Source organism: Anser cygnoides, chromosome 30 (assembly GCF_040182565.1).
Source record: "Anser cygnoides isolate HZ-2024a breed goose chromosome 30, Taihu_goose_T2T_genome, whole genome shotgun sequence".
Taxonomy (NCBI): domain Eukaryota; kingdom Metazoa; phylum Chordata; class Aves; order Anseriformes; family Anatidae; genus Anser; species Anser cygnoides.
In genome coordinates, this window is record NC_089902.1 from 1,367,684 (window position 1) to 1,437,774 (window position 70,091).

Here is a 70,091-nt window from a genome sequence, read left to right on the forward strand (position 1 = left end):
TTCAGGTTACTGCAGTGGACGGAAGGCAGGTTTCGTGGTAGTTTGTTGTAAGGATTGTACAGGAGACTGAAACTCCTAGAGCATTGCACTGAGATTTCAGTATGGAAGCGATGAACTTCATAAAGTCCCTTCAGTCACCTCAGCTTAAAGACTGCACCAACATCATGTTTGTGCTCCCCTCAGGATTTAACTGATCTGACACTGATCTGGCTCCAGGCAGGGACATGGGCAGGCGGCAAGAGGGAGCTGCTGCCAGAAATGCTGTGCGAGGGAGAGCTCAGGCACCTCCCTGCCATCCCCTGCAGGGCAGGCGCCTTCCCTGGGACACCCCCTGCTCTCCTCTGCCACCAGCACAGCCTCTGCCCTCAAGCCCCCGCTGTCCCCAGCAGGAGCTGCCTCCTCTGCAGGCAGAGCTGCAGCACAGGAGGGTGTGCTGAGTGTCCGTCTGTCCCTCCCTGGCCTTGCCTCCCCTGGCAGCAGCACGCTGCCATTCCTCCTGGCTTCTCCACCTGGCCGTGCTGCTGCTGCTCTTGTTCCCAGGCTGCCTGGGGATGGGGGTTTCACGTGCCCATGGAGTGAGCCCTCGGGGTGCTTGGGGGAAGGGGAGTACGGGGACAGGGTGAGGGGTCTGGAGATGGGCACTTGGAGCCTGGCTTCTTCTGCACTCAGCAGTACCCAGGTTCTTCTCAGGACAACCACTGACAGTAATTATCCTGCAACTCAAAGAGATGCCAGCGCAGCTGAGACCAGCACTGATGGACAGACTGGCTGTCGTCTCTGTGGGACGCTCTGCACTAAAGGGACAGTTTCTTTGCCTCTGAGGATCCACAAGGTTTTACTTGGAGTGCAGCAGAACGCCCAGGATTTATGCCTTAGAATCACTCCTCAGGTGTGGTGGGGCAGCTAGAACCAAAAATACAAAACAAACAATTAAATAATATAAATAATATAAATAATTAAATAAGTAAATAAATCTCCACACCTCTGCTCTGCAGTTGGGTGAACTAGGAACAAAACTGGGGAAATCTCTTTGATATCAGCAGTAAAAGGAATCTGAGACTACCCCATGTTCCTACCATGTTATTGCCATGTTCCTACCATGCTACTACCTCTGGCTGTAGTGCAGGACTGATTCTTCCATTGCCCACAGATGAGTCCCCTGCTCCCAGAGACACTCAGGCAGAATCAGTGAAGGAGACCTTCAAAATATTTGCCTGGAAATGGGCAATTTTTGGTGATTTTAGGTGAGAAAATGGAAAGAGTTTTCCTCTGATATGCCTGTGGTACATTATCACTGCCTTTCTGATCCTTGTACAGGAACTCATGACCAGAATTAGCAGATGTCCAACAGCAGCTCCATCAGTGAGTTCCTCCTGCTGACACTTGCAGACACGCGCGAGCTGCAGCTCCTGCACTTCGGGCTCTTCCTGGGCATCTACCTGGCTGCCCTCCTGGGCAACGGCCTCATCCTCACCGCCGTCGCCTGCGACCACCGCCTCCACACCCCCATGTACTTCTTCCTCCTCAACCTCGCCCTCCTTGACCTGGGATCCATCTCCACCACTCTGCCCAAAGCCGTGGCCAATGCCCTCTGGGACACCAGGGCCATCTCCTATCAGGGATGTGCTGCCCAAGTCCTCTTTTTACTCTTCTTCATTGGAGCAGAGTATTCCCTTCTCACTGTCATGGCCTATGACCGCTACGTTGCCGTCTGCAAGCCCCTGCACTACGGGAGCCTCGTGGGCAGCAGAGCTTGTGCCCAGATGGCAGCAGCTGCCTGGGGCAGTGGCTTTCTCAATGCTGTCCTGCACACGGCCACTACATTTTCATTGCCCCTCTGCCAAGGCAATGCTGTGGACCAGTTCTTCTGTGAAGTCCCCCAGATTCTCAAGCTCTCCTGCTCAGCTGTCCACCTCAGGGAAGGTCGGCTTCTCATGTTTACTGCCTGTTTAACCGCTGGATGTTTTGTCTTCATTGTGCTGTCCTATGTGCAGATCTTCAGGGCTGTGCTGAGGATGCCCTCTTCTCAGGGCCGGCACAAAGCCTTTTCCACGTGCCTCCCTCACCTGGCCGTGGTCTCCCTCTTTGTCAGCACCATCATGTTTGCCCACTTGAAACCCCCCTCCATATCTTCCTCATCCCTGGACCTGGTGTTGTCATTTCTCTACTCAGTGGTGCCTCCAGCAGTGAACCCCCTCATCTACAGCATGAGGAACCAGGAGCTCAAGGATGTCTTGTGGAAACTGATGCCTTGATGTGTTTCAAAATCAAGAAATTGCCCTTCTTCTTCTGCTTGATGTGGTTATTTTACTCAGGTGAGCAGCTGAGCTCCACCACAACTGCTATCTCACTCTCCACTCCCCCTCCTCCAAGGTAAACGGGAAGAAAATATGATCAAAGGGGCTCAAGTGTTGAGATAAGAACTAGGAGATTAGTCTACAACTATCATCATGGGAAAAACAGATTCAGCATAGGGAAATTAGTAAAATTTATTGTCTATTACTAACAAGCTATAGGACTGAGAATCAAAGAAAACAAAATAAAAACACCTTTCCCCATCCACCCTCTTCCACCTCCTTTACTCGAGCGTTGCAGGGGAATGGGGGGATGGGGGTTGCGGTCAGTCTGTCACACTTCAACTCCGCTGCTCCTTCACAGTCACACTCTGCCCCTGCTCCATTTGGGGTCCCTCCCACGGGATGCCGTCCTTCCCAAACTGAGCCTGTAGGGGCTGCCCACAGGCAGCAGCTCTTCAGGAACTGCTCCCACATGGCTCCGTACCATGGGGTCCATCCCCCAGGAGCAAACTGCTCCAGCACGGGTCCCCCACCGGTGGCAGCTCCCCCCAGACCCCCTGCTCCTGCGTGGGCTCCTCTCCATGGGCTGCAGCTCCGGCCCGGGACCTGCTCCTGCGGGGGCTCTCCATGGGCCGCAGCCTCCTCCAGGCCACATCCACCTGCTCCACCGGGGGCTCCTCCACGGGCATCCAACCTTGTCTGGAACACTTCCAGGCATGGGGCATCCACAACTTCTCTGGGCAGCCTGTTCCAGTGCCTCACCATCAGCATAGTAAAAGATTTCCTCCTTATATCTAATCTAAACCTACTGTCTTTTAGTTTAAACCTGTTTTAAGAGGACAGAGGCTTGGCACGGATGGCTGATCCCCTGATACAGGCACTGAGCACTGCAGTGGGTGGATGGAGATGGCTTTGAAACACAACTCAACCATAAACCTGGGCTGAGTGGCATGTCATGGAAATCATAGAATTTTTTTGGGTTGCAAGGGACCTCTAAAGACCAACTAGTCCAACCTTCTGCCATGGACAAGAACAATTTTCATTAGATCCAGTTGCCCAAAGTCCCATCCAGCCTGTGCTGGAAAACTTCCAGGGATGGGGCATCCATCAGGTGTTCTGGGCAACCTGAACAACTATAAGCAATAAACACAGTAAAGTCAGAGCTAACAAGACTACAGCTGAACGTGATATTCATTCCAAAGCTCCAGTTGCTGTTGGTGACCATCCAACCATCAAAGGAGAGGATCCTACTGGTGATATTCTCCATCTTTCTTCCCTCTTTCTAGGACATGTTGTATCTTCTCTATCTCTTGATGAATGTTAATCTTTTGTTGTGATAGTTACAAATGCCCTTTCACTCCCCTTTGGGCTGTATATTTCACTGTGGTATAGATGTGATCTATCCTTCCCATGGTTCTGGGAACCTGTGGTGGTTTTAATTGGGTGGGCAGCCGAGTTCCACCATGGCTGCTCTCTCACCCCCCTTCCTCTTTGAGGAGGGGGAGAAAATATGACACAAAGGGCTCAACGATAAGGACGAAGATAAGGACGGGGAGATCACTCAACAATTGTCGTGATGGGCAAAACAGACTCAGCATCGGAAGATAGTAAGATTTATTGCCTATTACTAACAAGCTAGAGAAATGAGAAACAAAGGAAACAAACCAAAAACTCCTTCCCCCCATCCACCCTCTTCCACCTCCTCCACCTGAGCGGCACAGGGGAACGGAGGAAGGGGGTTGCGGTCAGTCTATGGCACTTCGTCTTCGCCTCTTCTTCTCAATCACTCTCTGCCCCTGCTCCAGCATGGATGGGGTCCCTCCCATGGGATGCCGTCCTTCCCAAACTGATCCTGCATGGGCTGCCCACAGGCAGCAGCTCTTCATGAACTGCTCCCACATGGCTCCGTACCATGGGGTCCATCCATCAGGAGCAAACTGCTCCAGCACAGGTCCCCCACAGGCAGCAGCTCCTGCCAGGTCACCTGCTCCTGCATGGGATCCTCTCCACGGGCTACAGGTGGATTTATTTTTATTTTTATTTTTTATTTTTTATTTTTATTATTTTGTTACTGTTTGTTTTCTTATTAGACTGACTATACCTCAACTGATGAGTTCTTGGACTTTTTCTGTTTTCGATTCACGTGGTGGCAGTGAGCTAACGGCTCTGTGGTTTTTCCCTGCCTGCCAGGTGCAACCAACAGCAGATGAGTCCTTGCCGAGCCCTCACTCCCTACAAGACCATGCTGTGACCCTGATTTCAGCACATGGATCTAGTGGAGAAACACGAAAGGCAAAGATACTCTTTGTTGTCTATTCCTTGGAAATGTTCTTGACCACAGTTTTTTAAGAAGACATCAGCCTTCAAGCAGTGCCCTGAAGAGATTCTTTCTGAGTACTGAAATGCTTCTCTGGAGGCCGGCTGTGCCACTGCCGTGCCCACTGCCTGTCCCTGCCTGCAGTCCCAGCACAGCCCCACAGCAGCACTGGCACCAAGCTACAGGAGCAGCCGGGCCTGACCCCACCAGCAGGGCTCAGCACCAGAGGGGGGCAGTGGCAAGAGAGCAGCTCGGCATGCCCCAAGCGCTGGTGCTCCCTGGCCGTGCTGCTGGGATGGGACTCTTTTCCTCTGCAGCCCTGCACATGGCACTGCCCCTGCAGAGCCAGAGCAGCTCTCACATGAAGGAAGTCACACAAGGGAGGCAGTGCAGGCTCCTTTCTTTTATTTCAATTCACAGAGGGCCTGGCTCCTCATAAACAGAATCTATGAGCTATACTTGACAGGTACATACAGTAAAAGAAATGAGATTAATCATATCATTTTAATGGGCAACTTTAGCCATATTAAAAGAAAGAAAGTCCTGTAATAAAAGCACTCATAAATATACAAACACACACAAAAATAATCGTATCTATAATATTAGTTGTTCTTGTAGTCATTGACATTATTAGTCATCTGCAGAGGTAGAATGGAAATTTATTGCTTCCGAAACACATCTAGTCATCGATTTCCAGAGCACATGATTGAGTTCCTTGTTCCTCATGCTGTAGATGAGGGGGTTCAGTGCTGGAGGCACCACTGAATACAGAACTGCCACCACCAGGTCCAGGGACGGAGAGGAGATGGAGGGGGGCTTCAGGTAGGCAAACACGGCAGTGCTGATAAACAGGGAGACCACGGCCAGGTGAGGGAGGCACGTGGAAAAGGCTTTGTGCTGGCCCTGCTCAGAGGGCATCCTCAGCACAGCCCTGAAGATCTGAATATAGGAGAAAACAATGAAAACAAAACAGCCAGAAGCTAAAGAAACACTACACACAAGTGCCACAACTTCCCTGAGGTAGGCATCTGAGCAGGAGAGTTTGAGGATCTGGGGGATTTCACAGAAGAACTGGTCCACAGCATTGCCTTGGCAGAGGGGCAATGAAAATGTACTAGCCGTGTGCAGGACAGAATAGAGAAAGCCACTGCCCCAGGCAGCTGCTGCCATCTGGGCACAAGCTCTGCTGCCCACGAGGCTCCCGTAGTGCAGGGGCTTGCAGATGGCAACGTAGCGGTCATAGGCCATGATGGTGAGAAAACAATACTCCGCTCCAACGAAGAAGACAAAAAAGAAGACCTGTGCTGCACACCCTTGATAGGAGATGGCCCTGGTGTCCCAGAGGGCATTGGCCATGGCTTTGGGCAGAGTGGTGGAGATGCAGCCCAGGTCGAGGAGGGCGAGGTGAATCTGAGACTACCCCATGTTGCTACCCTGTTCCTACCATGCTACTACCTCTGGCTGTAGTGCAGGACTGATTCTTCTATTGCCCACAGATGAGTCCCCTGTTCCCAGAGACACTCTCAGGCAGAATCAATGAAAGAGACCTTCAAAATATCTGCCTGGAAATGGGCAATTCTGGGTGATTTTAAGTGAGAAAATGGAAAGAGTTTTCCTCTGATACGCCTGTGGTACATTATCACTGCCTTTGTCCTCCTTGTACAGGACCTCATGACCAGAATAAGCAGATGTCCAACAGCAGCTCCATCACTGAGTTCCTCCTGCTGGCATTCGCAGACACGCGGGAGCTGCAGCTCCTGCACTTCGGGCTCTTCCTGGCCATCTACCTGGCTGCCCTCCTGGGCAACGGCCTCATCCTCACTGCCGTAGCCTGCGACCACCGCCTCCACACCCCCATGGACTTCTTCCTCCTCAACCTCGCCCTCCTCGACCTGGGCTGCATCTCCACCACTCTGCCCAAAGCCATGACCAATGCCCTATGGGACACCAGGGCCATCTCCTATCAGGAGTGTGCTGCACAGGTCTTTTTCTTTGCCTTCTTGATTACAGCAGAATTCTATGTTCTCACCATCACAGCCTATGACCGCTACGCTGCCATCTGCAAGCCCCTGCACTACGGGAGCGTCGTGGGCAGCAGAGCTTGTGCCCAGATGGCAGCAGCTGCCTGGGGCAGTGGCTTTCTCAATGCTGTCCTGCACACGGCCACTACCTTTTCCCTGCCCCTCTGCCAAGGCAATGCTGTGGACCAGTTCTTCTGTGAAATCCCCCAGATCCTCAAGCTCTCCTGCTCACGTTCAGACTACCTAAAGGAAGTTAGTCTTCTGGTGGTTAGTGCATGTTTAGCATTTGGCTGTTTTGTTTTCATTGTGGTGTCCTATGTGCTGATCTTCAGGGCCGTGCTGAGGATGCCCTCTGAGCAGGGCCAACACAAAGCCTTTTCCACGTGCCTCCCTCACCTGGCCATGGTCTCCCTCTTTCTCTGCACTGTCATCGTTGCCTACCTGAAGCCCCCCTCCATGTCTTCCCCATCCCTGGACCTGGTGTTTTCATTTCTGTACTCGGTGGTGCCTCTAGCAGTGAACCCCCTCATCTACAGCATGAGGAACCAGGACCTCAAGGAGGCAGTGAGGAAACTCTTTGGACACATGCTTTTGTGAACCATTAATGTTCACTTGAGTTCCAGGTTTATTTCAGTAACAGGAAAATATTTTTTATTATTTGCCTTTATGAATATTTTCTCCAAGTTGTGGTTTTCGTTTAAATAAAGTTATTCTTAACATTCTGCCCGTTATATTTTCTAACTTACTTTAACCAAATAGTCTCATGTAGTTATAAAACTGGGCTTCACATGTAGATAAATACAGTAAAGAAGCCAGGAGAAAATCATTGTTATCAGCTGCCGTCTCTTCCCGTCTCCTGTGCAGCTGGGGGAGCAGCCCCAGCACACAGGAGGGGCTCAGGGCCCAGAGCCCAGCTGCCACAGGGAGGAGCAGCCCCGCTGGCCCTCGCGGCTGCCCCTCACTGCCCGCTGGGCTCTGCCTCTCTGCTGCCTTCGGGTCGGGGCTGCTGCTTCCCTGGAGCCATGGCCATGGCCAGCAGCAGGACGTGGCCTTTTCACTGCTGCTCTCTTCTGGCTTCCACATTGTGCTTCTTGTATTTGGATAAGCCCTGAGATCTCATGTATGTTGGTGACAGTCCTCTTATCTCTACATTGGCATCTCTCCAATGTCTCTGCACGCCTCTTGCAAACCTGGTTTCAGGAATACACCCAAGGAGCTGCTTCCTGAACAGACCTCTTGCTTTTCTGGGCCTCACAATGGATCAGAACCCCAGCGTGATCAGTGAAGGACCAAGAGCTGCACTGGGAGCAGCCTTCTTTCTTGCCTATGGCCCAGCAAACAGTAAATGGCCTTGACTGGACAGGGAGTGTCCCAGTGGTGCTGGGTCTGATGGCAAATGGCATCCTGGAGAGGAATCTGGAGGTGCTCTGTGCCTGGGCCAGGCCTCTTGTGCTGGCCTGGGGAGCGGGGCTGGCCCTGCGGGGCACAGGCACTCTGTGCTGGGGATGTCCCAGGCAGGAGAGCAGGGCTCCTGCAGCTTCACGGCCCTCCATCTCCTGAGCCGTGGCTGGCCCCAGTCCGCGGGGGCTGCTGGGGAGGCCCAGAGCCGCCTTTGTGCCAGCAGCTGCGGTGCCTTGCGAGGGGCTGGGGCTGTGCTGGCCGTGCCCAGAGCCCTGCAGCAGGCTGCGGTGGGCACTGGCCTGGGGCCAGCCCAGCCTGGGCTGCTGGGCTGGGGAGAGGTCCGGGAGGTGGGGAGAGGTGGGCAGGATTTGGGCTGGGCTGGGCAGTGCCCGGCAGAGGGCACCAGCAGCGTCAGGGAGCGGTGGCAGCATGCAGGGGAGGGCTCCCAGCAGGGCTTGGTGCTGCAGAGCCAGGGCTGGGGAAGGGAGCCCACAGCTGCAGGGGCAGGGGACACGAGGCCGCTCGGGGCCCTTGCTGGCCTGGGCAGAGCAGGAAGGGGGCCCAGGGCATTCGTCCCCTCACCGCAGCCTGCCACGACCTGCACGGCGCTTACGGAGCATCCAGGGCCAGGCTGTGCCCCGTGGTGCTCAGGGAGAGGGCAAAGCCTCTCTGAAGAAGAGGCTGAAAGTGAAAAAGGTCCCTCCGCTGCCCCGTGGGGTGACATGGCCAGGGTGGGACAGCTTACCTTTATTTGATGTAGTTCTTGTATAATTTGCATTGGTGATGGCACAAAAAGACAGCTCCTTCACCAGTGATGTACATCCTTCTTCATGTTAGGACACAACTCAACATCCTTCACTCTGCTTTATCTCACAGATGAACTGGATTAGGTCTCCTTGATTACTCTGAGGCACAGTGCAATGCTTTTTGCCTTCTGCTACTCCAGCAAAATATGCGTGACTTTCCCTTACTCTTCGCATTGACCTGAAAGGTCCTTTCACATTTTTCACTTTCATATCCCTAGTTGGAAGGGGATGATTCCCCAGAGTGGGGCAAGCTGATGGGTTCTGCCTCAGCCATTTGAAGCATGCTATACTTGAGTTTTTCAGCCTGAGTTTGCTAAAGATGACCCAGGAAGCTTAATGGGTTTTCATGTATCTCGTAAGAATAAGGGAGAGTATCATGGGTTTCCAATGGCCATTTCAAATCTAGGCCAATCCCAGGAACCCACTGAACTAGGGTGTTGTCTTTGAAGGGGTTTCCTGTGCTGGGCTGGGCTGCAGTTACAGGGACAAAGACCACTGCTGGCAGTGGAGGTGCCCTGGGAACTCCACCTGGCTCCACCTGATTTTCCCAAAGGGCTCCGGTCTCCTGCAGGTCTTTTCTGACATCTGCTGGTCCAGGGAAGTGCCAAAAACGCAACGGGGCCACAGGAGGTTTTCCCTGGTTATGCTTATGGTCACACAGCAAAGTTCTGCCTCAATGCCCAGTAATTTTTTTAGTACTTAACTAATAAAACAACTACTCTTCAGCTCAAATGATTCAATCCCTTCCATAAAAAGTCTCACGTGAAGTGGAATTTCTATCATGAAGAAATGCTAATTTCCATGATCTATATTCAGCACAGGAGAAGAAATACTGGTGTTCACCTGTACTTGCATTGTCATTGCTTTGTCTATCATGATGTGCTCCCTCATTTTACAGGTACAAAACCTGACTTGATTACACAGACCCTGCTGAATGTCCCCTTTCCTGCTGCCTGTCTGGACCTATGCACTTCCCATGGTTCTCCTGCTTTGCCCTCCCCTTACTCGTTGATCATTCAGACCGCTCTCACCAACCCAGTTGCTGGTTAGAGTTTCAGTGAGTTCCAGCTCGCCCATCTCTCAGCAGTCTGTCTAATGGTTTCCTTAGCAAGAAACTCATCGTTTCTCATTGGATTAGTATGATGTGGATTAATATTAACACAATTATTTTAAATTTCCTATTAATCAGTGTAAAATATATCATGTAAAGTCATCCTTTTGGGAAGGTAAACATCACTGGAGGCAACAAAATGAGGAACTTGAACTTTGTTTCTTTTTGGTTTGAAAATTGCAGCATTGTTTCCTATTCATTCTTTTTACATAGGAAAAACCCTGCTTTTCCTACCCTAGGCAGGGCTCCAAAGGAGAAACCCTAGACCAATATCTATAGGACAATGATGCTCTAAACTGAAATGCAACAAAATTCAGCCTTTAAAATGAGGAAAGATTTCTATTAGATGCTCTTTGAAATCTTCCTCCTTAACTACACCATGAAAGCTCTCCAATTAGCTACACAAGTCTTGAAGACGTGAAGAAAACTGTGGGAGAGATATGTCTGCTTAGGACGTTCTGCATTTTAATGAGTTCCATGGTGTGTTTTGGTGCTGAGTCAGTGAAACTCAGGTACTGAGAGGAGAATGATGCAACTGCTTGAGAAGGTAAAGTCAGAAGGAAAAGTTGAAGTGACTTGGAGTATTAATGGGCCCCACTGAGGGCTGTTCCTAACAAAGCCTCCCCAGGAACTTGTTAGGGCAGATAATTGGAGGCCATGATTGCAGACAGGCAAAGCGCTGTGCTGAGAAAAGTCTTGGTTGGTTTTGGTGAAGCAGAAGGTCCAAGGCCTGACCCCAGCCACTGGGAGGGGAGATCCTGCACCCCCCCGTCTGGCTCAGGGCTCTTCTTGGGGTCTGTATGATGTGGTGGGCAGTGTGATGCCACGAGAAGAACTTCATTAGGACACCTCCCCACCCCTGCACAGGGTATCAAGGAAGCAGTGAGGCCCCATTGCAATGACTCTATCTCGTCTCCTCAGAAGCTCTAGGCAAAGGGACAAAAACATCAGGGCAGTTGGGGCCTTCCATTCCTGCCAGCACCCTCTGCCTTCTCCTCTGCAGCCTTTTCTGTTCTGTCCCACACTTTTCCCTATTTCCTTGAAGTCTGCAGACACCCATCTCTGTCCACCACCTTGCTCTCATCCCGGCATTTCCATCATCTCAGCCATGTCTCGTCAACCCTCATCAGCTGTTCTTTAAAATACTAAGCGATGGTGTGATCACAGATACTCTTTCGGTGACCTCTGGCACCACAGCACGACCCTTTGAGGGACATTTCCTCCTCCTTGTGGCCAGTGCCACCCTTCCAAGCTGCATCTTGTGGCACTTTTTTCTCTCTTGCTCTTTCGTACTACCAAAGAAAGCTCCATCAGGGTGGAAACCACTCCTGAAGTAGGCATCCCAACCCATCAGGCTCCTTGCGGCCTGTCAGCCAAGCAGACAGAAGTCACCTCAGCAGCATCTCCCAAGGCCTGGGCCTGCTGCTGGCCTTGCAGCTTCTTGGCTAGACACGGCCAAGCCTTGTGCCTCCTGCTGTCCAGTGCTGGACTCAAGCAGAAGGGACAGGCCAACCCCTCTGCGGGCCTTCTTTCTGTCTGCATCCTCCTGGGCATGGAGGCAGAGGGGATCCCACAGGCAGCATGCCAAGCAGGGGCCTTCTGCTGGCCTAGCAGGGCCACTGGCAGATGGCAGCCCCAAAGTGAAGATCCCAGGGAGAGGCCAAGGCTGACCTGCCACCTCCAGACACAAGACACCTCACAGTCCCTTTGCGTGACACGTTCCTGCTGCTGCCCTATCAGCTGCAGAGACAGAAGTGACCTCCCAGTCACTGCCCCAGTCCCATTCCTCCTGCTGGGGCAGGAGATCCTGAGGCAGAGCTGAGCTCATCAGAGCATTCCCACCCATCTCCTCCTTGTGGCCCACAAGCTCATCAGATCCATGGCCCCTCACATCCATCTCTGAATGCCATGGGACTGCAGAGAAGTCTCACAGTTCCTGCACTGCCCCAAGGGGCCAAGCACCTTAAGTGAAGGGTTTGGAGAGGGGCTGAAGGTGAGGAGGTTAATGCACAGGTACAGGGGCTTTATGTGTTAGATTTTCTTGAATGGAATTAGGGACTAGGTCTCATATTTCTGGGTTAGAGATTAAACAATGCACAGGAGGACAGGGTTTGGATGTTAGTTGTTCATGTATGGCATTAGGCACTAAGGCGAACATTTCTGGGTGAGAGCTTAAGCAAATATTGAGTGGGAGGGTTTGGTGTTGTGCTTGGGGTGTCAGGTCTGTGGTTAGGGTATGTGCAAGCTCTTTGCTTTAGCATTTTGTTCAGGTCTGCAAGAAGGCTTGGGTTAAATAGAGCGTTTTAATGCTTGTGTTAAAGGCAGGGATCAGGGTGAGCAAGACAGTAAAGGTAAGGGAAAAGGTATTATGGACTTATTTTGTCCTCAAGGGATATTGTGGTCAAAATTTAGAGCAGTGGATTCCTGTCAGGGTGTGAAGTGGCATTTAGATTTAGGTATTAATGTTACAGGTTAAAATAGGGCAAGGGTCTCACATGACTGCTTTAAGTCAGTTTTATGGTTGGATCGACATTACCTGAGCATTCTTACCGCTCCAAAATCATTAGCTTCTGCTGGCCAAGCTCCTCTTCCCTCCCCCAGATCTCACATCTCTCCTGGCCAGGCTTCTCCTCACTTCCCGATATCAGTCATATTCTCAGGGGAAGCTTTCTGGTGGCTTTCATGAACTCAGAGTATCTGTCTCACCTCGGCTGGCTACTCTGCTCCTGAGAAAGAAGCAGCTCCTAAGCCAGCACGGAGAAGGACACAAAGGCTGTAGGAGCACCCTGCACAATGTGCCCAGCAGCTCTGCACCACCCTAAAATTGTGCTTCCTGCCTCCAGCTTTTGGATCTAGAATGGCTCCTATGGATCCAGGGTAACTTCTCCCAGGCCCTCATGCATGCTTCAGTTTGCCCCTGGCATCTTGGAGGCAGTGGCCACTTCTTTGTAGAGACCTGAAAGCAGTCCTGAAGGATGACTTTAGGCAAAAGCTGACACCTCTGACTTGACGACCCCTGTCCAAGACCTCTTCCACTACGGGGCCTACCCAATACTTAGGAAGAGAGGATCTCACAAACTGTGTGCAAAGCAGGTGCCTTTTGCTGGCCTATCATGGACCCTGGCAGATGTGAGCCTAATGGCAGAGATCCCAGCCAGGACTCAAGGGATGACCTGTCAGCTGCTTCAGAAAGAGCTCAACTCACAATCCGCTTTAGAGACATTGACTTTGGAACAGATTAGGAATTTCTGAGGCACCTCTGAGCTCCTCATACCACACCTACAAAACACCCCCTTTTTGGCCCAGGACCTGCCCACGGAGAAGTGATCTGGTTGTGACCCTTCAAGCCCGTGGCACTGCTGCTGGGCTCCCAGACCTTCTGATGCATGGGAGCCAGTTCCGTGCCGGTCCTGGGAGGTGCTAGGGCAGGGGGGACCTTGCAGGCAATGTTCCAGCCCCGTGCCTGTTGGCGGTCTCTCAGCTCCTTGCACACAGCAAAGAACACGCTCACGTTCCGAAGCCATGTGCCTGAAGCTGCCCTGGAAGACACTCAGGGGAAGTGCCCTCCCAGCCCCAGCCCCAGCCCCAGCCCCAGCTGACGGTGCTGCTCTGCAGAGCGAGGGGGCTGTGGTGCCCAGGGCACGGGGGCACTCTGCAGGGCCGTGCTGGGCAGGCTGGGAGGCAGACCCAGCTCATGGGGTCACTGCTGTTGCCCCAGGGCTGCAAGGAATCACTCGCCAGACTCCTTTGCTGGGGCTGCTGCGTGCCCTGGGGCTGCAGAGCTCTCCTCTGCCTGCTCACAGCAGATTGAGCACTTGAGCTCTGGTCAGTCCACATGGGACAGGCTCACGCTCTGCAGGCTCCATTCACTGCTGTCTCCCAGGCTCACGCTGCCCCTGCAAATATCCCCAAATGCTTTGCACACACTACTCTTGCCTGCAGGTCCCACGTGGCTCTCCAACCTTCCCCTCTTCCCCTGCAGTAGTGGCATCTCACTGGAGGAGGTTTGTGCATCCCCCTCAGCACATGGTCCCCTCAGATTTGACTTTTCCTTTACCAGACTTTTCTTTGGATGGTCACTCATTTTATGAAGTTTTCTATTCACTACCCACTGAGCTCCTTGTCCCTGGAGATCCCCTGACATCTCCTGGCAGCTCCAGATTCCTCTCCAGGCTGGCATCGGCCATCAGACCCACTGCGGGAGGCACAGTCCCGTGCTGATAAGTCCAAGACCAGTTGTTGTCTGCTTGGGGAAGTGCCACCACAAATTGAGCTCTTGGTCCATCACTTTGTTCCTTCACAGACCACCCTGGGACTTTCAGCCTGTGTCCTTTGCTCCATGAAGAAGCCCAGAAAACAGAAGAGCAGGGAGCAAACCCTTGGCTCTATTCCTGATAGCACATTTGGAAGAGGTGCCCAGGCTTCTGGGTTTGCCCTGAGCAGCCTCTCGTGTTACTGTGGTGCTAGCAGGGAGGCCAGCTGTGACCCAGGGCTGCACAGTGCCTGCTGCTGCCTGCAGCCACAGGGATGTCACTGCAGAGACAGCAGGACTGTCACCAAGGTACATGAGACCTCAAGACTAACACAGATACAAGAGCACAAGAAAACTGTGAGGAACCAAAAAGAGAGCAGCAGTGGAAAGGTCAAGTCCTGCTGCTGGCCATGGCCATGGCTCCAGGGAAGCAGCAGCCCCGACCCGAAGGCAGCAGAGAGGCAGAGCCCAGCGGGCAGTGAGGGGCAGCCGCGAGGGCCAGCGGGGCTGCTCCTCCCTGTGGCAGCTGGGCTCTGGGCCCTGAGCCCCTCCTGCGTGCTGGGGCTGCTCCCCCAGCTGCACAGGAGATGGGAAGAGACGGCAGCTGATAACAATGAATTTCTCCTGGCTTCTTTACTGTATTTATCTACATGTGAAGCCCAGTTTTACATGAGACTATTGGGTCAAAGTAAGTTAGAAAAAATAACAGGCAGAATGTTAAGAATAACTTTATTTAAATGAAAGCCACAACTTGGAGAAAATATTCATAAAGACAAATAATAAAAAATATTTTCCTATTTCTGAAATAAACCTGGAACTCAAGTGAAAATTAATGGTTCAAAAAAAGCATGTGTCCAAAGAGTTTCTTCATGGCCTCCTTGAGGTCCTGGTTCCTCATGCTGTAGATGAGGGGGTTCACTGCTGGAGGCACCACCGAGTACAGAACTGCTACCACCAAGTCCGGGGTTGGGGAAGAGATGGAGGGGGGCTTCAGGTAGGCAAACATGGCAGTGCTGACAAAGAGGGAGACCACGGCCAGGTGAGGGAGGCACATGGAAAAGGCTTTGTGCCGACTATGCATATTAATTATAATAATAATAGTAATAATAATAATGTGTACAAACAAGTGATGCACAATGCAATTGCTCACCACCCGCTGACCGATGCCCAGCCTATCCCCAAGCAGCCGGCCACCCTATCGTGGCCAGTACCCCCATATAAATTGTTCAGCATGACGTCAGATGGTATGGAATACCCCTTTGGCCAGTTTGGGTCAGCTGTCCTGGGTCTGTCCCCTCCCAGCGCCTGCTGCACCCCCAGCCTGCTCGCTGGCAGGACAGAGCGAGAAGTTGAAAAGTCCTTGGCCTGGTGTAAGCACTGCTCTACAACAATTAAAACATCAGCATGTTATCAGAACTCTTCTCAACCTAATCCAAAACAGAGCACCCTACCAGCTACTAGGAGGAAAATTAACTCTGTCCTAACTGAAACCAGGACAAATGCTACACCTAAGGGTCACAACTTGCCTGAGATTAACTTGAGTTAAACTAGAAAAGAGAGATAGACAGTTCCTTACTAAGTAAATAGAATCATAGAATCATAGAATCATAGAATATCCTGAGTTGGAAGGGACCCTTAAGGATCATCAAGTCCAACTCTTGATACCGCACAGGTCTACCCAAAAGTTCAGACCATGTGACTAAGTGCACAGTCCAATCTCTTCTTAAATTCAGACAGGCTCGGTGCAGTGACCACTTCCCTGGGGAGCCTGTTCCAGTGTGCAACCACCCTCTCTGTGAAGAACCCTCTCCTGATGTCGAGCCTAAATTTCCCCTGCCTCAGCTTAACCCCGTTCCCGCGGGTCCTGTCACTGGTGTTAATGGAGAAAAGGTCTCCTGCCTCTCGACACCCCCTTACGAGGAAGTTGTAGGCTGTGATGAGGTCTCCCCTCAGCCTCCTCTTCTCCAGGCTGAACAGGCCCAGTGACCTCAGCCGTTCCTCGTACGTCTTCCCCTCCAGGCCTTTCACCATCTTCGTAGCCCTCCTCTGTACACTCTCCAACAGTTTCATGTCCTTTTTATACTGTGGTGCCCAGAACTGCACACAGTACTCGAGGTGAGGCCGCACCAGCGCAGAGTAGAGCGGGACAATCACCTCCCTTGACCTACTAGCGATGCCGTGCTTGATGCACCCCAGGACACGGTTGGCCCTCCTGGCCGCCAGGGCACACTGCTGGCTCATATTCAACTTGCTGTCTACCACGACCCCCAGATCCCTCTCTTCTAGGCTGCTCTCCAGCGTCTCATCGCCCAGTCTGTACGTGCAGCCAGGGTTTCCCCTTCCCAGGTGCAGGACCCGGCACTTGCTCTTATTGAACTTCATGCAGTTGGTGATCGCCCAGCTCTCCAACCTATCCAGATCCCTCTGCAAGGCATTTCCACCCTCATTCGAGTCCACAACTCCTCCAAGTTTGGTGTCATCAGCAAACTTGCTCAAAATACCTTCTATTCCTACATCCAGATCTTTTATAAAAATATTGAAAAGTACCGGCCCTAAAATGGAGCCTTGAGGGACCCCACTGGTGACCGCCCGCCAGCCTGACGCAGCTCCATTTACCATAACCCTTTGGGCCCTGCCCGTTAGCCAATTGCTCACCCATCGTATGATGTTTTTATTTAGCTGTATGGTGGACATTTTGTCCAGTAGGATCCTACGGGAAACCGTGTCAAAATAAATAATACAACTAGAATCAGTTTCTTCACTGTGGCTTTCAGCTCCTGGTTCCTCATGCTGTAGATGAGGGGGTTCACTGCTGGAGGTACTACCACATATAAAAGTGCCACCACCAGGTCCAGGGATGGGGAGGAGATGGAGGGGGGCTTCAGGTAGGCAAACATGCCAGTACTGATAAATAGGGAGACCACAGCCAGGTGAGGGAGGCACGTGGAAAAGTCTTTGTGCAGGATCTGCTCAGAGGGCATCTTCAGCACGGCTCTGAGGATCTGCACATAGGACACCACAATGAAAACAAAACAGCCAAATGCTAAACATGCACTAACAACCAGAAGTACAACTTCCTTTAGGTAGTCTGAACCTGAGCAGGAGAGCTTGAGGATCTGGGGGATTTCACAGAAGAACTGGTCCACAGCATTGCCTTGGCAGAGGGGCAGGGAAAATGTAGTGGCCGTGTGCAGGACAGCATTGAGAAAGCCACTGCCCCAGGCAGCTGCTGCCATCTGGGCACAAGCTCTGCTGCCCACGAGGCTCCCGTAGTGCAGGGGCTTGCAGATGGCAACGTAGCGGTCATAGGACATGATGGTGAGAACGTAAAATTCTGCTCCAATCAAAAAGGCAAAGAAAAAGACCTGAGCATCACACCCCTGATAGGAGATGGCCCTGGTGTCCCAGAGGGCATTGGCCATGGCTTTGGGGAGAGTGGTGGAGATGCAGCCCAGGTCGAGGAGGGCGAGGTTGAGGAGGAAGAAGTCCATGGGGGTGTGGAGGCGGTGGTCGCAGGCTACGGCGGTGAGGATGAGGCCGTTGCCCAGGAGGGCAGCCAGGTAGATGGCCAGGAAGAGCCCGAAGTGCAAGAGCTGCAGCTCCCGCGTGTCTGCGAATGCCAGCAGGAGGAACTCGCTCACAGAGCTGCTGTTGGACATTTCCTGACTTTGGACACAGCTGTCTGTTGAAGAGGATAAGGCAGAAAAAAGTTAAAACAGACTTCTCTGAGGAAAACCTACTGCAAGCCTCAGAGCACCCCCAGCCCAAGCCTCTCTCTATGCAGGAGAACCTTTCTGCAGCTCTCCTGCTTGAGCTGCGGCTGGTGCTGGCTGAGAGTGGCACTGGGAGCAGGGGTTGCTGTGGGCTCCAGAGGAGTCCTTCCTGCTGTGCAGCAGGAGGAAGGCAGGAACATGGGGGAAACTCAAGTTCAGTCCACTGGTCAGACCAGAAGATTTGCAGTGTTGCTTCAAGGAAAGTATCCAACGATTGTGTAGAACAAGGGACATATATTTGCTTCATTTTCTGGTAGCTACGCCTGTAATGTTTAGGAAGAACCATCTATTCGGTTTTCCCCTGAGAAGAAACTACCAACAGCTGAGAGCAGAGAAGCCCCGGACCAAGTGCAGCTGGACAGGATCCTCACCTGGTCTTGCATGAGTAGGATCTCAGCTTTTCCCTCTTCACCAGGGCTGCAGAGGCCTCACTCCAGCTGCCCACAGGCAGCCATCCAGCAGGACGGACATGGCCTTAGCACGGAGGTGTCTTCTCCTTGGGGCACCTGGATAACACAAGGATGCCACGAGAGAGCTGCATCGTGCTGGAGACCAGCCTGCAGACCAGAAGAACACCCCACAGACAGACATGAATATCTGCAGGCCGGCCTGTTCCACTATCCCATCTGCATCCCCTGCAGTGTCTGGAGGAGGATTGGCCACTCCAATCTTGGCTGACCAGGGGCAGCTGGGTTATGACACTCCAAGGGGCTTCTGCCAGACTTCCTCACCTCGCAGTGCCATCCAGCAGGACTGCCAAAGCCTACTGCATTGCCCACTGCCCTCCCAGAAACAAGACCCAGTAGGAGACCCTTCCAGGACGTGCAGCTGCATGGCCCTGCAGCCAGAGACGTACCTTGTCAAGGGCTGTGCAGATTTCTCCTGCAGGCAGCTCTCAGCATCCTCCCACTGCCAACTGCCTCCAAGCCCTCTCTCCTTCTCTCCTCTCCCCGTGCCAGCTGCGGTCAGAGCCCCCAGCCCTGCTGCGCTGTGCACAGGAGCTGCTCCTGGGCACAGCTGTCTCTCTGCACCAGGGCCCTCTTGCCACGAGCTCTCTCTGTCCCACGAGCCCGGCCCAGCTCAGCACCACACGCCCAGCCCAAGGCATTGGAATCCCCCCTCCGGGGCTTTGGGGAGGAGCCCACGAACCTCAGGCACTGAGAGACAATTGAAGACATCTCTCCAGAAGTCCAAGTCAGAGGCAAGTTTCCTGCAGTGTCCCCCTGAGGGCCAGCCCTGACACAACCTCCCTTGGAGCTCGTTAGAGCAGAGCATTGGAGGCAGTGAGGACAAGGAGACAAAGGCAATGTGAAGGTGACCCTGATGTCCCTTTTGCAAACTGGATGAATTTCATCAAGCACAAGGGTCAGGCCTTGACCCCTGGAACCCTGGAAGAGAGACCTGTTCCTGTCACACCTTGCTCAGGGCTCTTCGTGGGGCAGGAGGAGATGGGGATGTGCATGGCCAAGTGCAGGAGAAGGGTACGAGCCCTGCCTGGTTCATGGGTGGGGGCGAGGAGGCAATGAGGCCCTGGTGCTTTACCGAGAAGCTGCCTCCCCTAGGCCTCAGTGGCAGAGACAACAGCCAGAGCCATGGACACAAAGCCCTGGGTCCTGTTGGGACTTTCAGCCTTGTCACAGCCCTTGCTGCTCTCCACACTAGGCTGTCCTTGGGACTTCCAGACCTGTACCTGTTTTCTTGCTGGCTGTAGACCCTTGTCCGTGTGGTATCTCACAGGATCTGAGCTGAGTCTGATAACTCAGATCTTCTTGGTGGCCATGCTCCTCGTAAGGCAGCTCTGTAGGGAGCAGGCCTGGTTCCTGGGGAGCAGCACCACTGCTCGTATGGCATCCCTCGTGGTGCCCAGGCCCTCCTCCTCCTGGGCACTGTTCACTCAGCAGGGTCCCAGACTGCCCTGATGTGTGGGGTTATTGTTCTTCTGGTGCAGGACTGGGCTCTTCTCCTTGTAAATGCCACGATGTTTCCGTAGGCAACATCCTGCAGTTTCTCAAGGTTCTCCCACATGGATGCTGCATTCTGTCAGCTGTTAACATCTGCAGGCAGACAGTTCAACCTTCGTGTGACTGTGCTTTCTCTGACAAGACAGCGGCATGAGGAGCTGCAGGAAGGTTTGGATAACACAGGAGTAACCAGCTGAATGGAATTGCAGCACAGAGTCACAGAAGGGCAGGGGATGTAAGGCTGCCAGGTTCCACCTCCTCTGTGCTTCCTTCTCATGCATGCTGTCAGTTTGTCTAGAGCTGTGTCCGGAATGTTAGGGGTCTGTGCAGGTCAAAGTTTGAAGGGCCAAAGCGCTGGTAGAGCTCAATCTGTCTATTACTGTCAAAGACAATAAAAACCGTTTATATAAACACTTTAATAAAGGAGGATTAAGAAGACTCATCATCCTTTAATGGATGTGGGGGTAAACCTGGTGACAAGAGAAGAGGTAAAGGCTGAGGCACTTAATGTCTTCTTTGCCTCAGGCTTTAGCAGCAAGACCAGTTGTTCCCCTGGACATCCCCTGGCCTCCTCATGGCCAGTGCCACTCTTCCAAGGTGCACTTTGTGGCAGAGAAAGAGCTCTCCTGCTCTTTCCTACGACCAAAGAAAGATCCATCAGGGTGGCAACCACTCCTGAAGCAGGCATCCCAACCCATCAGGCTCCTTGTGGCCTGTCAGCCAAGCACACAGAAGACACCTCAGCAGCATCTCCCAAGCCCTGGGCCTGCTGCTGGCCTTGCAGCTTCTTGGCTAGACACAGCCAAGCCTTGTGCCTCTTGCTGTCCAGTCCTGGACTCAAGCAGAAGGGATAGGACAAGCCCTGTACGGGCCTTCTTTCTGTCTGGGTCCTCCTGGGGATGGAGGCAGAGGGGATCCCACAGGCAGCATGCCAAGCAGGGGCCTTCTGCTGGCCTAGCAGGGCCACTGGCAGATGTCAGCCCCAAAGTGCACATCCCAGGGAGAAGCCAAGGGTGACCTGCCACCTCCAGACACAAGGGACCTCACAGTCCCTTTGCGTGACACGTTCCTGCTGCTGCCCTATCAGCTGCAGAGACAGAAGTGACCTCCCAGTCACTGCCCCAGTCCCATTCCTCCTGCTGGGGCAGGAGATCCTGAGGCAGAGCTGACCTCTCTCTAGTCCCCTGGGGACTTGGTTTTCAATTTCTGTCTTAGAGTTTAAACAAAGTTAGTGTGGCAGGGTTCCCAAGCAAGTAGGTTTCTCGTTTCTCGTTTAGAGAGTGAACAAAACTTTACTGGGGAGCTTTGGTGCTCTTCTGTGGGTATCAGGTCTGTGGTTAGGTAAGCTCGTTTTGTTTTGGTGAAGCAGAAGGGCCAAGACCTGACCCTAGCCACTGGAGGACAGATCCTGCACCCCCATGTCTCACTCAGGGCTCTTCCTGGGGTCTGTGGGGTAGGGGACGATGCCCCCATAATATCATGTGAAGGACAACGGTATGACACCTCCCAGTGTTTGCACATGGTTGAAAGGAAAATACATGGTCCCAGTGCCATGAGTATAACATGTCTCCTCATAAGCCATGGCTGCGGAGACAAAGATGTCAGTGCTGCTGCGGCCTTCTGCTCTTGTCAGAGCCCTCTGCCTTCTCCTCTGCAGGCTTTCCTGTGCTGTCCCACACCTCTCTGAAGGCTGCAGACAGCCACTTCTCTTCCCCACCTGGCTCTCACTGGTATTGCCAGGATTTCACTGATGCCTCTCCACTGTTCCTTCAAACACAAGGGCATGGGCTGATCCAAAGTCCCTCTGGGTGACCTCTGGACCCACAGCACCAGTGCCAGTGCCTCATCTCCAAGTCAAGAATTTCATCTGACTATCTACTCTAAATCTACCCTCTTCAAGTTTAAAAACATTCCCCTTGTCCTATCATAGAATCATAGAAATCATAGAAACACAAAGTTGGAAAGGATCATTTAGTCCAACCATCCTATCACTACTACTACCCACTAAGCTACTAAATCAGATATCGTAGCACCTTGTCCTGGTGCTTCTTGAACACTGCGAGGGGCGGTGACTCCACCATCTCCCTGGGCAGACCATTCCAGTGCCTGACTACTATTTGAAAGAAGAAGTCTTTCGTGACATCTAATCTAAATCTCCCCATGCGCAACCTGTGGCCATTTCCTTGAGTCCTATCGTTAGTTATCTGAGAGACGAGGCTGACCCTCGCCTCACCACAACATCTCTTCAGGAAGTCGTAGAGTGCAATAAAGTCTCCCCTGAGCCTCTTCTTCTCCACACTAAATAATCCCAGCCACTCTTCATAAGACTTGTGCTCCAGACCCCTCACCAGTTTGGTTGCCCTTCTCTGGACACACTCCAGGGCCTCGATGTCCTTCTCGTAGTGAGGGGCCCAAAACCGAACACGGTACTCGAGGTGTGGCCTCACCAGAGCATAGTACAGGGGGACAATCACCTCCCTGCTCCTGCTGGCCACGCTGTTTCTTATACAAGCCAGGTTGCCGTTGGCCTTCTTGGCCACCTGGGCACACGGCTGGCTCATGTTCAGCCGAGCATCAATCAACATTCCCAGGTCCCTTTCCTTTTCACAGTCTTCTAGTCACTCTGCCCCAAGCCTATATCGTTGCATGGAGTTATTGTGGCCAAATTGCAGGACCCGACACTTGGCCTTGTTGAACTTCATCCCATTCACCTCAGCCCAGCAATCCAGCCTATCCAGATCCTTCTGAAGAATTCTAAAGAATTCCTTCCGTATATCTCATTTAAACCTACCCTCTTTTAGTTTAAGGTCATTACTCCTTGTCCTATCACCACACTCCCTGACAAAGACTGTCTCCCCAGCTTTCCTGCAGGTCTTCTTTAAGTACTGCAAGGTTGTTCTAAGGTTTCTCCAGTGCTTCGTCTTCTCCAGGATGAGCAGTACCAGCTTGCTCAGCATGCCTTCATAGCAGACGTGCTCCAGCCTCTTGACCATCTCTGTGGCCCTCCTCTGGACCTGTTCAAATAATTCCATGTACTCGAACTGCCGCGTTAAACCACAGCAGTCTTTTTGGCACGCAGAGTGGGGCACGAAGGGTTGAGATAATGACAGATCTTACCAGAGAGTGCTAAAATTAAATTGTTATAAGCATTAGACCAGTTTAATAGTTGCTGATCACAATGTCGATGTTTTGGATCTCAGGTCTGTTGTGCTTGCTTTCAGAAATGTGTTGTGTAGCACATTACTTACTGCATGTGTTCCCGTTGTGCTGTTCATCATTTCTGGGGCTGGTTTAAAGTTATTTTGCTATGTTGTGTAACACTGGCTTATGATCCTATAAAATGTCTGGTCATGTGACAGATGTGTTATTTGTACTGAGCATTGCCATCACCTCCGTACCTCAGGAACCATCGCTCAGAAACTGAAGAATTACACTCTTGACCTTTTTGCTTTAGGGAGCCAATCTAGGGGGAGAAAAGGGAGGGACACTTCTCCTTTTATTCAGTCCCCCTTTCTCCTTCACCTCCCCCTTCTCCTCCAGGCTAATTACACTAGCTCTACAAATCTTTGAATATCCTTGGGATGCTCCTATTGTGATGTCTCCTGAATGTGTTTCAAATTCTGTTTAAGGATAAACAACTATTTAAGAATGCCCTCCAGAGACCTGCCCCAGGGCAGGAGAGTTAGGAGAGGCAGGGAGTGTGGGAGGATAAGGGCAGGCACCTAGAGCAGTGGGCACCTCCAGGGCTTTGGAACTTCCCCCCTGAGCATGTGCAAAATCCTTAAAAACTGTAGAAGTGCTTGAAAAGGAGGTGTTATCACCTTGGCAATTCCAAAGGGACACAAATCACTGGAATGTGCTGGGACTTGGTCTGTGCTTACTGAGCCTCAGTCAGTGCCACTGCAACCCCTGTGACAGGCCCTGCAGCTACTCCAACACCTCTGACATGTGCTGCAGCCGCTCCAGCCCCTGGGACAGGCCCCAGGTCTAGTCTGGGGACTAGACCAGACCCCCCAGGTCTGCTCTTGCTAGGCCACAGCACCAACCTGTGCCAGTATCCGTTGCCTCTATATGCAGGAGAAAACAATGGGTGTGAAAATCAGGCTCCTTAGAATGGAAAAGAACTACTACCCAGAAAAGAAAGGAGGAAGAAGAATGTTGATCTATAAAACCTTGACACAGTCTTCCCCACGAGGGGGTACTTCAAAGATCCAAACTGGTACAGGTGGGGTTTTGGGATAGCTGCCTTGGAGACAGAGGATATTAAAGAGTTGTCTACCTTGCCCAGTCTCTGGGAGGAGCCTTCCGTTTGTGGAACTGTTGAAGGTCAAAGAAGAGCAGGTGCAGGTGGTTACCACAATGTTCTACCAGTTGGGGACAGGCTGGACATCAGTAAGTAATGACCAATTGCGCTGTGCATAGCTTGCTTTGCACATAACAATAATAAAAATAATAAATATCATCATAATCATCATTATCATCATCATCATCGTCATCATCATCATCATCATAAAAGCTACTATTATTATTATTTCTCTTCCCTTTCGGTCCGTTAAACTGCCCTTATCTCAACACATAAGCATTTGGGGGGTTGGTGTGAGCCAACTGCTGTGTGGTGCTGAGCTACTTGCCAGATTAAAGGACAACATGTTTGACAACCACACCCTAATAGCACAAATCGCACTTGTAAAATTCATCTCTCCTGTGTACAGAGAAGGGCAGTTGCTGATGATTTCAGTCTGCTTCAAGCACCACACCCCCTGAGATGGGCCTAAATTTAAACCAACCCCTGTGACAGGCCCTAGAGCCACTCCAAAACGTGCGATAGGCCCTGCAGCCACTCCAACTCCTCTGAAAGGCCCTGCAGCCAGAACAACTCCTGTGATGGGCCCTGCAGCCACTCCAGCCCCTGAAATGGGCCCCATGGCTGGGCCAGAGAACCAGCCTGTGCCACTATTGGTTGCCTCTTTATTAAAGAGAAAACAATGTGTGCGGAAGTCAGTTTTTCTTTAGAAAGTGAAGAAACTCCTACCCAGACAAGAAAGGAGGAAGAAGAAGATAAGGCAGGTTTCACCAAAGAAGGGCCACCATGGAAGCAGGATGACAAAGAAGAAGAGATCATCTAAACATCAGAAACCACGTGATCCCTTTCCCAGGGTAAGCTACGAGATAAGGGAAAAGATTTCAGCCATCATCTTGGTGAGCACATTGTCACCTGGCTGCCCCAGTGCTGGGAGAACAGGGCCAATAGCCTGGAATTAGAGGGCAGGGAAGCCAAGCAGCTGGGATCCCCCTCTAGAGAAGGAGTGATTGACAAAGCCATTGGAAAAGGGCACAAGGAATTTAATCCTGTCAGGCGTCAAGGAAAGTTCTCCCTTCAAGAAAGATCTTGTATGTCAACCAGGAAAGTGGACCAACATGGAGAGGGGTATCCGGTACCTGAGGGAATTAGCCATGCTGAAGGTGATTGATAGTGACCTAGACAACAAACAGCTGGCCAAAGTTCCAGATGAAGTCGAGTGCCCATGACCCATGTGGCAGAAGTTTGTACAGAGCGCACCATCACCGTATGCCAGCTCATTGGCAGTTATGACCTGGAAAGACCAAGAGGAACCCACATGGATGAATCGGATGTAGTTGGATGTAGCCAACTACAGCATTACAATGAAAGTCTCTCTTCTTCCCTATGGGCCTGCATCTCGTCTTGAGAGAAATTTTCTCACGAGATGCTAGAACTACAAGAGGATACATCCTCCTCCCCACCTGCATGAAACAATAGCTCGGCTATCAGGTGTAAACATCCCTCTGCTCAAGAAAATTGATATAGTGGGTGCATACTATGTGCCACCCTGTGGTTTTAACTGTGTGACCCCGGAAAGACCATGAGAAAACAGGATGCAAAAATCTGCCCTACCTCCACCCTAGAGGCAGGGATACATGAAGCGCAAGGAAAAGCATTTGCAAAAAGTGGTTCTTCTGAGAAAATTACTGCTCCAGTTTCTAGGAGACAGTCCTCCTAACAGAGTAATGAATACTATGAGCAGGACTAGAGGGGCCCAGCCTCCATCCAGGGGGAGGAAGGGGACAATCGGGTGTATTGGACTCTGAGGAGTATTGGCCTGGCACATCAAACCCAAGAGTTAACTGTACTGGAGGCTGAAGTGAGCCTAACTGGGAAGGAGTGGCAAAAGTTACCCATTGGGACTGGTCTGGAGGCTCTGTGCAACCTTGGCACTGACTAAATCAAGAGAGTGTACTTCAAAGATCCAAACGTTTACTGGATGGACTTTGGGCATGACTCCCCTGGAGACGGAGACCATCAAACAGTTGTCTACCTTGCCCACTCTCTCACAGGACCCTTCTGCTGTGCAGGTGCTGATGGCCAATGGGCAGCAGGTGCAAATCGCTACCACAACAGTGCACCTGAGGCAGTATTGCACTCACAGAGACTCCCTGCTTCCCATGCATGAGCTGGTTCATTGACTGCAGAGCCAAGGGGTGATCAGCAACACTTGCTCACCCTTTAGGAGTCCCATACGGACAGTGCAAAATTCTAATGGTGAGTGGAAGAGAACGGTGGACTTCTGTGCCTGAATGAAGTCACACCACCGCTGAGTGCTGCTGTGCTGGGCATGCTAGAACTTCATTGAGTACGAACTGCAGTCAAAGGCAGCCAAGCGCTCTGCCGCAATTATTACTGCTAATGCATTTTTCTCCATCCCTTTGGCAGCAGTGTGAAGGCCGCACTTTGCTTTCAGCTGGAGGGGCGTCCTGTCCACCTGGAATGGCCTGCGCCAGGGGTAGAAACACAGCCCTACCGTTTGCCATGGGCTGATCCAGACTGCCCTGGAAGAGGGGGAAGCTTCTGAACATCTCCAGTACATTGATGTCGTCATCACATGGGGCAACACAGCTCAAGAAGTATTTGAGAAAGGGAAGAAAATAGCTTTAATAGTACAAATCACACTTCTAAAACCAGTCTCTCCCACTTTCAGTTAGGAGCAGTTGGTGATGAAGTCAGTCTGCTCCAAGCACCACAGCCCAGGAGAGACCCTGCTGCCTTCGGGAGCTGTCAGCCCTGAGGCCTTGAGGACACCTCTAGGGAGCCCAATGGCACAGAGCAAACGATGCCATGGTCGGGTGCTGTGCTGCTGAGCTGGGCCGGGCTCCTGGGCCCAAGGGGAGCTCGTGGCAAGCGGGCAGCGCTGCAGAGAGACAGCTCTGCCCAGGAGCAGCTCCTGTGCACAGCGCAGCAGGGCTGGGGGCTCTGACCGCAGGTGGCACGGGGACAGGAGAGAAGGAGAGAGGGCTTGGAGGCAGTGAGGAGCACAGCAACAGAGGGCAGCGTGTGGCAGGACAGATCTGCAGGCTCTTGGCACTGTGAGTCTCTGGCAGCAGGAACATGTAAATGGGATTTCCAAAGAGTTTCTCTGAAGCCAACATAGCTCATGGCAGATAGCATCTGTCAGGATGGGTCTCTCTCTTTCTCCAATATGAAGTAGACGCTGCCATTCCTCCTGGCTTCTCCTCCTGGCCGTGCTGCTGCTGCTCTTGTTCCCAGGCTGCCTCGGGATGGGGGTTTCACCTGCCCATGGAGTGAGCCCTCGGTGTTCTTGGGTGAAGGGGAGTATGGGGACAGGGTGAGGGTCTGGAGATGGGCGCTTTGAGCCTGGCTTCTTCTGTCCACAGCAGTGTCCTGGTTCTTCTCAGGGCAACCTCTGAAGGCAATTGTCCTGCAGCTCAAATGCTCAAATGTGCTGCTGATGCCAGCACAGCTCAGACCAGCACTGATGGTCAGACTGGGTGTTGTCTGTGTGGGATGCTCTGCACTAAAGGGACAGTCTCTTTGCCTCTGAGGATCCACAAGTTTTACTTGGAGTGCAGCAGAACGCCCAGGATTTATGCCTTAGAAACACTCCTCAGGTGTGGTGGGGCAGCTAGAACCAAAAATAGAAAACAAATAATTAAATAAGTAAATCTCCACACCTCTGCTCTGCAGTTGGGTGAACTAGGATCAAAACTGGGGAAATCTCTTTGATATGAGCAGTAAAGTGAATCTGAGACTACCCCATGTTCCTACCATTTTACTACCATGCTACTACCTCTGGCTGTAGTGCAGGACTGATTCTTGCATTGCCCACAGATGAGTCCCCTGTTCCCAGAGACACTCTCAGGCAGAATCAATGAGAGAGACCTTCAAAATATCTGCCTAGAAATGGGCAATTTTTGGTGATTTTAAGTGAGAAAATGGAAAGAGTTTTCCTCTGATATGCCTGTGGTAGATTACCACTGCCTTTCTCCTCCTTGTACAGGACCTCATGACCAGAATTAGCAGATGCCCAACAGCAGCTCTGTGAGCGAGTTCCTCCTGCTGGCATTCGCAGACACGCGGGAGCTGCAGCTCCTGCACTTCGGGCTCTTCCTGGGCATCTACCTGGCTGCCCTCCTGGGCAACGGCCTCATCCTCACCGCCGTAGCCTGCGACCACCACCTCCACACCCCCATGTACTTCTTCCTCCTCAACCTCGCCCTCCTCGACCTGGGCTGCATCTCCACCACTCTGCCCAAAGCCATGGCCAATGCCCTCAGGGATACCAGGGCCATCTCCTATCAAGGGTGTTCTGCTCAGGTCTTTTTCTTTCTCTTATTCATATCAGCAGAACTTTATGTTCTCACCATCATGTCCTACGACCGCTACGTTGCCATCTGCAAGCCCCTGCACTACGGGAGCCTCGTGGGCAGCAGAGCTTGTGCCCAGATGGCAGCAGCTGCCTGGGGCAGTGGCTTTCTCAATGCTGTCCTGCACACGGCCACTACATTTTCCCTGCCCCTCTGCCAAGGCAATGCTGTGGACCAGTTCTTCTGTGAAATCCCCCAGATCCTCAAGCTCTCCTGCTCAGATGCCTACCTCAGGGAAGTTGGGGCACTTGTGTTTAGTGTTTCTTTAGTCTTTGGTTCCTTTGTTTTCATTGTGTTGTCCTATGTTCAGATCTTCAGGGCAGTCCTGAGGATGCCCTCTGAGCAGGGCCAGCACAAAGCCTTTTCCACGTGCCTCCCTCACCTGGCCGTGGTCTCCCTGTTTGTCAGCACTGCCACGATTGCCTACCTGAAGCCCCCCTCCATCTCCTCCCCATCCCTGGACCTGGTGGTGGCACTTTTATATGTGGTAGTACCTCCAGCAGTGAACCCCCTCATCTACAGCATGAGGAACCAGGACCTGAAAACCACAATGAAGAAACTGATTCTACTGGTAATATTTAATTAGCAATCAATTGGCTATCTCCCTTTTCTAGTTTTACTGAAGTTAATCTCAGGCAATTTTTGACTTTTAGCTACAGTATTCTTTAAAATTTTGTTTGCAGATAAATATTTGCTTTCATTCCTCTTTTCCAGATGACCAACCCTCTGTGTGACCCACACGCTTTCTCTGAATGTGTTTATTCCTAAATGACACCTGGCCTCTGTTGTGGCATGTTGTTAATAAAAGTGAAGTTGCTCAGTGCTCAGGGCTCTTCTTCCCAAACTGGAGTGCAGAAGGCGCTCCGGGAATGCCAGGCTCAAGGCCTCACTCTTGTGCTTGGGTGCCACCTGGACACAGGGGCAGGAGGGCACGGGATGGGGTGTGAGGGAGTCAGGGCTGGACTGAGTCGTCACTGGCGGATGCCCAGTTCCCATGGAGGCCCTGACCGGTCAAGAAGCAGCTTCCTGGGATTGAAACGTGACAGGGCTGGCGGCATCAGGGAGGTATCGGGAGCCACCAGGATAACCTAAGGGTTCTCCTGGGATGCCGTGTGCCTTGTGTTGGGTGGGCAGCGAGTGGGTCTTCACAGTAAAGCCAAGCCAAAGGATGCACGGGCTGATGGGAGCTCTGCAATGCCAGGACACACAGCGAGGCCACAGCACAGAGGTCTCAGAGGCCTTCAGTGAACAGTAGGAAAGGGCCAAATGTGGGTGATAAGGCGAGGGCAGGGGGGTGGGGAGAGGTGGGCAGGGGCTGGGCTGGGCTGGGCAGTGCCCGGCAGAGGGCACCAGCAGCATCAGGGAGCGGTGGCAGCATGCAGGGGAGGGCTCCCAGCAGGGCTTGGTGCTGCAGAGCCAGGGCTGGGGAAGGGAGCCCAGAGCTGCAGGGGCAGGGGACACGAGGCCGCTCGGGGCCCTTGCTGGCCTGGGCAGAGCAGGAAGGGGGCCCAGGGCATTCGTCCCCTCACCGCAGCCTGCCACGACCTGCACGGCGCTCACGGAGCGTCCAGGGCCAGGCTCTGCCCCGTGGTGTGCAGGGAGAGGGCAAAGCCTCTCTGAAAAAGAGGCTGAAAGTGAAAAAGGTCCCTCCGCTGCCCTGTGGTGTGACAGGGCCAGGGTGGGACAGGTTACCTTTATTTGATGTAGTTCTTGTGTAATTTGCATTGGTGATGGCACAAAAAGACAGCTCCTTCAGCAGTGATGTACATCCTTCTTCATGTTAGGACACAACTCAACGTCCTTCACTCTGCTTTATCTCACAGATGAACTGGATTAGGTCTCCTTGATTACCCTGAGGCACAGTGCAGTGCTTTTTTGCCTTCTGACACTGCAGCACAATACCTATGTCTTTCCCTTCCCCTGCGCATTGACCTGACAGGTCATTTCACACTTTTAACTTTCATATCCCTAGTTGGAAGGGGATGATTCCCCAGAGTGGGGCAAGCTGATGGGTTCTGGCTCAGTCATTTGAAGCACGCTATGCTCGAGTATTTCAGCCTGAATTTGCTAGAGAAGACCCAGGAAGGTAAATGGATATTCATGTGTCTCGTAGGAATAAGGGAAAGTATGTCAGGTTCCCAATGGCCATTTCAAATCTAGGTCAGTCCCAGGAACCCACTGAACGAAGGTGTTGTCTTTGAAGGCGTTTCCTGTGCTGGGCTGGGCTGCAGTTACAGGGACAAAGACCACTGCTGGCAGTGGAGGTGCCCTGGGAATTCCACCTGGCTCCACCTCATTTTCCCAAAGGGCTCCGGTCTCCTGCAGGTCTTTTCTGACATCTGCTGGTCCAGGGAAGTGCCACAAACACAACGGGGCCACAGGAGGTTTTCCCTGGTTATGCTTATGGTCAGACAGCAAAGCTCTGCCTCAATACCCAGTAATTTTTGTAGTACTTCACTAATAATGCGACTACTCATTACCTCAAATGATTCAATCCCTTCGATAAAAAGTCTCACATGAAGTGGAATTTCTATCATGAAGAAATGCTAATTTCCATTATCTATATTCAGCACAGGAGAAGAAATACTGGTGTTCACCTGTACTTGCATTGTCATCACTTTGTCTATCATGGTGTGCTCCCTCATCTTCAAGGCAGAAAAACCGTCTTCATTACACAGAACATGCTGAATGTCCCCTTTCCAGCTGCTTTCCTGGACCTATGCACTTCCCATGGTTCTCCTGCTTTGCCCTCCCCTTACTCGTTGATCATTCAGACCGCTCTCACCAACCCAGTTGCTGCTTTGAGTTTCAGTGAGTTCCAGCTCGCCCATCTCTCAGCACTCTGTTTCATGGTTCCTTAGCAAGAAACTCATCATTTATCATTGAATTAGTATGATATGGGTTAATATTAACAATATAATTTTAAATTTCCTATTAATCAGTGTAAAATATATCATGTACAGTCATCCTTTTGGGAAGGTAAACATCACTGGAGGCAACAAAATGAGGAAATTGAACTTTTTTTGTTTTTTTTGTTTTTTTTTGTTGTTTGAAAATTGCAGCATGGTTTCCTACTCTTTGTTTTTACATAGGAAAAACCCTGCTTTTCCTACCCTAGGCAGAGCTCCAAAGGAGAAACCCTAGACCAGTATCTATAGGAGAATGATGCTCTAAACTGAAATGGTATAAAATTCAGACTTTAAAATGAGGAAAGATTTCTGTTAGTTGCACTTTGAAATCTTCCTCCTTAACTACACCATGAAAGCTCTCCAATTAGCTGCACAAGTCTTGAAGACGTGAAGAAAACTGTGGGAGAGATATGTCTGCTTAGGACGTTCTGCATTTTAATGAGTTCCATGGTGTGTTTTGGTGCTGAGTCAGTGAAACTCAGGTGCTGAGAGGAGAATGATGCAACTGCTTGAGAAAATAAAGTCAGAAGGAAAAGTTGAAGTGACTTGGAGTATTAATGGGCCCCACTGAGGGCTGTTCCTAACAAAGCCTCCCCAGGGACTTGTTAGGGCACATCATTGGAGGCCATGATTGCAGACAGGCAAAGCGCTGTGCTGAGAAAAGTCTTGGTTGGTTTTGGTGAAGCAGAAGGGCCAAGGCCTGACCACAGCCACTGGGAGGGGAGATCCTGCACCCCCCCCGTCTGGCTCAGGGCTCTTCTTGGGGTCTGTATGATGTGGTGGGCAGTGTGATGCCACGAGAAGAACTTCATTAGGACACCTCCCCACCCCTGCACAGGGTATCAAGGAAGCAGTGAGACCCAATTGCAATGTCTATATCTCGTCTCCTCAGAAGCTCTAGGCAAAGGGACAAAAACGTCAGGGCTGTTGGGGCCTTCCATTCTTGCCAGCACCCTCTGCCTTATCCTCTGCATCCTCTCCTATGCTGTCCCACACTTTACCCTATTTCCTTGAAGTCTGCAGACACCCATCTCTGTCCAACACCTTGCTCTCATCCCAGCATTTCCATCATCTCACCCATGTCTCATCAACCCTCACCAGCTGTTCCTTGAAACAAAAAGCCACGGTGTGATCACAGACACTCTTTGGGTGACCTCTGGCACCACAGCACGACCCTTAGAGGGACATTTCTTCCTCCTTGTGGCCAGTGCCAACCTTCCAAGCTGCTCCTTGTGGCACTTTTTTCTCTCTTGCTCTTTCCTACTACCAAAGAAAGCTCCATCAGGGTGGCAGCCACTCCTGAACTAGGCATCTCAACCCACCAGGCTCCTTGTGGCCTGTCAGCCAAGCAGACAGAAGTCACCTCCCCAGCATCTCCCAAGGCCTGGGCCTGCTGCTGGCCTTGCAGCTTCTTGGCTAGACACAGCCAAGCCTTGTGCCTCCTGCTGTCCAGTGCTGGACTCAAGCAGAAGGGACAGGACAAGCCCTCTGCGGGCCTTCTTTCTGTCTGGGTCGTCCTGGGGATGGAGGCAGAGGGGATCCCACAGGCAGCATGCCAAGCAGGGGCCTTCTGCTGGCCTAGCAGGGCCACTGGCAGATGGCAGCCCCAAAGTGAAGATCCCAGGGAGAGGCCAAGGCTGTCCTGCCACCTCCAGACACAAGGGACCTCACAGTCCCTTTGCGTGACACGTTCCTGCTGCTGCCCTATCAGCTGCAGAGACAGAAGTGACCTCCCAGTCACTGCCCCAGTCCCATTCCTCCTGCTGGGGCAGGAGATCCTGAGGCAGAGCTGACCACTTTCTCGTCCCCACGGGAATAGGGCTCACCTTTGTGGGTCAGAGAGTAAACAAAGCTTTAATGGGAAGGTTTGGTCTTCTTCTGTGGTTAGGGTATGGGAAAGCTCTTTGGTTTAGGGTCTTTGTAGGTCTGCCAAGAACTTGTCTAGGCCTCAATATAGCATTTTAATGCTAGTGTCAAGGGAAGGGATTAGGGTGAGCAAGAGAGTAACGAGAAGGGAGAGGGGCTATGGGTGAGTTTTGCTTCAAGGGATACTTTGAATTCAAGCATTAGAGTAGGGGATTCCTGTCAGAGTGTTGTAGTAGCATTTAGTTTTAGGGATTAAAACTACTGGTTAAAATTAGGTAAGGGCCACACATGGCTGTTTTAAGTCACTGTTACCATAGCTTCGACATTACATGAACTCTCTTATTTCAGCTGGCCATGCTCCTCTTCCCACCCCAAAATCTCCCATCTCTCGTGTCCAGGCTACTCCTTATCTCTCCATATCTTACTGGGATCAGCTTTCCGATGACTTTCCTGATCTCAGAATATCTGTCTCACCTCTGTTGGCTACTCCATTCCTGAGAAGGAAGTGGCGGTGTAGTCAGGAGGGAAAAGGACACAAAGGTCTTTAGGAGTATCCTGAACAATGGGCCCATCAGCTCTGCACCTCCACAGAATCACACTTCCTACCTATAAATTTGTTTCCCAAATGGCTTCTATGGATCCAGGGTTACTTTCTTCTCATGCATGTTTCAGTTTTGGATGTGAAGAGATGGGATAAGGTAAGCCAAGGCACAGATGGAACTGACCTTGTCAAGAGATGCAAGGAATAACAGGAAGGGATTCTATAGATGCTTTGCTCAGAAAAGAAAGGCCAAGGAGAGTGTACCCCCTCTGATGGATAAGAAGGGTGAACTGGTAATGACAGACATGGAGAAGGCTGAGGAACCCAACAACGTCTTCTCCTCAGTCTTCCCTGCCAGTCAGGCTTCCCAATCTTTCATTTCCCTGAACCCACAGATGGAGGCTGGGGGTCAAAGTCCCACCTGCTGTAGGTGAAGAGCAGGTTTGGGAACACCTGATGAAACTAAACAAGTACAAGTCTATGGGGCATGATGACTTGCACCCCAGGTCCTGAGGGAACTGGCTGATGTAGTTGCCAAGCCTCTCTCCATCCTTTTTGAAGAGTCCTGGCAGTCGGGTGAAGTCCCTGGTGATCTGTAAAAGGAAAACATCAGTCCCATTTCTAAAAAGGGTAGAAAGGAGGACCCAGGGAGCTACAGAACGGTGAGCCTCACTTCTGTGCCTGGCAAGACCATGGAAAAGATCCTCCTGGAATCCATGTCAGGCACCTGGAAGACAAAGAGGTGATCCAAGACAGTCAGCATGGCTTCACCAAAGGGTAAAGTGTGCCAGACCAGTCTGATGGTTTCTACAATGGAGTGACAACATCAGATGACAAGGGAAGACCGACCGATGTCATCTACTTGGACTTCTGTAAGACCTTTGACATGGTCCCACATGACATCCTGGTCTCCAAATTGGAGAACACGTATTTGATGGGTGGACCATTGAGTGAATAAGGAGTTGGCTTGAAAGTCATACCCAGAGAGCGATGGTCAACGGCTCTATGTCCAAGTGGAGGCTGGTGATGAGTGGTGTCCCTCAGGGATCTATCCTGAGACCGGTACTGTTTAATATCTTTATCAGTGACACAGATAGTGGGGTAGAGTGCACCCTCAGCAAGTGTGCAGATGACACCAAGCTGAGGGGTGTAGTGGATACAACAGAGGAAGGGATGCCATCCAAAGGGTCCTGGACAAGCTTGAAATTTGGGCCCATGTTAACCTAAGGAGGGTCAACAAGTCCAAGTGCAAGGTGCTGCACGTGGGCCGGGGAAATCCCAGACATGGGGATAGGCTGGGAGAAGAACTCATTGAGAGCAGCCCTGCAGAGAAGGACTTGGGGGTTCTGATGGATGAAATGCTCAACATGAGCCAGGAATGTGTGCTTGTAGCCCAGGAGGCCAAGTGCATCCTGGGCTGCATCAAGAGAGGGGTGGCCAGCAGGTGGAGGCAGGTGATTGTCCCCCTCTGCTCTGCCCTTGTGAGGCCTCACCTGGAGTAATGTGTCCAGGTTTGGGGCCACCAGTACAAGAAGGATGTGGACCTCTCGCAGCAAATGTAGAGGAGGGCTACAAAGATGATCAGAGGGCTGGAGCACCTTGCCTGTGAAGACAGGCTGAAAGAGTTAGGTTTGTTCAGCCTGGAGAAGAGAAGGCTCCAGGGAGATCTGGAGTTCAGTTAGATGATATTTCAGGTGACTTCCAACCCAGGCCATTCTACAATTCTATGATAATAGCATGAAAAATAAATCAATCCCAACCAAAACCAGGACACAAATAGACTAAGGGCAAGATATCTCTGCGTGTATATCAAAAGAGAGGAAAAGTGGTGATAGTTATTTAGAAAGTGTCAGGCCTGAGTAGGACATAGGAACAATGGTATGGAGTAAGGGGTGGATATAGTCTGAGTTTTAGCTGGGATAGACTGAATTTTTCTTCCTAGGAGCTGGTGTGGTGCTGTGTTTTGGATTTACAGAATCAGCGAATCACAGAGTAGTTTGGGTAGGAAAAGACCTTAAAGATCCTAAAATTCCAACCCCTCTGCCATGGGCAGAGACACCTTCCACAAGACCAGGTTGCTGAAAGCCCCATCCAAGCTGGCCTTCAAAACTTCCAGTGAGGGGGGATCCACAACATCTCTGGGCAGCCTGTTCCAGTGCCTCACCACCCTCTGAGGAAAGAACTTCTTTCGAATATCTAATCTAAACCTACCCTCTTTCAATGTAAAACCATTTCCCGTAGACCTATCACTACGCTAGTTGATGAAGAGTCCCTCCCCAGCTTTCCTACAGCCCCCTTTAGGTATCAGAAGGCCGCCATAAGGTCTCCCCAGAGCCTTCTTTTCTCTAGGCTGAACAACACCAAATCCCACAGCCTGTCTTCAGAGGAGAGGTGCTCCAGCCCCTTGATGATCCTCGTGGCCCTCCTCTGGATTCATTTGAATAGATCCCTGTCATTCTTATGCTGGGGGCCCCACAGCTAAACACAATACCTGACATGTGGCCTCACCAGGGCTGAGTAGAGAGGCACAATCACTTCCCTACTCCTGCTGACCACACCATTCCTGGTACAAGCCTGGATGCTGTTGGCCTGCTTGGCCACCTGAGCACCCTGCTGGCTCCTATTCAGCCGACTCTCCACCAAAACCCCAAGTCCCTTTCCGATGGGCAGCATTCCACGCGCCATTCCTCAGCATTGCATGGGGTTGTTGTGCCCCAAGTGCAGGATCCAGCACTTGGCCTTGTTGAACTTCATAGATTTGGCCTTGGCCCATGAATCCAGCCTATCTAGGACCCTCTGCAGAGCCCACCTACCATCCAGCAGACCAACACTCTCTTCTAACTTGGTGTTGCCTGCAAACATACTGAGGGTGCACTTAATCCCCGTGTCCAGATCATTGATGAAAATATTCAAGGGAACTGGCCCCAGAACTGAGCCCTGGGGGTCACCACTAGAGAACGGCCTCTAACTCCATTTAGCTCCATGTACCACAACTCTTTGGGCCCAGCCACCCAGACACTTTTTAATCCAAGGAAGCGTATAAGTGTCCAAGCCTCGAGCAGCCATTTTCTCTGGGAGAACGCTGTAGGAAACAGTTTCAGAATCCTTACTGAGGTCTAGATAAACCACATCCACGGCCATTATGTCATCCACTGAGTGCATCACTTTGACATAGAAGGAGTTTAGATTTGTCAAGTTGGACCTGACTTTGATAAAGCCCTCCTGACTGCGCCTGATCACCTGGTTGTATTCTAAGTGTTGCATGATGGTACTCAAGATAATCTGCTCCATGAACTTCCCTGTCACTGGTCAGACGGCACCGGTCATGACTTCCAGCCATTTTGTAGGTGGGCATCATATTTTGTTGTCACCAGTTGACTGGGAACAACCCTGATAGCCAGGACTGCTGATAAATGATGGAAAGCGGCTTGGTGAGCACTTCTGCCAGCTCCCTCAGTACCAAGAGGGGGATCCCATCTAGCTCCATAGACTCGTGAACATCCCCCATGAGGGATGCCATACGAGCAGTGGTGCTGCTCACCAGGAACCAGGCCAGCTTCCTACAGAGCTGCCTTATGAGGAGCATGGCCACCAAGAAGATCTGAGTTATCAGACTCAGCTCAGATCCGCTGAGACACCACACAGGTAAGGGTCTACAGCCAGCAGGGAAAGATGTGCAGGTCTGGGAGTCCCTAGGACAGTCTGGTGTGGAGAGGAGCAAGGGCTGTGGCAAGGCTGAGAGTCCCAACAGGACCCAGGTCTTTGTGTCCATGGCTCTGGCTGTTGTCTCTGCCACTGAGGCCTAGGAGGAGACAGCTTATCGGTAAAACACCAGGGCCTCATTGCCTCCTCGCCCCCACCCATGAACCAGGCAGGGCTCGTACCATTCTCCTGCACTTGGCCATGCACATCCCCATCTCCTCCTGCCCCACGAAGAGCCCTGAGCAAGGTGTGACAGGAACAGGTCTCTCTTCCAGGGTTCCAGGGGTCAAGGCCTGACCCTTGTGCTTGGTGAAACTCATCCAGTTTGCAAAAGTGACATCAGGGTCACCTTCACATTGCCTTTGTCTCCTTGTCCTCACTGCCTCCAATGCTCCCATCTCCTCCTGCCCCAAGAAGAGCCCTGAGCAGTGTGTGAAGGGAAAGGATCTCCCTTCCCAGGGGCTGGGGGTCATGCCTGTTCCTTTTTTTTGTGAACCACATCCAGCTTTTCTACATATCAGGGTGCCTTGACATTGTCTTTCTCTATTTGTCCTCACTGCCTCCAATGCTCTGCTCTAATGAGCTCCAAGGGAGGCTGTGTCAGTGCTGGCCCTCAGGGGGACACTGCAGGAAACTTGCCTCTGACTTGGACTTCTGGAGAGATGTCTTCAATTCTCTCAGTGCCTGAGGTTCGTGGGCTCCTCAGCAAAGCCCCCCGAGGGGGGATTCCAATGCCTTGGGCTCGACGTCTGGTGCTGAGCTGGGCCGGGCTCATGGGACAGAGAGAGCTCGTGGCAAGAGGGCCCTGGTGCAGAGAGACAGCTGTGCCCAGGAGCAGCTCCTGTGCACAGCGCAGCAGGGCTGGGGGCTCTGACCGCAGCTGGCATGGGGAGAGGAGAGGAGGAGAGAGGGCTTGGAGGCAGTGAGGAGCCAACAACAGAGGGCAGCGTGTGGCAGGACAGATCTGCAGGCTCTCGGCACTGTGAGTCTCTGGCAGCAGGGCCATAGAGGTGGGGTTGCCAGAGGGGTCTTCTACAGCTGGCACATCCGATGCCTGACAGCATCTCTCGGGATAGTTGTCTCTCTGTTTCTCCAGAAATGAGTAGAAAATACTTTAGGGAATGGCATTTTTGATTGCATTTTTCAAGAGAAAGACCAAGGCAGGGACTACCAGAAAGGCAAGACTTTGTCTGTAGCCTGTGCTTGAAGAATTCTGCAGTGGAGGGGAGGCAGGTTTCATGGTAATGAGTGGTCAGGATTTTGCAGGAGATGGAGACTCCTAGAGCATTGCAGTGAGGGACCAGTATGTCATCAATGAACTTCATAAAGTCCCTTCCCACACCTCAGCCCACAAACTGCACTGACATCATCATTGTGGTCCTCTCAGGCTTAATCCTAACTGATCCTAAGGAGCTGGAAACCCTCCTATGCCCAGTGCCCTGTGCCCAGACCTCCTCTCTGGGAGGTCTCTGCAGGCTTGAGGTGAGCACAGATCGTTTGCAGTGACCAGGAGCTGCCTCCTCTGCACAAGAGGAGCTGCTGAGTGTCCGTCTTTCCCTCCCTGGCCTTGCCTCCCCTGGCAGCAGCACGCTGCCATTCCTCCTGGCTTCTCCACCTGGCCGTGCTGCTGCTGCTCTTGTTCCCAGGCTGCCTGGGGATGGGGGTTTCACATGCCCATGGAGTGAGCCCTCGGGGTGCTTGTGGGAAGGGGAATACAGGGACAGGGTGAGGGGTCTGGAGATGGGCACTTGGAGCCTGGCTTCTTCTGCCCACAGCAGTGTCCTGGTTCTTCTCAGGGCAACCTCTGAAGGCAATTGTCCTGAAGTTGAAGAGATGCCAGCACAGCTGAGACCAGCACTGATGGACAGACTGGCTGTCGTCTCTGTGGGACACTCTGCACTAAAGGGACAGTCTCTTTGCCTCTGAGGATCCACAAGGTTTTACTTGGAGTGCAGCAGAACGCCCAGGATTTATGTCTTAGAAACACTCCTCAGCTGTGGTGGGGCAGCTAGAACCAAAAATACAAAACAAATAATTAAATAAGTAAATCTCCACACCTCTGCTCTGCAGTTAGGTGAACTAGGATCAAAACTGGGGAAATCTCTTTGATATGAGCAGTAAAGTGAATCTGAGACTACCCCATGTTCCTACCATGTTACTACCATGCTACTACCTCTGGCTATAGTGCAGGACTGGTTCTTCCATTGCCACAGATGAGTCCCCTGCTCCCAGAGACACTCTCAGGCAGAATCAATGAAAGAGACCTTCACAATATGTGCCTGGAAATGGGCAAATTTCGGTGATTTAAGTGAGAAAAATGGAAATAGTTTTCCTCTGATATGCCTGTGGTACATTCTCACTGCCTTTCTCCTCCTTGTACAGGAGTTCATGACCAGAAACTGCAGATGTCCAACAGCAGCTCCATCACCGAGTTCCTCCTGCTGGCATTCGCAGACACGCGGGAGCTGCAGCTCCTGCACTTCGGGCTCTTCCTGGACATCTACCTGGCTGCCTTCCTGGGCAATGGCCTCATCCTCACCGCCGTAGCCTGCGACCACCACCTCCACACCCCCATGTACTTCTTCCTCCTCAACCTCGCCCTCCTCGACCTGGGCTGCATCTCCACCACTCTCCCCAAAGCCATGGCCAATGCCCTCTGGGACGCCAGGGCCATCTCCTATCCGGGATGTGTCGCACAGGTCTTTCTCTTTGCCTTCCTGGTAGGAGCAGAGTATTGCCTTCCCACCATCATGTCCTATGACTGCTACGTTGCCATCTGCAAGCCCCTGCACTACGGGAGCCTCGTGGGCAGCAGAGCTTGTGCCCAGATGGCAGCAGCTGCCTGGGGCAGTGGCTTTCTCAATGCTGTCCTGCACACGGCCACTACCTTTTCCCTGCCCCTCTGCCAAGGCAATGCTGTGGACCAGTTCTTCTGTGAAATCCCCCAGATCCTCAAGCTCTCCTGCTCAGACGCCTACCTCAGGGAAGTTGGGGCACTTGTGTTTAGTGTTTCTTTATTATTTGGTAGTTTTGTTTTCATTGTGCTGTCGTATGTTCAGATCTTCAGGGCAGTGCTGAGGATCCCCTCTGAGCAGGGCCGGCACAAAGCCTTTTCCACGTGCCTCCCTGACCTGGCCGTGGTCTCCCTGTTTGTCAGCACTGCCATATTTGCCTACCTGAAGCCCCCCTCCATCTCTTCCTCATCCCTGGACCTGGTGGTGTCATTTTTGTACTCAGTGGTGCCACCAGCAGTGAACCCCCTCATCTACAGCATGAGGAACCAGGAGCTCAAGAATGCTTTGATTAAAACTGTTTTTATACATGCTTCTTAAGCATCAGTAATGTTGTCATTAGTATTATTGTCATAATACATAATAATAGAATCATAGAATCATAGAATACCCAGCGTTGGAAGGGACCCATAAGGATCATCCAGTCCAGCTCCTGGCACTACACAGGTCTGCCCAAAAGTTTGGACCATGTGACTAAGTGCACAGTCCAATATCTTCTTAATTTCAGACAGGCTTGGTGCAGTGACTACTTCCCTGGGGAGTCTGTTCCAGTGTGCTACCACCCTCTCGGTGAAGAACCTCTTCCTGATGTCCAGCCTAAACTTCCCCTGCCTCAGCTTGACACCATTCCCGCAGGTCCTGTCACTGGTGATAACAGTGAATAGGTCACCTGCCTCTCCACTCCCCCTCGTGAGGAAGTTGTAGGCTGTGATGAGGTCTCCCCTCAGCCTCCTCTTCTCCAGGCTGAACAGGCCCAGTGACCTCAACCGCTCCTCATATGTCTTCCCCTATAGGCCCTTCACCATCTTCGTCGCCCTCCTCTGGACACTCTCCAACAGTTTAATATCATTTTTGTACTGTGGTGCCCAGAACTGCACGCAGTACTCGAGGTGAGGCCGCACCAGCGCAAAGCAGAGCAGGACAATCACTTCCCTCGACCGACTAGCAATGCCGTGCTTGATGCACCCCAGGATACGGCTGGCCCTCCTGGCCGCCAGGGCACACTGCTGGCTCGTATTCAACTTGCTGTCAACCACAACCCCCAGATCCCTCTCTGCAGGGCTGCTCTCCAGCATCTCATTGCCCAGTCTGTACGTATAGCCAGGGTTGCCCCGTCCCAGGTGCAGGACCCGGCACTTGCTCTTGTTAAACTTCATGTGGTTGGTGATCGCCCAGTTCTCCAGTCTGTCCAGATCTCTCTGCAAGGCCTTTCCACCCTCATCTGAGTCCACAACTCCTCCAAGTTTAGTGTTGTCGGCAAATTTGCTCAAAACACCTTCTAGTCCTACATCCAAATCATTTATAAAAACATTGAAGAGGACTGGCCCTAAAATGGAGCCTTGAGGGACCCCACTGGTGACCCTCCGCCAGCCAGATGTGGCCCCATTTACCACAACCCTTTGAGCCCTGCCCGTCAGCCAATTGCTCACCCATCGCATGATGTTTTTGTTTAGTTGTATGCTGGACATTTTGTCCAGTAGGATCCTATGGGAAACCGTGTCAGAAGCTCTGCTGAAGTCCAAAAAGATCACATCAGCTGGTTTCCCTTGATCGACTAGATGGGTGATCTTATCATAAAAGGAAATCACATTTGTTAGGCAGGACCTACCCCTTGCGAACCCGTGTTGGCTGGGACCAGTGACTGAATTGTCCCCCACGTGCGCTTCAATAACTTCAAGGATCATCCTCTCCATAATTTTACCAGGCACTGACGTGAGACTGACAGGCCTGTATTTGCTAGGGTCTTCTTTCTTGCCCTTCTTGAAAATTGGCACAACATTTGCCAGCTTCCAGTCCAATGGGACCTCTCCAGATTCCCAAGATCATTGAAAAATAATTGAGAGAGGTCCTGCGATGACATCAGCCAGCTCTTTAAGCACCCTGGGATGAATTCCATCCGGATCTATCGACTTGTATGGATCCAGGTGGAGCAGCAAATCCTGCACACATTCAGGGTCGGTTGGGAGTTTGTCATTCCCTTCCCACTGTCATGTTCCTCCAACTCAGGGCACCCTGGGTCCCGAAGTCCATCATCAGTGTTGAAGACAGAGGCAAAGAAAACGTTAAACATCTCTGCTTTGCCTATGTCATTGTCTGCGAGGAGACCCTCCCCATCTAGTAGCGGACCTATGTTTTCTTTGGTCTTCCTTTTTCTGTTCACATATCTAAAAAAACCTTTTTATTGCCTCCCCCAGACTTGGCCAGCGTCAACTCTAGTTGGGCTTTGGCCACACAAATTTTCTCCCTACAATCGCGAACAGTGTCCCTGTATTCCTTCCATGTCACCAGACCCTCCTTCCAGCAGCCGTACACTTTCTTTTTTCTCAGATCTGTCATCTCAACCTTTGTGCTCCATGCTAGGCACCAAGAAGACTTGCTGTGGTTTGACCAGGCAGGCAGCTCAGCACTACAAAACTATTCATCCACTGGGATGGAGGAAAGAACTGGGAGGAAAAAAAATGTAAAAGTTCATGGGTAGAGATAAAGGAAGTTTCATAGGACACAAAAGGAGGACGTTATTATTATTATTGTTAATGTTAATTTTAATGTTCTAGACACTAATAGACTAAGGACATGATATTTTTGAGTGCATATCAAAAGACAGGAAAGGTGGTAGTGATTAATTGGAAAGTGTCAGACCTGAGCATGACAGACATGATATGGAATGAGGAGTGGATATTGTCGTAGTTTTGCCTTGCAGTAGAGCAAATTTTTCTTCCTAGTAGCTGGTATGGTGCTGTGTTTCATATTTACAGAATTACAGAACAGTTTGGGTATGAAAGGACCTTAAAGATCAAATCATTCCAACTCACCTGCCCTGGGCAGGGACACCTTCCACTAGACCAGGTTGCTCAAAGCCCCATCCAACCTGGCCTTGAACACTTTCACAGATGGGGCTTCCACATCTTCTCTGGGCAGCCTGTTCCTCACCACCTTCCTAACAAAGAACTTCTTTCTAATGTCTAATCTGAATCTACCCTCTTTCAGTTTAAACCATTACCCCTAGTCCTATCACTGCTCTCTTTGATGAAGAGCCCCTCCCCAGCTTTCCTGTAGGCCCCTTTAGGTACTGGAAGGCCGCTGTAAGGTCTCCCCGGAGCCTTCTCTTCTCCAGGCTGAACAACCCCAACTCCCTCAGCCTGTCTTCAGAGGAGAGGTGCTCCAGCCCCTTGATCATCCTCGTGGCCCTCCTTTGGACTCATTCTAATAGACCCATGTCCTTCTTGTGCTGGGGGCCCCAGAGCTGAATGCAGTACTCAAGGTGTTGCCTCACCAGGGCCGAGTACAGAGACACAATCACTTCCTTACTCCTGCTGACCACACCATTCCTGGTACAAGTCAGGACGCTGTTGGCCTTCTTGGCCACCTGAGCACCCTGCTGGCTCCTATTCAGCCGACTGTCCACCAATATCCTCAGATCCTTTTCCCCTGGGCAGCTGTCCAGACACTCTTCCCCCAGCATTATATTGGGCTGTTGTGCCCCAAGTGCAGGACCCGGCACTTGGCCTTGTTGAACTTCATATAGTTGACCTCAGCCCATGGATGCAGCCTATCCAGATCCCTCTGCAGAGCCCTCCTACCCTTGAGTCGATCTACACTTGCATCTAACTTGGTGTCGTCTGCAAACTTACTGAGGGTGCACTCAATCCCTTCATCCAGATCACTGATGAAATTATTGAAAAAGAAGATACAGCCAATTTTTAACCCAAGAAAGCATACATCCATCCTGGCCTTGAGCAGCCAGTTTCCCCAGGAGAATGCTGGGGGAAGCAGTTTCAAAAGCCTTACTGAGGTCTGGGTAGACCACATCCACAACCTTTCTCTTCTCCACTGAGCACATCGCCTTGTCTTAGAAGGAGATCAGATTTGCCAAGCAGGACCTGGCTTTGGTAAACTCATGCTGACTGGGCCTGGTCACCCGGTGGTCCTGGAAGTGTTACGTGGTGGTACTCAAGATAACCTGCTCCATGAGCTTCCCCAGCACCGAGGTCAGACTGACAGGCCTGTAGTTCCCCAGATCCTCCTTCTGCCCCTTCTTGTAGATGGCCGTCACATTTGCTAGTCGCCAGTCACCTGGGACCTTGCCTGGTAGCCAGGACTGCTGATAAATGATGGAAAGTGTCCTGGTGAGCACTTCTGCCAGCTCCCTCAGTACCAACATGTGGATCCCACCTGGCCCCATAGACTTGCGTACGTCTAAGTGGAGTAGCAGGTCTCAAAACTTTTCCTCATGGATTATGAGGGCTTCATGCCACTCGCTGTCCCTATGTACCAGCTCAGGAGTCTGAGTACCAGGGGAACAACTGTTCTTGCTGCTGGAGACAGGAGGCAAAGGAAGCAATAAAAACCTCAGCATTTTACGCATCACTTCTACCTATGTTTCCCCCCACAACCAATAGAGGATGAAGATTCTCATTACTCCTCCTTTTTTTTTTTATTTTATGAATTAAAAAAAAAAAATAATTATTTTTTTAATTATCCTTAATAGATAGATTGGGCTCCAGTTGGTTTTTCGACCTTCTAATTTTGTCCCTGCACAGCCTCACAACATTTAGAATGCGGTTCCAAACAAAATGACAGCATGCATGAGAAGGATGCAGAGAAAAGGTAGAATCCAGTGGAATTCAATCCCCTATAATTCCGTGATAGTATGCTCCAGTTTTATTCCACTACATCCTGTATTGTCCAAATTGTCCTGCAATTGTTGATGCAGTTATCTTGTAATAGACAGCGTAACCAGGGTGAGCCATCTGCCTGCAGATATTAACAGCTGAGAGAATGGAGCATCAGCGTGGAGGAACAACGAACAAAGGAAGGATTTCTACTGCAGAAACCTCTTGACATTTGCAAGGAGAAGAGCCCAGTCCTGCACCAGAGGAAGAGGAACCCCACACATCAGGGCAGACTGGGACCCTGCTGAGTGAACAGTGCCCAGGAGGAGGAGGGCCTGGGCACCACGAGGGATGCCATACGAGCAGTGGTGCTGCTCCCCAGGAACCAGGCCAGCTTCCTACAGAGCTGCCTTACGAGGAGCATGGCCACCAAGAAGATCTGAGTTACCAGACTCAGCGCAGATCCGCTGAGACACCACACAGATAAGAGTCTACAGCCAGCAGGAAAAGAAGTACAGGTGTGGGATTCCCTAGGACAGCCTGGTGTGGAAAGGACAGAGGCGTCTGACAAGGCTGAGACTCCCAACAGGACCCAGGGCTTTGTGTCCATGGCTCTGGCTGTTGTCTCTGCCACTGAGGCCTAGGAGGAGACAGCTTCTCGGTAAAGCACCAGGGCCTCATTGCCTCCTCGCCCCCACCCATGAACCAGGCAGGGCTCGTACCATTCTCCTGCACTTGCCCATGCACATCCCCATCTCCTCCTGCCCCACGAAGAGCCCTGAGCAAGGTGTGAAGGGAAAGGATCTCCCTTCCCAGGGTCTGGGGGTCAAGGCCTGGCCCTTGTGCTTAGTGAAACACATCCAGTTTTCCTACACACCAGTGCCACCTTCACAGTGCCTTTGTCTCCTTGTCCTCACTGCCTCCAATGCTCTGCTCTAATGAGCTCCAAGGGAGGCTGTGTCAGTGCTGGCCCTCAGGGGGACACTGCAGGAAACTTGCCTCTGACTTGGACTTCTGGAGAGATGTCTTCAATTGTTTCTCAGTGCCTGAGGTTCGTGGGCTCCTCAGCAGAGCCCCCCGAGGGGGGATTCCAATGCCTTGGGCTGGGCGTCTGGTGCTGAGCTGGGCCGGGCTCGTGGGACAGAGAGAGCTCGTGGCAAGAGGGCCGTGGTGCAGAGAGACAGCTGTGCCCAGGAGCAGCTCCTGTGCACAGCGCAGCAGGGCTGGGGGCTCTGACCGCAGGCACCCAGGCAGAAAGGGATTCCAGGCAGCCTGCAGGGTGCGGGCAGAGGAGAGCTCAGTGCAGGAGAAACCTTCACAGCCCTGCCAATGGTTAGTCCCTGGCTGCAGGACAGTGCAGGGGAGGTTCCTGGAAGGGGCTCCTGGGTCCGGGACATCTCTGCCTGGCCAGGAGCTGCCAGGATGTCTCTCGTGGCTTCTGCAGTGTGAAGGAGAAAGTGCTGCAGGGCAGCCTTGGGCAGAGGAAGGGGAGGGCAGGGGCTGCCTGCAAAAAGAAGGCACTTTCTGCAGTCTCTGCCTGTTTTTCCTGCTCTGATTCTGGGGCAGGCTCTGTGTTGAGTGGTTGGATTTGCACAGGTGACTGAGCTTCCACTGCATTGAACTGAGACCTAAGCAGGTTACTGACGAACCTCAGAATATCCCCTCCCTTCTCTCTACTCACAGACTGCACCAGGGTTTTTCTGTGCTGTTTTTTAGGACCTGCAGATGAGAAGATGTAATTTTTTAGCACAGCCTCTGAGTGCACCCATGCCACACCTGAGCACTGCAAGCAGGCAGCAGCTGCGCACCAGGGGATGGACAGAGCAGCCCTCCTGGACGTGACCTCTGGCTGAGGTGTGCCGCCACAGCAACAACATTTACCACTGCAGTGGAGCAGAGGTGGCGGGTTGGGGGCTGATGGGCTGAGGTGGTTGCTAAGTACGGGACACTCAGGAAGCACAAAGCAGGGCTACAACCAGGGAGAGACACAAAGGTAACCCTGAAAGAAACATGATGTGAAGGCTTTAATGAGGAAAGAAATGAGTATTGCTCAGGGAAATTTCCCCTAACACTCAGTCTGTATTTTTTCTTCTTTGCAGTGCCCTTGATGAAGGGCAGGAAATGCCCAACAGCAGCTCTGTGAGCGAGTTCCTCCTGCTGGCATTCGCAGACACGCGGGAGCTGCAGCTCCTGCACTTCGGGCTCTTCCTGGGCATCTACCTGGCTGCCCTCCTGGGCAACGGCCTCATCCTCACCGCCGTAGCCTGCGACCACCGCCTCCACACCCCCATGTACTTCTTCCTCCTCAACCTCGCCCTCCTCGACCTGGGCTGCATCTCCACCACTCTGCCCAAAGCCATGGCCAATGCCCTCTGGGACACCAGGGCCATCTCCTATCAGGGATGTGCTGCGCAGGTCTTCTTTTTTGTTTTCTTGATTGGAGCAGAGTATTCCCTTCTCACCATCATGTCCTACGACCGCTACATTGCCATCTGCAAGCCCCTGCACTACGGGAGCCTCGTGGGCAGCAGAGCTTGTGCCCAGATGGCAGCAGCTGCCTGGGGCAGTGGCTTTCTCTATTCTGTCCTGCACACAGCCAGTACATTTTCATTGCCCCTCTGCCAAGGCAATGCTGTGGACCAGTTCTTCTGTGAAATCCCCCAGATTCTCAAGCTCTCTTGCTCAGAGTCATGCCTCAGGGAGGTTGTCCTTCTTGCAGTTAGTCTCTGTTTAGCATTTGCATGTTTTGTTTTCATTTCATTTTCTTATGTGCGTATCTTCAGGGCAGTGCTGAGGATGCCCTCTTCTCAGGGCCGGCACAAAGCCTTTTCCACGTGCCTCCCTCACCTGGCCATTGTCTCTCTGACTCTCAGTACAGCCATGGTTGCCTACCTGAAGCCCTCCTCCAACTTTTCCTCATTCTTTGACCTGGTGGTATCGTTTCTGTACTCGGTGGTGCCTCCAGCAGTGAACCCCCTCATCTACAGCATGAGGAACCAAGAGCTCAAGAATGCCTTGTGGAAACTCTTTGGATACATGCTTCTTCATCATCAGTAATCTGCCTAAAATACTAACAGGACCCACAGGTTATCTGAAAAAAAAAATATCTCTTGATACAATAGCTTGATATTCTTTTATTTGTATTGTTATTATTTCCTAGAACTTGAGATTTTGATTTAATTCTATTTTTGCCATCCTGTCTATTAATTGTTTTATTTACTTTCACCCAGTCATCTTATATTCTTACAGAACAAGGCTTCCGGTGTGGAAAAGTCAATAAAGAAGCCATGAGGACTTTGCTGGTCTCAGCTGCCATCTCTTCACGCCTTCTCTGGAGCTGGGGAAGCAGTGCCTGCCTGCTGGAGGGGCTCAGGGCCAAGAGCCCAGCTGCCACATGGAGGAGCAGCCCCGGGGGCCAGGTAGCAGCGCAGAGCTCTTTGCCCAGAGTGAGTCACACGGTGCGAGCTCCCTTGGCTGACAGAGTGGACAGCCTGAATAGCACGGTCTCCTCTGAATGGCCACCTTTGCTCTATTATACTATTTTCTGAAACCTTTTTTTTGTTTTAATTATTTTTATTTTTTTGGTGTGTTGTGGTTTAACCCGGCTGGCAGCTAAACACCACACAGCCGTTCGCTCACCCTCCCCCCTCCCTCTCTGGGATGGGGGAGAGAAACGGGAAAGTGAAGCCTGTGAGTTGAGATAAAGACAGTTTATTAAGACAGGAAAATAATAATAACAATAATAATAATAATAGTGATAATGATAATAGTATTAACAATAATAATGTGTAAGAAAACAAGTGATGCACAATGCAATTGCTCACCACCCGCTGACCGATGCCCAGCCTATTCCCGAGCAGCCGGCCCCCCCACCCCGGCCAGCCACCCCTATATATTGTTTAGCATGACGTCAGATGGTATGGAATACCCCTTTGGCCAGTTTGGGTCAGCTGTCCTGGGTCTGTCCCCTCCCAGCTCCTGCTGCACCCCCAGCCTGTTCGCTGGCAGGACAGAGCAAGAAGCCGAAAAGTCCTTGGCCTGGTGTAAACACTGCTCTGCAACAATTAAAACATCAGCATGTTATCAGCGCTCTTCTCATCCTAATCCAAAACATAGCACTGTTAGCGTAGCAACCACATAACCACCAAGTGATTATATGAAGGTGCTTTATTCAGCGCTGGAAGCCGGGGCAGGTGCCCAAATCTGGCTTCGAGTCCTGTTACTTCCCAGCCATTATTTATACATACAACATTGCGTCAGGTATACATATTCATTACAGGTTGCAACATCAGCCTCGCTTTTCATTCTAATTAGCTCCCCTCCCCTTTGCACATGTGTGGCGCACTCTGGTGGTCGTCCAGGTGGTCGTCCAGATGAAGTAAGGAGTCTTCCTCTCCGCTAAACTCTTCACCTTTCTCACTCGACGCATGCTCCCTCCGCTCCTTGGTTCTGCTTCAACTCATTTCAGCATTTCCAGGCCCTTATCCAAGGTCAGGTTGTACCTGTTCCCTCCCAGGGTTCCCCTTCAACGATTCCTTTAAATGTTCAGTGTACTCCCTAAGTTTCCAGTGTACATAGATTAATTGATAATGTAAGTACATTTGGCAATGCTTAATTATACTGTATGTCCCATCACCTAAGAGACATTAGTAAAACATCCATTCGATTCTCCCCAACACTAACATTTCCCCCCTTTGAAAATACTTCACTCATACCAAGAGCAAGTATTTTCATTACTATTAGGTTGAATCAGGTTAGTAGAGGTTAGTGAGTATAATTTGATATAGAGATTAGTAAGTATAATCTTAACGCATCTTCGTTAGTCTACTATCTTATTGATTCCTCTATGCCTGCTTGTTAACGCTAGTACTATAGGATGGGGGTGGAGTAAGTGGGATAGGGTGTTCTGGGTGATTCCCAGTAACCTACTAACCTCCTTAACCACATTGGCAATGAAATGTGGTCCCCTGTCTGAAGAAATACCCAATGGTACACCAAATCTAGGGACTATTTCCCGTAGTAACCATTTTACCGTTTCTTTAGCTTGGTTGGTTCGACAGGGAAGGGCCTCTGGCCATCCTGAAAAAGTATCAACCCCTACCAATAGGTATTTATAACCTCTTGCTTTAGGCAGTTCCACGAAATCTATTTGCCAGTAATCTCCAGGCTCTATTCCAGCTCTAGTTCTCCCCATCTCAGCATGTTTCCTTGCTACCGGGTTATTCTTTAAGCAAAGCTCACATTTTGACATTACTGACTTTGCCATTGTTAACATGTGTACCGAGATGACACCTCGTTTCAAATAGGTCACCATTGCTTCTGCACCCCAGTGACATTCATTATGTTTTATTTGTAAGATTTCTCGCATTACTATAGGAGGCACTATAAGTTGTCCTATCGCAGTCACATACCATCCGTCAGGATTCTTCTGGGCCTTCATCAAATTTGCAAGTCTCTCGTCTTCTGCTGAATACTTTGGGTCTTTAGGTAATTTAAAACAAGAGAGGCCTACCTTCGATGGAATTAGAGCCATTGCTTTCCATACTTCACGCGCAACCTTCCGGGCCGTCAAATCTGCCAATCTGTTACCTTCTGCAATCTCTGACATCCCTCCTTGATGAGCTTTACAATGCATTATGGCCACCTGTTGGGGTTTCTGTACAGCTGTTATTAATTTCAATATTTCTTCCTGATATTTTATATTAGTCCCTTGTGAGGATAGCATTCCCCTTTCTTTCCATAATGCCCCATGTACGTGGACTACCCCGAATGCATATTTTGAATCTGTCCAAATATTCACATTCTTACCCTCGCTTAGTTCCAGGGCTCGTGTCAGGGCAACTATTTCTGCTCATTGGGCTGAAGTCCCCGGAGGTAGGGAATTTGCCTCAATCACTACCTTTGATGTTGTTACCGCGTATCCTGCATAACGAGTCCCATTTTCCACAAAGCTGCTTCCATCCGTGAAAAGTTCCCAATCCGGTCTCCCCAGAGGCTGATCCTTTAAGTCTGTTCTGCTGGCATAGGTATGTTCGATGATCTCCACGCAATCATGACTGAGGTCTCCTTCCTCCGTAGTTGTTCCTAGAAACACTGCTGGGTTCAATAAGTTAGTAGTTCTTAAGATTACATCATCTTGCTCAGTTAGTATAGCTTGATATTTCATCATTCGGCTGGGCGATAGCCAATGGCCCCCCTTTTGCTCCAATACCGTAGTCACCATATGTGGCACGAACACCTCAATTCGTTTCCCTAATGTGAGCTTCCTGGCTTCCTGTATTAAAAGGACTGTGGCTGCCACGGCCCTTAAACACGAGGGCCATCCAGCGCTTACCGCATCCAATTGTTTAGAAAAATACCCCACAGGTCTTTTCCAGCTCCCAAGTCGCTGGGTCAGTACTCCTAATGCCAATCGTTGTCTCTCATGCATAAACAGCTGGAAGTCCTTTGATAAGTCCGGCAAGCCCAAGGCAGGCGCCTTTATCGGGACTTCTTTTAATTTCTTAAAGGCCTCTTGTTGTGGCTTTCCCCAGGTAAATGTACAGGCCTTTTGGGTTTCATAGAGGGGCTTTGCTATGAGTCCATCAAAGTATCCAGGATCACCTGGAGATCATCCCAATTGGGATTTTGGGTTTTAATTATCATTTTCATCACCCTGGCTACTTTATCTGGGTTTTCCCTGTAGGTGCCGGCTGCTTGTTTACATATCATTAAATCCCCAGCTGAAAAAGGCACCTTAACATATACCGGTCCTTCTGTCCCCACTCCTTGCCTGAGGGGAGCGATTATTTTCCCTCCCTGTTCATTTATAGTTTCTCCTGCCCTTCGCTGTTGCCGGGTCCTATGTGACACAGGGGAGACTAAAGTCGGGGATCCTCCATCACTACTGCTATCTTCCTTTTCTCTTTTTTTCCTCCCTGTCCTGGCTCTTCCGGCGGAGCCGACGGCGCAACTTCCAAGTCAATATTTCCATTATTCATTTCCCCATAATACTTATTATTCTCTATTGCCTGATGCTGTATACAGCGTCTCTCCTTAGTACATGCACAACAACGTTCCTCAGTTGAAACTTCAAGCACCATTATTCCACAAGCATGCTGCCATTCAGGCTTTCGGCGCAAATAAAAGAATAATTCCACATACGGCAGTTCATCATATTTTCCTTCCCGCTTACAAAATAGCATCAATTGTAAAATTGTATTATATTGCAATGTCCCATTCTCAGGCCAAGTTTCTTGGTCCTCTAGTTTATACTGTGGCCACCAAATGTTACAATAATTAATCAGCTTTCCTTTCCGCATTTCTTGACCAAAACCTCCCTCTTTCCAATGTGCTAGCAAACACCCCAGCGGGGATGTCCGCGGGATAGGTACATCTTTTCCCAGAATTTCTTTAATCTTTTTCATTTTGAGCTTATGATACGGACCCAAAAGCTGCCGGAGCAGCAACACACTCTCCCGGAAGCTGCCGGAGCAGCAATACACTCTCCCGGAAGCTGCCGGAGCAGCAACACACTCTCCCGAAAGCTGCCGGAGCAGCAACACACTCTTCCGAAAGCTGCCGGAGCAGCAACACACTCTTCCGAAAGCTGCCGGAGCAGCAACACACTCTCCTGAAAGCTGCCGGAGCAGCAACACACTCTCCCAAAAGCTGCCGGAGCAGCAACAGCACACTTTCCAGAAGCTGCCGGAGCAGCAGCGTGCTTTCCCAAAAGCTGCCGGAGCAGCAGCGTGCTTTCCCAAAAGCTGCCGGAGCAGCAGCAGCACGCTTTCCCAAAAGCTGCCGGAGCAGCAGCGTGCTTTCCCAGAAGCTGCCGGAGCAGCAGCACGCTTTCTACATACCAATAATACCAGGTGCTGACCCTTCAGCACAAACCAATACAGTTACCAATGCCGAACCTGCAGAGCTTTCGCTCTGTCTAACGGACGGCGCCTAGGCTTACCCCGGGAGCTCCCTGCCCAACCGAGCGTGGCTTTCGCCGCGTCTGACTGGCAGGCTTTCCCAACCAAATCGGTACCGAATACCCAAAGTTGAAAGCACCTTTGCTTACCGCTCCAGTGGTACGTCGTGAGCAGCGGAGGTCGGTCGTGGTCGACTGCTACCCGAGAATCCCTCGGTGCCGGCTGGAGCGAAACCGAGACACGATCCGCCTCAGCAGTGCCCACGCAGTCCCATCTGGGTCGCCAAAATGTTAGCATAGCAACCACATAACCACCAAGTGATTATATGAAGGTGCTTTATTCAGCGCTGGAAGCCGGGGCAGGTGCCCAAATCTGGCTTCGAGTCCTGTTACTTCCCAGCCATTATTTATACATACAACATTGCGTCAGGTATACATATTCATTACAGGTTGCAACATCAGCCTCGCTTTTCATTCTAATTAGCTCCCCTCCCCTTTGCACATGCGTGGCGCACTCTGGTGGTCGTCCAGGTGGTCGTCCAGATGAAGTAAGGAGTCTTCCTCTCCGCTAAACTCTTCACCTTTCTCACTCGACGCATGCTCCCTCCGCTCCTTGGTTCTGCTTCAACTCATTTCAGCATTTCCAGGCCCTTATCCAAGGTCAGGTTGTACCTGTTCCCTCCCAGGGTTCCCCTTCAACGATTCCTTTAAATGTTCAGTGTACTCCCTAAGTTTCCAGTGTACATAGATTAATTGATAATGTAAGTACATTTGGCAGTGCTTAATTATACTGTATGTCCCATCACCTAAGAGACATTAGTAAAACATCCATTCGATTCTCCCCAACACTAACAGCACCCTACCAGCTACTATGAGCTACTTAACTCTGTCCTAACTGGAACCAGGACATGGTGGTTTTACCCTGCTAGGTACCTGAACTCCACCAGAACTGCTCTATCACTCCCCCCCCCCCCCCCACAGTCCCCCCCAATCAGAAGAGGAGGGGAAAAAGAAAAGAAAAAACAGTTCATGGGTTGAGATATGGATAATTTAATTCAAGGAAGAATAATTGTTAAGGTACAGTTATTATTAAGGGAAAATTAATAATTTAACTACAGGGGAAAACCAAACAAAACAAAACAAAAAACAAAAACAACAACAACAAAAAAAAGCAAAGGCCGTATGGAAGCACAGAAAGAAAGGAAATAAATTACTCTCTACTTCCCACCAACAAGCGATGCTTGACTACGTCCCTGAAGGAAGGCTTCAATACGTGTAGCCATTGTTCAGGAGCACAGACGTTTTCATAACGAGCCCACCCTTCCCGCCTCTTTCCCTTTTTCCACCTTTTATTGCTGAGTGTGACATCACATGGTATGGAATATCCCTTTGGTTGGTTTAGGTCAGCTGCCCTGGTGATGTCCCCTCCTCGCTGTTTGCCCACCCCCACCCTGCTGGCTCTGGGGGGGTTAGAGGGAGTCCTGATGCTGTGCCAGCACTGCTCAGCAGCAGACACAACACTGGGGTGATATCAGTGCTGTTCTAGCTGCAAGTGCAGAGCACAGCACTGTATGGGCTGCTGCAGGGAAAGGTAACATCCCAGCCAGACCCAGTACAACCTCCACCCCTTATTCCATAACATTAGTGTCACACTTAGGTCCCACATACTGTAGTATATAAGTATTCTCATCACCATTGTTCCTTGTTCTTTAACAGATTGATAGGTGTGATAAATTAGTGGGTGTTTGTTCATTGTCTTTAAAAGGAATTCAGAGAATCTGCTGAGAAGATAAGGTTTTGCAATTTACGACCTTGTTAAGGGGGAAGACTAAGGAAGTAGATAGTGGGGAGGGGGTGTTGGATAAACATCCTTGGTAAAACAAAGACTCTGTGAAATACTGTTTGCCGCTTCACCACCCTCCCCCTTGAACACGAGCACAACGCATGATCATTGAAAGAAAAACAACGACCCCCAACAACGAACTGCGCAGCTTCAGAAGGTTCAACAAGTCCTGACAAGCCGAAACTTGGATGCTATAAAACGGCGACACTGAAAAGGGAAAGTTGCGTGCTGTGGTGGAGCGGAGACTCCCCAGCCACCCAGCGCTGTTTTGCTTGTACCTGCTTACTTAATTAATAAATTATCTTTGACCAGAAAATTGCGTGGTCTCGCTTATAACAATAGGTAGGTACGTCTTTTCATTCTATAGGTCTCTCTCAAAAAATGTTCATAAGAACTGTTGATAATTTAGTCTTCATCTGCCAAAGTGGTCACTCAGGGCAGGCGGAGTTGGACGCCTGGATGCCAACACTGGCTTAGCTCAAGTCCTTGTTACACTTGCCTGGTTCCTTGCAAAGCTGACCTGTCATTGATCCTGCAGCATCTTCCTACCACATGTAACTTAGATTACAGGTTAGTTTTCTCCCAAGGTTAAATCTCCTTGAGGCATGCACCTGATATCCCCGTTCTTTTGCATCACTCACCAGGTACACCCCGGTTCTTAGGCGAAGACAATCCCACGAGTGGTTTTGCCTTTTCCAGAGGTAGGAGCAACCAACACTGCCTTCCCCATCCACCTTCCTACATGCACTATGGGGACTTTAGCTCCTCTCACCGTGTGTAGGGTTTTGTTTCAGCAGGACCAGGATGGTTGTCGGACCCTCTGTTGTTGACTAGCCAAGTGGTCTCTGGTAGATTTATGTCCCATTGTTTCCATGTCCCAGCACTCAATGCTCGTAACATAGTCTTTAACAGTCCATTGTACCTGTCAACCTTCCCAGAGGCTTGTGGGTGATAAGGGATGCGATACACCCACTCAGTACCATGCCTCTTGGCCCAGGAGGTGACCAAATTGTTTCGGAAGTGACTCCCATTGTCAGACTCAATTCTCTCTGGTGTACCATGACGCCACAGCCCTTGTCTTTCCAGGCCCAAGATAGTGTTTCGGGCCGTGGCATGGTTTACTGGATAAGTTTCCAGCCACCCAGTAGTTGCTTCTACCATGGTAAGTATTTAACGTTTGCCTTGGCGGGTTTGTGGGAGTGGTCCGATGTAGTCAATCTGCCAGGCCTCACCATATTGAAATCCAAGCCATCTCCCCCTATTCCAGGGAGACTTTACCCTCGTGGCTCGTTTGATTGCAGCACAGGTCTCACACTCATGGGCAACCTGTGTAATGACCTCAATGGTCAGGTCCACCCCTTGATCATGAGCCCATCTGTATGTGGCATCCCTCCCTAGATGTCCTGATGTTCCATGGGCCCATCGAACTACAAACAGCTCACCCTTACATCCCCAGTCCAGGTCCACCTGAGCTACTTCAGTTTTCAAAGCTCCATCCACTTCTTCGTTGTCCTGATGTTCTTCGGTGGCACGATTCTTAGGCATGTGAGCATCTACATGACGTACCTTTACAGCCAGGTTTTCTACCCAGGCAGCAATATCTTGCCACAGGGTAGTAGCCCAGATAGGTTTACCTCTGCGCTGCCAGTTGCTCTGTTTCCATTGCTGCAGCCACGCCCACAGAGCATTTGCCACCATCCACGAGTCAGTGTAGAGATACAGTACTGGCTGTTTTTCTCTTTCAGCAATTTCTAGGGCCAGTTGTATGGATTTCACTTCTGCATACTGACTCGACTCGCCTTCCCCTTCCATGGCCTCCACGACTCTTCATGTGGGACTCCACGCAGCAGCTTTCCATTTCCGATGGCTCCCTACCACACGGCAGGATCAGTCAGTGAACAACGCATACTGCTTTCTGTTTTCTGGCAACTCATTGTATGGTGGTGCCTCTTCAGCATGGGTTGCCTCTTCTGTCGGCACAAAAATCTCTGCCTCCCGGCCAGTCCGTGATCTCTTCCAGGATTCCTGGGTGATTAGGTTTCCCCATTTGAGCCCGCTGTGTAATTAACGCTATCCACTTACTCCACGTAGCATCAGTCGCATGGTGTGTAGTGGGAATTTTCCCTTTGAACATCCGATGTAACACAGGTAGCCGTGGTGCCAAGAGGAGCTGTGCTTCTGTACCCACAACTTCTGAAGCAGCTCGAACACCCTCATATGCCATGAGTATCTCTTTTTCAGTTGGGGTGTAATTGGCTTCTGATCCTCGATAGCCCCGGCTCCAGAAACCCAGAGGTTGACCTTGAGTTTCTTCTGGTGGTTTTCTGCCAGAGGCTCCAGGTGAGGCCATGCTCCCCAGCTGCAGTGTAAAGTATGTTTTGCACAGCTGGTCCAGTACGGACAGGCCCAAGGGCTACTGCACGAGCTATTTCTTGTCTGAGTTGTTCAAAGGCCTGTTGTTGCTCAGGGCCCCACTCGAAATAGTTTCTCTTTTGAGTCACTCAATATAGAAGACTCACAAGCTGACTATAGCCTGGAACATGCATTCTCCAGAATCCCACAAGGCCTAGGACAGCTTGTGTTTCTTTTTTGCTAGTTGGCGGAGACATTGCTGTTCTTTATTGATCACATCCATCAGAATATAGCGACGTCCATCCTGCCATTTTACCCCCAAGAACTGGATTTCCTGTGCAGGTCCCTTGACCTTACTCTGTTTAATGGCAAAACCAGCTTTCAGGAGAATTTGAATTGCTTTCTTCCCTTTCTCAAAAACTTCTTCTGCTGTGTTGCCCCACACGAGGATGTCATCAATGTACTGCAGGTGTTCAGGAGCTCCCCCTTGTACCAGTGCAGACTGCATCAGTCCATGGAAAATGGTAGGGCTGTGTTTCCACCCCTGGGGCAGTCAATTCCAGGTGTATTGGATGCCCCTCCAAGTGAATGCAAACTGTGGCCTGCATGCTGCTGCCAGAGGGATGGAGAAAAATGCATTAGCGATATCAGTTGTGGCACACCACTTGGCTGCCTTTGACTCTAATTCATACTGAAGTTCTAGCATGCTGGCACTGCAGCACTCAGCAGTGGCGTGACTTCGTTCAGGCCACGATAGTCCACTGTTAGCCTCCACTCGCCATTAGACTTTCGCACTGGTCATATGGGACTATTAAAGGGTGAGCGAGTCTTGCTGATCACTCCTTGACTCTCCAGCCGATGAACCAACTCATGGATGGGAATCAGGGAGTCTCGGTTGGTGCGATATTGCCGCCGGTGCACCGTTGTGGTAGCGATTGGCATCTGCTGTTCTTCAACCTTCAGCAATCCTACAGCAGAATAGTCTTCTGAAAGGCCCAGCAGGGTAGACAGCTGCCTAATCTTCTCTGTGCTCAAAGCAGCTATGCCAAAAACCCACCGGTACCCTTCTGGATCCTTGAAGTACCCTCTCTTGAGGTAGTCTATGCCAAGGATGCATGGAGCCTCGGGGCCAGTCACAATGGGATGCTTTTGCCACTCATTCCCAGTTAGACTCACTTCAGCTTCCAATACAGTTAATTGTTGGGATCCCCCTGTCACTCCAGAGATACAGATGAGTTCTGTCCCTTGGTAGCCCGATGGCATTAAGGTACATTTTATGCCAGTGTCCACTAAAGCTTTGTATTCTTGTGGTTCCAATGTGCCAGGCCATCGGATCCACACAGTCCAATAAATCCGGTTATCCCTCTCCTCTACCTGACCAGAGGCAGGGCCCCTCTAGTCTTGGTTGGAGTATCTGCCACTTAATTTTTGTAAATGAGAAGCAGAGGTCCCTTCATCGGGGTCAAGAATAACATCAGCTCTTCTACTGCCTCTGGGGAACTGCCCAACAGAAACTGGAGCAGCATTTTTCTTAGGAGTCCCTCTTCTTTCTGCTGTATTTCCTTTCAGTTCAGGTACCCGAGCAGCTAGGGTTGAAGTAGGTACACCATCCCATTTCCTCATATCTTCCCCGTGGTCACACAGTTAAAACCACAAAGTGCCACATTGTGTGCATCTTGGATACTCTCTCTCTCGAGCAGGAAAATACTGATTCTTAGTGGCTGAAATATCACTCCATCTGGATGAGGATGGGTATGCTCATTCTATGAGGTGGTCAAGTCTTTCGGACAGTTTCTCCACAGCTGAGACACAGGCCCGTAGCGGAGCAGAGAGATTGTCTTCATATTTTTGAATCTGGCAGGACATAGTATACACTGTTGGTCCCATCCCCTCATCCCACTGAATTCCTGCCAGCGTACTGGCATGTGATGATGGTGCATTCCGCACCAATTTACGCCACATGGATGTTGTGCACTGGACTTCATCGGGATCTTGAGGTGTCTGGGCATTGTCCAAATCACTATAAATCATCTCCAGAACAGCTAATTCCCGCAGATGCTGGAGACCTTCATCCATAGTGGCCCACTTGCCTACTTGATATACAATATCTTCCTTATGGGGATACTTTTCTTTCACAGCTGCCAGGAGTCTCCTCCAGAGGCTGAGAACCTGTGTCCCTCTCCCAATTACTTTGTCAATGACCCTTTCTCTAGAGAGGGATCCCAGCTGCTTGGCTTCATTGCCTTCTAATTGTTGGCTATTGGCCCCAGCATCGAAGCAGCCAGGTGAGGATGTGTTCACCTGGGTGTCGACCATAATCCTTTCGTATTTCTCGCAACTCACCCAGGGATAGGGATCGAGTGGTTTCTGATTCCTTTATGATTTCCATCTCTTCTTCCTGCTGTTTTTGTGATGGCTCTGCTTTAGAGGTGCCTGCCTTCTCCCCTTCTCCCTCCTTCTTAGGAGAGGCTTCTTCCCTTGCTAAATGAGCTGACTTCCGTTTCCACTGTTTTGACTTGACTGTGGGGGCGACTGATACCATAGTCGGTTGATCCTCTGGGTCAGCCACAGCATGTGTTATCTGGTCATCAGATTCAGAGACTTCCTCCCTCTCCTCAAGGTGCTGGATGATGTTAAACAGTGTTTGATAGGAGTAAGCCAGGACCCAGAACAATGCTGCAAGCTGTCGTTCTCCAGCATTATCAGGGTCAGGGCATACGACTCTCAAACATTCTATCAGGTTTTTAGGATTTTCCACTTGTTCAGGGGTGAAGTTCAAAACTACTGGAGGAGACATCCGTGACAGGTACCTGCCGATATCCTCCCACACACCTTACCACCTGCCACAAGACTGTTTCGGGACAGATTCCCGGGTAAGCTTTCTAAACAATCGACTAATCTTAGAGAGAAGAGGAAACCCATTATTCCGAATTAGAAATAGCAATATATGGGTTACACATGGATATTCAAAATACTCAAAAACTGTTGTAATTAGCACACTGTGAAAGAAGGAGGAGGTACCATTCCTCATATTATTCATAAAATGACTTCCAGATGAGGAAAAGAAGGCAGTGTAATTCTGAATATTCTCTAAAAGACAGTTTCCATGAGACCCAAATGATAACAGTGCAGAGCCTGAATGCCAGATTAAACTCAAGGCCAGTGCTTGGCAGCACAGCGAATTTAAAAAGACGAACACAGATTGTAGCACATTCTCGGATCGGATATAGAAGAGGAAGGAGAACATGACACGGATTGCATGACACATGACCAAACAAGCCAATATTAACAGGACACTGAACATGGTGACTAGCAAGTAAGTGTGTTAGTTGTAAGCGTTTTAATCAATTCTACTGTTATCTCAACCCTTCGAGCCCCACGTTGGGCGCCAAAAAGGACTGTGGTGGTTTTACCGTGCTAGGCAGCTGAACACCACAACCGCTCTCTCACTTCCCCTCCTTAGATGAGGAGGGGAAGAAGTAAAGGAAAGACCAACTCATGGGTTGAGACAAGGATAATTTAATTAAAGGGAAAAAAGTTATGAAGGAAAAATTATTACTAATTAAACAATTTAACTAAAGGGAAAAAAAAACAGGGACGGGGGAAAAAAATGACAAGGAAAGGCTGTGTGGAAGTGCAGAGTAAAGAAATTACTCTCTGCTTCCCACAAAGGAGCGATGCTTGACCACATCCTTGAAGCAGGACCTCAACGCACGTAGCCGTTTTTTGGGAGGGCAGACGTTTTTGCAACGAGTGCCTACCCCTCCCCTCTTCTTCCTTTTTCCACCTTTTATTGCTGAGTGTGACATCACATGGTATGGAATATCCCTTTGGTTGGTTTAGGTCAGCTGCCCTGGTGATGTCCCCTCCTCACTGTTTGCCCATCCCCAGCCTGCTGGCTCTGGGGGGGGGGTTAGAGGGAGTCCTGATGCTGTGCCAGCACTGCTCAGCAGCAGACACATCACTGGGGTGATACCAGTGCTGTTCTAGCTGCAAGTGCAGAGCACAGCACTGTATGGGCTGCTGCAGGGAAAGGTAACATCCCAGCCAGACCCAGTACAACTTCCACTTCGAATCAACTGTCCCAGGGCTGGAAACACAGCCCTACCATTTGCCATGGGCTGATCCAGACCCGCCTGGAAGAGGAGGAAGCTCCTGAACACCTCCAATACATTGATGACATCATCACATACAGCAACCTAGCAGAAGAAGTGTTTGAGAAAGGGAAGAAAATGTTCTAAATCCTTCTGAAAGCTTGCATTGCCCTAAACCAAAGTAAGGTCAAGGGACCTGCACAGGATATCCTGATGCAGGCTGGCTAGGTTCAGGGGGACTGCTGCCTGGGGACGGGCTGGGCATCGGTCAGTGGGTGATGAACAATTGCATGGTGCATCACTTGATTTATACATGTGATAATAATAATAATTGTTCTTGTTGTTGTTGTTTTTACTGTTATTATTGTCTCTTCAATTTATGTCCTTTTAAACTGTCTTTATTTTAACGCAGGAGCTTTTGGGAGCTGAGGGTGAGCTAACAGCTGTGTGGTGCTGAGCTGCCTGCCAAGTAAAACCACAACATCATGTTTGACAACCACACTCTAACGGCACAAATCACATTTCTAAACTCAGTCTCGCCTGTGTTCAGAGAGGAGCAGTTGGTGATGATGTCAGCCTGCTTCAGACACCACACCCCAGCAGAGACCCTGCTGCCTTTGGGAGCTGTCCAAGAAGGCTCTGCAGGAGGATCTGGATAGGCTGGAGTGATGGGCTGAGGTCAACTGTATGAAGTTCAACAAGGCCAAGTGCCGTGTCCTGCACCTGGGGCGCAACAACCCCAAGCAGAGCTACAGGCTGGGAGATGAGTGGCTGGAAAGCTGCCTGGCCGAGAAGGACCTGGGAGTATTGGTTGATAGTCGGCTGAATATGAGCCAGCAGTGTGCCCAGGTGGCCAAGAAGGCCAACAGCATCCTGGCCTCTATAAGAAGCAGTGTGGCCAGCAGGTCTAGGGAAGTGATTGTGCCCCTGTACTCGGCTCTGGTGAGGCTGCACCTTGAGTACTGTGTTCAGTTTTGGGCCCCTTGCTACAGGAAGGACATGGAGGTGCTCGAGAGAGTCCAGAGAAGGGCGACCAAGCTGGTGAGGGGTCTGGAGAACAAGTCTTACGCGGAGCGGCTGAGGGAGCTGGGATTGTTCAGCCTGGAGAAGAGGAGGCTCAGGGGAGACCTTATCGCTCTCTATAGGTACATTAAAGGAGGCTGTAGCGAGGTAGGGGTTGGTCTATTCTCCCACGTGCCTGGTGACAGGACGAGGGGGAATGGGCTAAAGTTGCGCCAGGGGAGGTTTAGGTTGGATGTTAGGAAGAACTTCTTTATTGAAAGGGTTGTTAGGCATTGGAATGGGCTGCCCAGGGAAGTGGTTGAGTCACCATCCCTGGAGGTCTTTAAGAGACGATTAGATGTTGAGCTCAGTGATATGGTTTAGTGGAGGACTTGTTACTGTTAGGGCAGAGGTTGGACTAGGTGATCTTGGAGGTCTCTTCCAACCTAGACGATTCTGTGTGTGATATTAACACTATTATTTTAAATTTCCTATTACTCAGTGTAAAATTTATCATGTACAGACATCCTTTTGGGAAGGTAAACATCACTGGAGGCAACAACAGGAAGAATTTTTTTTTTTTAAATTCCAGCATGATTTCCTGTTGTTTGTTTTTAAATACGAAAAACCTTGCTCTTCCTACATAAGCAGGGCTCCAAAGGAGTAACCCTAGACCAATATCTATAGGAAAATGATGCTTCAAGCTGAAATGCAACAAACTTCAGCCTTTAAAATGAGGAAAGATTTTTATTAGATGCTCTTTGAAATCTTCCTCCTTAACTACACCATGAAAGCTCTCCAATTACCTGCACAAGTCCTAAACACTTGAAGAAAACTGTGGGAGAGATATGGCTCCTTAGGACTTTCTCTCTTTTAATGAGTTCCGTGGTGTACTTTGGTGCTGAGTCAATGAAACTTGGGTACTGAGACGGGAATGATGCAACTGCTTGAGAAAGTAAAGTCAGAAGGAAAAGTTGAAGTGACTTGGAGTATTAATGGGCCCCACTGAGGGCTGTTCCTAACAAAGCCTCCCCAGGGACTTGTTAGGGCACATCATTGGAGGCCATGATTGCAGACAGGCAAAGCGCTGTGCTGAGAAAAGTCTTGGTTGGTTTTGGTGAAGCAGAAGGTCCAAGGCCTGACCCCAGCCCCTGGGAGGGGAGATCCTGCACCCCCCCGTCTGGCTCAGGGCTCTTCTTGGGGTCTGTATGATGTGGTGGGCAGTGTGATGCCATGAGAAGAACTTCATTATGACACCTCCCCACCCCTGCACAGGGTATCAAGGAAGCAGTGAGACCCCATTGCAATGACTCTATCTCCTCTCCTCAGAAGCTCTAGCCAAAGGGACAGAAACGTCAGGGCTGTTGGGGCCTTCCATTCCTGCCAGCACCCTCTGCCTTCTCCTCTGCAGGCTTTCCTCTGCTGTCCCACACTTTGCCCTATTTCCTTGAAGTCTGCAGACACCCATCTCTGTTCACCACCTTGCGCTCATCCCGGCATTTCCATCATTTCACCAGTGTCTCATCAACCCTCACCAGCTGTTCCTTGAAACACAAAGCTAGGGTCTGATCATAGATACTCACCAGCATCTTCCAAGGCCTGGGCCTGCTGCTGGCCTTGCAGCTTCTTGTCTAGACACAGCCAAGCCTTGTGCCTGCTGCTGTCCAGTCCTGGACTCAAGCAGAAGGGACAGGACAAGCCCTCTGCGGGCCTTCTTTGTGTCTGGGTCCTCCTGGGGATGGAGGCAGTGGGGATCCCACAGGCAGCATGCCAAGCAGGGGCCTTCTGCTGGCCTAGCAGGGCCACTGGCAGATGTCAGCCCCAAAGTGCACATCCCAGGGAGAAGCCAAGGCTGACCTGCCACCTCCAGACACAAGACACCTCACAGTCCCTTTGCGTGACACGTTCCTGCTGCTGCCCTATCAGCTGCAGAGACAGAAGTGACCTCCCAGTCAGTGTCTCAGGCACATTCCTCCTGCTGGGGCAGGAGATCCTGAGGCAGAGCTGACCACTTTCTCATCCCCACGGGAATAAGGTTCACCTTTGTGGGTCACAGAGTAAACAAAGGTTTAATGGGAAGGTTTGGTCTTCTTCTTTGCTTAGGGTATGGGAAAGGTCTTCGGTTTAGGGTCTTTTTTGGTCTTCCAAGGACTTGTCTAGGCCTTAATATAGCATTTTAATGCTAGTGTTAAGGGCAGTGGTTAGCGTGAGCAAGAGAGTAACGGGAAGGGAAAGGGGCTATAGGTGAGTTTTGCTTCAAGGGATACTTTGAGTTCAAGCATTAGAGTAGGGGATTCCTGTCAGAGTGTTGGAGTAGCATTTAGTTTTAGGGATTAAAACTACTGGTTAAAATAAGGTAAGGGCCATACATGACTGTTTTAAGTCAGTGTTACCACAGCTTCGACATTTCATGAACCCTCTTATTTCAGCTGGCCATGCTCCTCTTCCCACCCCAAAATCTCGCATCTCTCGTGTCCAGGCTGCTCCTGACCTCCCCATATCTTATTGGGATCAGTTTTCTGATGACATTCATGATCGCAGAGTATCTGTCTCACCTCTGTAGGCTACTTTATTCCTGAGAAGGAAGTGGTGCTGTTGCCAGGAGAGAAAAGGACACAAAGGTCTTTAGGAGCATCGTGCAAAACGTGCCCATCAGCTCTACCTCCACAAAACTGTGCTTCATACTTAAAAGTTTTCTTTCCAGAATGGCTTCTATGGCCCCGGGTTCCTTTTCCCAGGCCTTCATGCATGCTTCAGTTTTGGATGTGTAGAGATGGAATAAGGAAAGCCAAGGCACAGATGGAACTGTGCTTGTGAAGGGATGCAAAGAATAACAGGAAGGGATTCTGTAGATGCTTTGCTCAGAAAAGAAAGGCCAAGGAGAGTGTACCCCCTCTGATGGATAAGAAGGGTGAACTGGTAATGACAGATATGGAGAAGGCTGAGGGACTCAGCAACATCTTCTCCTCAGTCTTCCCTGCCAGTCAGGCTTCCCAAGTCTTTCATTTCCCTGAACCCAGAGATGGAGGCTGGGGGACAAAGTCCCACCTGCTGTAAATGAAGAGCAGGTTTGAGACCACCTGATGAAACTAAACACGTACAAGTCTATGGGGCCTGATGACTTGCACCCCAGGTCCTGAGGGAACTGGCTGATGTAGTTGCCAAGCCTCTCTCCATCCTATTTGAAGAGTCCTGGCAGTCGGGTGAAGTCCCTGGTGACTGGAAAAAGGGAAATATCACTCCCATTTCTAAAAAGGGTAGAAGGGAGGACCCAAGGAACTCCAGAACAGTGAGCCTCGCCTCACTGGATTATTTCTAATATTACATTTTGATAATAAGTGTAATGAAAAAATGGTATGATAATAATCACAATAATGAAGTCATTATTGATGATGAAGAATCATGTATAGAAATATTTTCCTCACTGTATCTTTGAGATCCTGGTTCCTCATGTTGTAGATGAGGGCGTTCGCTGCTGGAGGCACCACTGAGTACAGAAATGACACCACCAGGTGCAGGGATGGGGAAGAGATGGAGGGGGGCTTCAGGTAGGCAAACAAGCCAGTGTTAACAGTCATAGAGACCACGGCCAGGTGAGGGAGGCACGTGGAAAAGGCTTTGTGCATGCCCTGCTCAGAGGGCATCCTCAGCACAGCCCTGAAAATGTGCACATAGGACACCACTATGAAGACAAAATAACCACATCCTAAAGAAACACTAAACACAAGTGCCCCAGCTTCCCTGAGGTAAGCATCTGAGCAGGAGAGCTTGAGGATCTGGGGGATTTCACAGAAGAACTGGTCCACAGCATTGCCTTGGCAGAGGGGCAGGGAAAATGTAGTGGCCGTGTGCAGGACAGCATTGAGAAAGCCACTGCCCCAGGCAGCTGCTGCCATCTGGGCACAAGCTCTGCTGCCCACAAGGCTCCCGTAGTGCAGGGGCTTGCAGATGGCAACGTAGCGGTCATAGGACATGACACTAAGAGTATAATATTCTGCTGATATGAAGAAGAGACAGAAAAAGACCTGTGCGCCACACACTTGATAGGAGATGGCCCTGGTGTCCCAGAGGGCATTGGCCATGGCTTTGGGGAGAGTGGTGGAGATGCAGCCCAGATCGAGGAGGGCGAGGTTGAGGAGGAAGAAGTCCATGGGGGTGTGGAGGTGGTGGTCGCAGGCTACGGCAGTGAGGATGAGGCCGTTGCCCAGGAGGGCAGCCAGGTAGATGCCCAGGAAGAGCCCGAAGTGCAGGAGCTGCAGCTCCCGCGTGTCTGCGAATGCCAGCAGGAGGAACTCGGTGATGGAGCTGCTGTTGGACATCTGCTAATTCTGGTCATGAGGTCCTGTGCAAGGAGGAGAAAAGCAGTGATAATGTACCACAGGCATATCAGAGGAAAACTCTTTCCATTTTCTCACTTAAAATCACCAAAAATTGCCCATTTCCAGGCAGATATTTTGAAGATCTCTTTCATTGATTCTGCCTGAGAGTGTCTCTGGGAGCAGGGGACTCATCTGTGGGCAATGCAAGAATCAGTCCTGCACTACAGCCAGAGGTAGTAGCATGGTAGTAACATGGTAGTAACATGGTAGGAACATGGGGTAGTCTCAGATTCACTTCACTGCTGATATCAAAGAGATTTCCCCAGTTTTGCTTCTAGTTCACCCAACTGCAGAGCAGAGGTGTGGAGATTTAGTTATTTAATTATTTGTTTTGTATTTTTGGTTCTAGCTGCCCCACCACACCTGAGGAGTGATTCTAAGGCATAAATCCTGGGTATTCTGCTGCACTCCAAGTAAAACCTTGTGGATCCTCAGAGGCAAAGAGACTGTCCCTTTAGTGCAGAGTGTCCTACACAGACAACACCCAGTCTGTACATCAGGGCTGGTGTCAGCTGTGCTGGCATCTCTTTGAGCTTCAGGACAATATTCTTCAGAGGTTGTCCTGACAAGAACCTGGAAACTGTTGAATTCAGAAGAAGCCAGGCTCAAAGCGCCCATCTCCAGACCCCTCACCCTGTGCCCGTACTCCCCTTCCCCCAAGCACCCCGAGGGCTCACTCCATGGGCATGTGAAACCCCCATCCCCAGGCAGCCTGGGAACAAGAGCAGCAGCAGCACGGCCAGGTGGAGAAGCCAGGAGGAATGGCAGCGTCTACTTCATATTGGAGAAACAGAGAGATCCATCCTGTCAGATGCTATCCACCATGAGATGTGTTGGCTTCAGAAATAGTCTTTGGAAATCCCATTTACATGTTCCTGCTGCCAGCGACTCACAGTGCCAAGAGCCTGCAGATCTGTCCTGCCACACGCTGTTGCTCTGCAACAAGCTCTGTTGCTGCGCTCCTCACTGCCTCCAAGCCCTCTCTCCTTCTCTCCTGTCCCCGTGCCACCTGCGGTCAGAGCCCCCAGCCCTGCTGCGCTGTGCACAGGAGCTGCTCCTGGGCACAGCTGTCTCTCTGCACCACGGCCCTCTTGCCACGAGCTCCCCTTGGGCCCAGGAGCCTGGCCCAGCTCAGCAGCACAGCACCCGACCATGGCATCGCTTGCTCTGTGGCATTGGGCTCCCTCGAGGTGTAACCAAGGCCTCAGGGCTGACAGCTCCAAAAGGCAGCAGGGTCTCTCCTGTGGTGTGGTGTTTGGAGCAGACTGAAGTCATCGCCAACTGCTCCTTTCTGAACAGGGGAGAGGCTGGTTTTAGAAGTGTGATTTGTACTATTAAAGCTATTTTCTTCCCTTTCTCAAATACTTCTTGAGCTGTGTTGCCCCATGTGATGACGACATCAATGTACTGGAGGTGTTCAGGAACTTCCCTGTGTTGCAGGGCAGTCTGGATCAGCCCATGGCAAACGGTAGGGCTGTGTTTCTACCCCTGGCGCAGTCCATTCCAGGTGGACAGGACGCCCCTCCAACTGAAAGCAAAGTGCGGCCTTCACACTGCTGCCAAAGGGATGGAGAAAAATGCATTAGCAGTATTAATTGTGGCATAGCGCTTGGCTGCCTTTGACTGCAGTTCATACTGAATGAAGTTCTAGCATGCCCAGCACAGCAGCACTCAGCAGTGGTGTGACTTCATTCAGGCACAGAAGTCCATCGTTCTCTTCCACTCACCATTAGAATTTTGCACTGTCCATATGGGACTACTAAAGGGTGAGCAAGTGTTGCTGATCACTCCTTGGCTCTGCAGTCAATGAACCAGCTCATGCATGGGAAGCAGGGAGTCTCTGTGAGTGCAATACTGCCTCAGGTGCACTGTTGTGGTAGCGATTGGCACCTGCTGCCCATTGACCATCAGCACCTGCACAGCAGAAGGGTCCTGTGAGAGAGTGGGCAAGGTAGACAACTGTTTGATGTCCTCCGTCTCCAAGGCAGCTATGCCAAAAGCCCACCAATACCCTTGTGGATCTTTGAAGTACCGCCTCCTGAAGTAGTCTGTGTTAAGGTTGCACAGAGCCTCCAGGCCAGTCCCAATGGGTTGCTTTTGCCACTCCTTCCCAGTTAGGCTCACTTCAGCCTCCAGTACAGTTAACTCTTGGGTTTGATGTGCCAGGCCAATACTCCTCAGAGTCCAATACACGCGATTGTCCCCTTCGTCCTCCTGGCTCGATGCTGGGCCCCTCTAGTCCTGCTCATAGTATTCATTACTCTGTTTGGAGGACTGTCTGCTAGAAACTGGAGCAGTAATTTTCTCAGAAGAACCACTTTTTGTGAATGCTTTTCCTTGCGCTTCATGTATCCGTGCCTCTAGGGTGGAGGTAGGACAGATTTTTGCATCCCGTTTTCTCATGGTCTTTCCGTGGTCACACAGTTAAAACCACAGGGTGGCACATAGTATGCACGCACTACATCAACTTTCTTGAGCAGAGGGATGCTTACACCTGATAGCTGAGCTATTGGTTCATGCAGGTGGGGAGGAAGATGTATCTCTTGTAGTTCTAGCATCTCGTGAGAAAATTTCTTTCAAGACGAGATGCAGGCCCATAGGGAAGAAGAGAGACTTTCATTGTAATGCTGTAGTTGGCTACATCCAACTACATCCGACTCATCCATGTGGGTTCCTCTTGGTCTTTCCAGGTCATAACTGCCAATGAGCTGGCATATGGTGATGGTGCGCTCTGTACAAACTTCTGCCACATGGGTCATGGGCACTCGACTTCATCTGGAACTTTGGACAGCTGTTTGTTGTCTAGGTCACTATCAATCACCTTCAGCATGGCTAATTCCTTCAGGTACCGGATACCCCTCTGCATGTTGGTCCACTTTCCTGGTTGACATACAAGATCTTTCTTGAAGGGAGACCTTTCCTTGACGCCTGACAGGATTAAATTCCTTGTGCCCTTTTCCAATGGCTTTGTCAATCACTCCTTCTCTAGAGGGGGATCCCAGCTGCTTGGCTTCCCTGCCCTCTAATTCCAGGCTATTGGCCCTGTTCTCCCAGCACTGGGGCAGCCAGGTGACAATGTGCTCACCAAGATGATGGCCTAAATCTTTTCCCTTATCTCATAGCTTACCCTGGGAAAGGGATCACGTGGTTTCTGATGTTTAGGTGATTTCTTCTTCTTTGTCCTCCTGCTTCCATGGTGGCCCTTCTTTGGTGAAACCTGCCTTATCTTCTTCTTCCTCCTTTCTTGTCTGGGTAGGAGTT

The 70,091-nt window shown here is 50.8% G+C and overlaps 5 protein-coding genes across 5 annotated transcripts; 4 read left to right on the plus strand and 1 right to left on the minus strand.

The window, feature by feature from the left end:
- Positions 1-1,340: 1,340 nt before the first annotated feature.
- Positions 1,341-2,255, plus strand: LOC136787763 (olfactory receptor 14C36-like). Its single transcript, XM_066985081.1, has one exon. The coding sequence runs from the start codon at positions 1,341-1,343 to the stop codon at positions 2,253-2,255; it is 915 nt and encodes a 304-aa protein (XP_066841182.1).
- A 2,752-nt stretch (positions 2,256-5,007) lies between these two features.
- On the minus strand, positions 5,008-5,970 carry LOC136787608 (olfactory receptor 14C36-like). The gene has a single exon (XM_066984921.1). It carries the CDS (start codon positions 5,968-5,970, stop codon positions 5,245-5,247), a length of 726 nt encoding a protein of 241 aa, XP_066841022.1. The 3' UTR covers positions 5,008-5,244.
- Positions 5,971-6,470: 500 nt separating this feature from the next.
- Positions 6,471-7,232, plus strand: LOC136787609 (olfactory receptor 14J1-like). Its single transcript, XM_066984922.1, has 2 exons — positions 6,471-6,717; positions 6,808-7,232. The coding sequence occupies exons 1-2, from the start codon at positions 6,471-6,473 to the stop codon at positions 7,230-7,232; spliced, it is 672 nt and encodes a 223-aa protein (XP_066841023.1).
- Positions 7,233-25,464: 18,232 nt separating this feature from the next.
- LOC136787610 (olfactory receptor 14J1-like) lies at positions 25,465-29,204 on the plus strand. Its single transcript, XM_066984923.1, has 2 exons — positions 25,465-25,582; positions 28,597-29,204. The coding sequence occupies exons 1-2, from the start codon at positions 25,465-25,467 to the stop codon at positions 29,202-29,204; spliced, it is 726 nt and encodes a 241-aa protein (XP_066841024.1).
- A 10,837-nt stretch (positions 29,205-40,041) lies between these two features.
- Positions 40,042-40,968, plus strand: LOC136787611 (olfactory receptor 14C36-like). The gene has a single exon (XM_066984924.1). It carries the CDS (start codon positions 40,042-40,044, stop codon positions 40,966-40,968), a length of 927 nt encoding a protein of 308 aa, XP_066841025.1.
- The last annotated feature ends 29,123 nt before the right edge of the window (positions 40,969-70,091 follow it).

Coding starts and splice junctions, on each gene's coding strand:
- LOC136787610 (XM_066984923.1), top strand. CDS start 25,465: ATGACCCATGTGGCAGAAGTTTGTACAGAGCGCACCATCACCGTATGC. Junction 25,583..28,596: donor TGAATCGGATGTAGTTGGAT/GTAGCCAACTAC, acceptor TATTCATATCAG/CAGAACTTTATGTTCTCACC.
- LOC136787611 (XM_066984924.1), top strand. CDS start 40,042: ATGTCCAACAGCAGCTCCATCACCGAGTTCCTCCTGCTGGCATTCGCA.
- LOC136787609 (XM_066984922.1), top strand. CDS start 6,471: ATGGACTTCTTCCTCCTCAACCTCGCCCTCCTCGACCTGGGCTGCATC. Junction 6,718..6,807: donor CGTCGTGGGCAGCAGAGCTT/GTGCCCAGATGG, acceptor CCCTCTGCCAAG/GCAATGCTGTGGACCAGTTC.
- LOC136787608 (XM_066984921.1), bottom strand. CDS start 5,970: ATGGCCAATGCCCTCTGGGACACCAGGGCCATCTCCTATCAAGGGTGT.
- LOC136787763 (XM_066985081.1), top strand. CDS start 1,341: ATGTCCAACAGCAGCTCCATCAGTGAGTTCCTCCTGCTGACACTTGCA.